The 72,089-nt window shown below is 42.2% G+C and overlaps 1 protein-coding gene across 1 annotated transcript; it reads right to left on the bottom strand.

Moving 5' to 3' along the window:
- Nucleotides 1–34,771: 34,771 nt before the first annotated feature.
- Nucleotides 34,772–43,909, bottom strand: LOC138853182 (proteoglycan 4-like). Its single transcript, XM_070088488.1, is given in 5 exon segments — nt 34,772–34,906; nt 34,908–35,666; nt 35,668–35,907; nt 35,951–36,625; nt 43,793–43,909. Coding segments are annotated over 5 exon segments (1,926 nt in total).
- Between the last annotated feature and the right edge of the window lie 28,180 nt (nt 43,910–72,089).

The raw sequence follows: 72,089 nt of genomic DNA on the forward strand, positions 1-72,089 counted from the left end.
TGGAATACAATGAATTTTAATTTTATATTCATGCGTAGCGCTAAACCCGTAGTTTTGATCTAAGGGGATCAAGAGCTCTTTACTAGTATCAAGGCTATTGAATAATCTCTTATTCTAAAACATTTTGTTACTGTTATTTTTTATACCCCAAAAACCGCTTTCGTACTTATTCAAAAATATATTTTTATTGTTTTTTGTACTATTTTCCTTGAGTTCGTCCCTATTTTACTTTTCCTATTTTTAGTTTCTTTTCCGCTGTAACAGAGTTGAAAATCCGTAACTATTTTATTATCACAATTTGCACTCTATGGATTATTCTCAGCTCATTCACAGACTAAGAGATGTTGCCCTACCACAGCTCATTTCCATGCCCAGCCTTGTTTTATACTTCCACCTTACACGATCACACTCGCACCAGTCAGCTAACACCCAAATTACCTATTTGCTGGAAGGTAAACAAGGGCGGCAGGCGTACTTAAACTAAGATACACAATCCGACCAAGAGGACTCACTGTCGTGAAGTAAAGACTCTACCAACAAACTTTGTGTTTGTTTTAATCCCTGTTTTAATCTCCCAGTTCACTACAGCGGTGTTGCAACAGCCAGTGTGTAGACCGTTGGTGGTGGAGTAGAGTTCTAGAACCAGTGATACTGGAATGTTCCAATGTCTTACCAGTAGTGGTCTTTATGATTTGTAACATCCAGTCGGAGTGTTGTAGCTACCAGTGGTGGTGCAGGTGTTTTGTTATATCCAATGTGTTACCAGTGGTAATGTAGGTGTTTTGTTATAACCAGTGTTATCAGTGCTAGTGGAGGTGTTTGTTATATCCATTGTTTTACCAGTGGCAATGCATATGTTTTGTTATATGCAGTGTGTTACCAGTGGTGGTGTTGGAGTCTTCCATCACCTACACGGCCTGAAACACAGACTTGCCACTTGGATTAAATAGTCAATTTCATTTATATATTCTTTAGGTCTCTCTTAAATCTATTTCGCATTCGTTTTTTAGTATCAATAATACTTTACAAAATAGTTTCTGTGTGCACTAAATTCAACGAGAGTGAACTTTCATTTCGTTCACTCACGGAATGTTTCCAATAACCTCGATTTGGTGCAGTTCAGTCGCTGGAGTTACATACGGCCGCTATTTACCCTTTCGTGTTTTACAGGCGGTGTTGGCAAACAAGCCCAATTTTTTTTTAAATTAGATTTTATCTCAAATATTGAATTATACATTTATATAGACACCCGAGAATAAAGATTTTATATCTGTTTGTTGTTCATTTGCACTAAATGTAACATATCTTTATTTTTTTGGTGAACTTTAATAAACCAAATATAGCCTGATACTGTTACCATCCACTGAGGGATGTATTTATATGCTGAGAGCTTAATCCCAATTTTAGGAATTATAGTATTCGTATCTGATGGTGAAATGGTTAACATTCAACTTAATGACCCTCGTGTCGTCGATAAGCTATAAACCCCATTAACCAACTAAATTAATATTGTTCCCACAGAATATGTATACCGAAAGGTTATGCCTCACAGTGTGTAAACACAAAGTATACTTAAGTCCGACTTTTAGATATTAAAGTATTCTTGACTGTTGGTGAGCACGGTATGTGCAGTCTTAATGGCTCTCGTGTACTCAATAGGCAGAAAACCCCACTAACCAACTATCCAAAGATCTAATAGAATGTTTTAATAAACAAAGGAATACGTTAATATCCTGATGAACCAGTAAATTTTGCTCAGCTACGTAAAAATCGTTATAATACCTGTTTGTTGGGAAACACAACAATCCAAACACGAGTCCCGTACTCAAACAATACTTCGTGGAGACAATAAAACAGACGATAAGAAGAGTACTGAGAACTGATCCACCCCTCCAGGGATGTCACTTCAATCATGGCGTTAGATCAAATTAATTGTACCTTTCCTGCCCTTCCATTGATCCATCCTTATTGCCTATCATTCCTGTAGGCGATGTGTGACCAGTATGAGTTTATCGCTCCTCCTAATAATATAAAGTTAATATAATGCTGACTGATGAAGTGGCCTTGCCTTTCCAAGTCCACGAATAAACCAACTTAGCCAGAGTGTTTGAAGGAATGATGTGGTTGCCTCAACTGTTACTCTACACATATTCATGTTGGCTTCGAGGAGTCCACATCAGCTCAATTGTCCTTTGCTCGTGTCCATGAAAAAAGAATTTCTCCATAGACTTTCAATCACTTAGAGTTCTTGTTTTATATCTGTAATACCGATACATAATGTACCAGTAGTGGAGATCACTTCCCTCAGTATTAATGTTGTATTATTATTATTAATATTTTAATTGTTAATAAATTTATAGGTAAGCTCTGAATCTATAAGCGCCTGGGGAATGAGAAATAATCAGGTGCTCCAAGGAAGGCAGCTCTAATTTCTTGGATCAAGAAACATACACCACCATTATCACACATCCCCACTGAGGGTGGAATGAAAGTACTGTGCAATTCTTATATATGAGTTTCCCGTATACTAGGAAAAGCAGCCTTTCTTCTCCTATTGCAAGTTTACAGGAAACCACAGATGTGAGATAGCTATAGAATATCCAGAACCTTTACGTAACGAATGCTATACATTAACCTTGTCAGTCCAACCTTTTCAGATTGCCCACTGCTGACAGGTCCTTCTCAAGTCCTACCCATCTCACCAAGGCTGTCCTACCACTAACTCCAGTACCTATTCTGATTCGCTTCAAATCTTTTATACTAATGCTTAATTCCATAAGAAATTTATGCGGCACTCTGCACTGTTCCTTTCACTTGCAATGAAGCACAGGGGCCTGGGTTTATGCTATGTACGATCTTTCTTGTATATTGCAACTACAGAAATACATTCTGCTATCATTGATATATTCATGGGAGAACACTAAAGCAATATGGGGAATGGGGTATAATTGGTTTACTTCAAGGTAAGGAATCATAACGCCTCCACTGAAGGTAAATTATTTCATAATTCTGCGGAAAAGGCAAAGGATCTCTTCCCTTGTCTGGTTCACCAAAGTTTCACATCAGTAAATGCTCTGAAGGGGTTGAGTGCAGTTGTATTTATTTAGATTCTTTGTCAGTGTTTATTAATTATATATGTTTTTGTAATTCGCGTTACAATTTCGTATTTGTAAGTTTGTATAATTGAATGTGAATGAACAAGTACGTTAACTTTTGTTATTACATCATTTTCATTAAGATGTTTATCATAATTATTTATGTTAATATTGCGCTTGTTTTATTACAAAATACATGACAATGCCTGTATTTTTTTCTTGCAACAGGTTTAACTGTACACCTACTGGATGACAACAAATCTTGACCTGGAAGAACTCCAGTAATATTCCAGCTTTAGGAGTTCGATAAGACGAAAGAAAAACAAAAGCGAAATGGTAGGATGTAAATAAGAGGGAAGAAAACAGGAAAGGAGGAGAGGGGGAGAGAGATCGAGAAAGGGAGGGAAGGAGGTGAGGGAGAAAAGGAGGTGTGGAAAGGATGGACGGAGAGAGGAAGACAGAGAAGGAAGGGCGGAGGGAATGAGTCTGCTTCCTCTCCTAAGTTTAAAGGGTGTTATTAAAGAAGGTTTGACTCTTGGAAAACTGTAAAGGTTAACTCTTCGGCGGCACCTTCAAGGAAATTGTCACCATGTTTTTGCTGCTCCAGGATATTCATTAGAAGGTTTTACTAGACATTTCTTTCTCGATTGTCCAATAGTTATTAAAATTCAACTGTCGATTACTGGCATATAAATTGCTTAATAAAATGTGAAAGACTGCACTCTGAAAATTAGTTCAGAATTTTAAAAACTAGACACGTTTCTAGCAACATCCCTGAAGGAGGAGAGGTGAATAAGAGTAGTGAGCTAACCTGTGTTGAGTAGTGAGCTGACCTGTGTTGAGTAGTGAGGTGACCTGTGTCACGTGAGGACATGCCAAAGAGCTCTTTGCTCTTGGTCATCAGAGAGTGTGAGGATGGTTTCCCTTGTCTTTGGGCAACTGTAGGGTAAAATTAAAGGCTAGAAACGAGGTTCAAGAGCTTAAAGAGATGTGAAGGATTATCCGCCAGAACAAGGACGTGAAAAATAGCTTCGATGATAATGGGACCTACAACAACTGGGAGCCAATAGGAAGAAATGGGATAAAGCTGAGGTTGAGGAAGGTCTATTAGAGAATGCCAATCCCTTCTCTGTGCTACCAGATTAGTGTGGGTCCCCAACAAAAACGATGTTTTTGTTGGGGACAATAAGAGCAATTTCATGGATAGGGCACTGTCTTAGAAACAGGGAGAATAGGCGGAGGGTGTGTCTTCCTGGGACAGGGATGCATGACATCAACTGTCATGACATCATGGAAGGTAATGGGATGAAACCTATTATCTGTTTCAGTGCTGGAGGCAATGAATGAGAACATGATTAACAAATTTAGGTCAGTAATAAACATAATTAGAGAAAAGAAGGGCGTCCTGTGATATGAGACTTGTTTTCCTGGAAGGGGTGTTGGAAGTGAATTGTTGCACCAAAGAACTGGTATCAGATGTTGGCTGCACAATCACTGTAAGCCTGGCTGTACAATCACTGTTCCTAGGCTGAGGGACTGATTACCTCATACTATCCTGTCTTCTGTTTATAACTCTGCGAGGCTGCGAGACTGATTACCTATTCTTTCACAGTGTTCTATTTATGCTCCTGTACTATACTGATAAAAACACTGGGTGGCGATATGTCTACAAAATAGCTTCCCTAATGTTGCACACCTAACCGATATTCCATCCCTAAAGTTTACTTATCAAACTGAATAAATGAGTAGTTGCCATTTTTGTATATTTTGATATACATATAATAACGCAGTAAAGCCAAATATTTTTTGCTAACATGTAAAAATAGGAAGATGAACCAGAGCGCGCCTACGACCTAGAAACAGACGTTGTAAGGTAAAAGTTAAGAGCTAAGCGGAAGAGCTAGGAATAATTACACAAAGGTAGCAGAAGTGGAGTGAAAATTAGTAAATAACATAACAGTGAAGGAAGAAGAGAAGCTAAGGTATAAACAGCCACATCAGACGAAGATGATAACAAAGCATCAGTAAGAAGATTCAATGAAAAAATTACTTATAATTACAAGAGGAAATCTAAACGATGTTTCGATGCTTTCTGGGTTATTGTCAGATCGCAACTTATCACTTGATAATGATTCAGAACGGACTGAAACGTCCTCTATTTTTCCTCTAATAAGTGTGAATTATTCATGAATTATTCAAGCAACAGAATTATGAATTTTATTCTTAACAAGATTCAAGAAGAGGAAGAGGGGTGAAGAAACAAAAATAACTGGAGAGTAAAAGAGAACTGAACATCACGATGAAAAGGATCGTTTTCCAGGTTTCAAAGATGACACGAGGAGGAAGCAGATAAAGGAGCGAGCAGTGACAATAAAAGAAAAAGAGATCCCGAGGAAATTTAGTGCCACGAAAACAGTCCGCCCAGACAGGATATTACTTAAGGTTTTGTATAAAGTTTAGCTTGTTAATTGGGCTTTACGTCTTGTGACGCAAGAGGGTTACCTAGGCTGCATGTTAACGGTTCGCCACCAGTCAATCGAACATGCGTAAGTACTGTTACTCTCAGTGCATACTCGTCAAGAATATATACGATGCATGAGACGGGGTAATATACACGTGCAACATCTTAAGAAAGATTTACAAGTCGTTGGAAGCAGGACAACTGCAAGAAAGTAGGAAAACTGTGAATGTAATACCTGACAGTGTGTGACTAGTTAATGGTCCAAAACGGACCGAACATCGTCTTAAGTTTCTCTCCCCTATGTGCGGGTTATTTGTACACAGGTAAATTTACATAAGAAGATTAGGAAGACATTTAGGTAACCGCTAATATAGAATCAGAGATGGCGTATCTTTTTTCCTGTATTTCTGTAACAGAGGTTAAGAAGTAAGAAAGCTTTTAATATTAAACTGATCAGGAAGTAGAGAGTAAAAGAGAAACGATCGGACTCAGAGATATAAGGAACTGAGAACTGCATTAAGTATATCGCCTGAAGTACAAATCAACATTATAATTTCAGTGGCATATGAAACAAAAACTAACCCAGGAACTGTTTCTAGGAATATTTAAGACTCAAACAGAAATTCAGCCTAACATATGTTAGGTTAGTCTTGGAGGACAGCAGCAGAAGCTACTGTAATCAAGAGGGGATTCCCTATAGACCCCTGGTTGTCTTGATTAGCCGGGCTGAGGTTCTTACGTCGGTTAGGTGCGGCCAGCAGTAACAGCCTGATTGATCAGACCATGATCCACCACGAGGCCTGGTCTAAAACCGGGTCGCGGGGGCGTTGACCCCCGAAACCCTCTCCAAGTATACTCTAGGTATAAGATCGTAACGATATTGGTACCGAAAATAACTAGGTTGAATTGACAGGGTGGACAGGGACAGGATGTTTCAGAGATGGGACGTAGGAACAAGGGAACACACCTGGAAGTTGAAAACTGAGACGAGTCACGGAGATATTGGGAAGTATTTTTTCAGCACTAGAGTTGTCAGAAACTGGGACAGTCTCAAGAGTGATGTAGTGGAGGCAGGCTCCATACATAGCTATAAGAGGTACGATAAAGTTCTTGGAGGTGAAACCAGGAGCTGTGAATCGACCTATGCAACTACATATAGGTGAGTACATAGGAGTACACACACACATAAACACACACACACACACACACGCATACACACACACACACACACACACACACACACACACACACACACACACACACACAAATACAGTAATTAAGAGGAGTTAATCAAGAGCCAGATATACACTTTTCATCAGCGATAATGAATCATTAGATAAATGGAGGTTATGGCTTTTCAAAAACACTCAACAAAGATATTAAATGACCTCTTAATCTATGCCGAGCTTCTTAAGGGAAGGAATGGAGAGAGAGAGAGAGAGAGAGAGAGAGAGAGAGAGAGAGAGAGAGAGAGAGAGAGAGAGAGAGAGAGAGAGAGAGAGAGAGAGAGAGAGAGAGAGAGAGAGAGGGAGGGAGGGAGAGAGGGAGACCAAAATGGTATACCTTCCTCTTTTGTTCCCCTCAACAATAGGGTCTACACACACACACACACTTACATATTCAACAAAAAAAATCACCATCAGAATTTCGCTCTTCCCAGGTAAAGTTGGCACCTGTGCTCCACCACCTTAAAGTCACTTGGCGAAGACACAACTTGTTCACGAGGGCGAGTAGACTTACTCTGGCTAGTCTCCCCACCTGGTGACACGCATCCTCTGCATGTGTCTCGCACCGTCGCTAGTCTCCCCACCTGGAGACACGCATCCTCTGCATGTGTCTCGCACCGTCGCTAGTCTCCCCACCTGGAGTCACGCATCCTCTGCATGTGTCTCGCACCGTCGCTAGTCTCCCCACCTGGAGACACGCATCCTCTTCATGTGTCTCGCACCGTCGCTAGTCTCCCCACCTGGAGGCACGCATCCTCTTCATGTGTCTCGCACCGTCGCTAGTCTCCCCACCTGGAGACACGCATCCTCTGCATGTGTCTCGCACCGTCGCTAGTCTCCCCACCTGGAGGCACGCATCCTCTTCATGTGTCTCGCACCGTCGCTAGTCTCCCCACCTGGAGACACGCATCCTCTGCATGTGTCTCGCACCGTCGCTAGTCTCCCCACCTGGAGACACGCATCCTCTGCATGTGTCTCGCACCGTCGCTAGTCTCCCCACCTGGAGACACGCATCCTCTGCATGTGTCTCGCACCGTCGCTAGTCTCCCCACCTGGAGACACGCATCCTCTTCATGTGTCTCGCACCGTCGCTAGTCTCCCCACCTGGAGACACGCACCCTCTGCATGTGTCTCGCACCGTCGCTAGTCTCCCCACCTGGAGACACGCATCCTCTGCATGTGTCTCGCACCGTCGCTAGTCTCCCCACCTGGAGACACGCATCCTCTGCATGTGTCTCGCACCGTCGCTAGTCTCCCCACCTGGAGACACGCATCCTCTGCATGTGTCTCGCACCATCGCTAGTCTCCCCACCTGGAGACACGCATCCTCTGCATGTGTCTCGCACCGTCGCTGCCGCATCCCTAACTTCCTTTCGAATAAGTGGATAAAATTTATGTGAGCAGAACTTTGTGCAAGAAAAAGAAATTGATGGCGTGAAATTATCTTGCTTACACTAAATAGGAAACTATTATACAAAATTGACAAAGCCATGTATAGTATATATATATATATATATATATATATATATATATATATATATATATATATATATATATATATATATATATATATATATATATATATATATATATATATATATATATATATATATATAGGGATGTGCCAAAGCATCGGTATCGAGCAGTTTTATGATATCGGTACATGATAAAAAAAAAACAGGCAATACCAGCCAATACTTTTAAGTATTAATATTTCGTATGTGCTTAAATATACCAACAGTTACACTCTGCCTCACGATTGCGAGATTTAATCATACACTCATACTCACACACACTCATGCATTCACACACACACACACATACACTCATGCACCCACACTCACACTCAAACTCATACACTCACACACAAATACACTTATACACACACACAACACACACACTATCAACAAGTGTCTTTGACAACCAGTAACTAACACAAGAGGCCAAGTAATGAAATTAACTTATTTAATATATAACCTTATTCTGTTATATAACATTCATTGTGCAATAAGGAAATATTTGTCAATACTAATTCCCAATTTTCATTCGATACCGATACTTCTCTTATATTTTATATTTTTAGATTTAAAATGACTATTTTCAGCATAAAAGTGAAGAGTTATCATACAATGGCTAATAAATAACATAGGAAGGTTAAATGTTAAATAACTTAATTTCTTTGAGATGTTCAGATGGTTATGTCATAACACGTTTACTTGGCGTGTTGTTAGTTAACGGCTGTCAAAGGTACTTGCCTATCATGTGTGTGTGTGTGTGTGTGTGTGCATCGGAATGAAGAGTCGTAAACCTCAGATACTTGCGATCAGACCTTCCTATGGAAGGATCTATGAATGATGAGATAAACCATGAAACAGAGTAAAAGTAAAAGAAAAAAAGGTGGGTGGTGAGCCGAAGCATCTGTGGAGATAAAGGAGCAAGGGAGGAGGAGGAAGCTGGAGGCGGTGGCGACGTCGTCCTGGAAGGTAATGTGCGGTGTAAAGGTTAAGTGTGGTGTGAATATTATATAGAGGATTCGAAACATGGAAATTAGAATCAGGTCAGGGGTTACTAAGAGAGCTGATGAGAGGATAGTGACGTGGTCTGGACACTCCAGGAAAGTGTATAAGTTAAAGGTAGGGTGTCGTCGCTGGAAGGGACGGAGCAATGATGTAAAGGAGGCTTTGAGTGCTATAGGTTTTGATTATTCAGAAGGTTTGTCTAAGCGCATTAGATCGGAGTGTTGGAGGCAAGTGACTCTTTTGGCCACATCTGCTGCTGGAGTGTGAAACAACTAGTTAACTCAACTCCATAAATCCATCTTTTGAACTATAGCACAGTTGTGATGAATGGTTTGAAAAACCGACAAGTTGAAGATTGAGACACTTATGCAGCATATGGGAATCTTTATTCAGGAAACGTTTCGCCACACAGTGGCTTCATCAGTCCAATACAAAGAGGAAGGCGAAAGGAGAGGAGGAGTATGAGGTAATCAGTCCCTCAACCTGGAGTCGATGTGTTCAGTCCATCAATCTTGTAGAATGTACAGCATAGGGCCGTAGACGTGGCTTATATACTGTAGTGAGGTGAGGTGAAGCAGGCGGAGGCGGGGTCATAGTGGTACCATCCACTAGTCGAAGTAGGTCTTCGTCCAAAGGTTGAACAAGTGTTGAAGAATTCTTTGTAACAAGATCCCATGATGCTGCAGTGTCTGACAGTTGTGATGAATGGTTTGAAAAACTTTTGGACGAAGACCTACTTCGACTAGTGGATGGTACCACTATGACCCCGCCTCCGCCTGCTTCACCTCACCTCACTACAGTATATAAGCCACGTCTACGGCCCTATGCTGTACATTACCTCATACTCCTCCTCTCCTTACGCCTTCCTCTTTGTATTGGACTGATGAAGCCACTGTGTGGCGAAACGTTTCCTGAATAAAGATTCCCATATGCTGCATAAGTGTCTCAATCTTCAACTATAGCATAAAATCGTATAGATGCACTAAACGCCTAGTAACTAGTAACTAGTAACTAGTAACTAGTCCACAGACCTGCTAACTGAACATATATTTACATTTCACATATCATCTGAAACAAGCAAATGTAGGATATAGTATGCTTATATAACAATATCTTATTTTCTTTAATGAGATACCTTGATATATTATATACATTATATTATATCTGTATCCCACAATAAGTGGAGAATCAAGTAAATATTATTAAAAAAGCGACCACAAGAGTGACCGCGAACTTAATGTTTACTCTGATCATTACTGAAGTACTTATAATATCAGCTTTCCATTTTATTTTGGTCTATAATCATGTTATAGTAAGATCATTTTAGGTTTTTGTTTTCCTATGATTCTATTCCTTATTTACATATCTCCTAATTTATTTCTCTTGGTTGACAAAGAGACGGTAACTGTATTCGACTTCTTCCTTCAAGATTCACTGAATAATTTTCAGAATTATTCTGTTCAAGTCATTCAGCGAGTGATGGAATCAATAAGAATTTTTTATTCGTTCTTTGCTGTGTGATTTATTTTAATTTATGTACTTGGCCTCTCAAATGTACCCAGATGTACTCTTTTTGGAGCCTAGTTCCTAGGCCTATAAGAAAAAGAAAGAGTATCCACATGTTCTTTCGCTACCGTCGGTGGAGGGTACAAAATATCCTTACAGCTTTGGCGGCAAATTCTTAAAATATAAACCTCAAATCAGTATACTTTTAAAGGTATTTTTTGAGTAAAGTATATTCATTGTTGACAGAATCAGTAATGGTGAATGATTAGAGAAAGAGAAAGAGTGAGTGAGAGAGAGAGAGAGAGAGAGAGAGAGAGAGAGAGAGAGAGAGAGAGAGAGAGAGAGAGAGAGAGAGAGAGAGAGAGAGAGAGAGAGAGAGAGAGAGTAATTGAGAGAGACTTGGGGAGCCCACCAAGAAACACTGGGAGAGCTCTGTGTAAAAGTCCCTCATGAAGACAATGGAGGCACAAAAGGCCAGGCAGATGCATCAAGACATGTGTTTAGACGTGTTTTTTTTTGAGGAATATTTACACACACACACACAGACACAAGCCAGCAGAAGAGTCATAAAAGAATAAGCATGGGTAAAAAGAGAGCCTGAACGACAATTTGAGAATGACACAGCACTCACAGCCAAATTTGAATCAAAGTTATTATACAGTCACACAAAAAGGAAGACAACTGGAAAGAGTCGGGTAAAAAGACTGAAGAAGGAGATAAGAGAGTTAAATAGATATACTCTTTAAGATAAGCCTGGAAAGGTATAAATGAAATAATTAGAAAAAAAGCGGTAATATTGCTCATCCATCTTTTAATGAAAACGCGCAGATGAGCTCATAAATAAATGGGTCAGAAAATCCAGGCACGAAAATTTCCCATCTTAAATTAGGACAAAATTAGAGAGTGCTTCTGGAGGAAGGCTGGAAATTTATTTATGAGCCAAGATACTGATGAGAGTAACTGCCTCTTTAGTGGGTGTGAATTAGATATTATATTAAATATAAGACGATCTGCCTTTGGCGAAGATGGAATAACTTATGATATTCTTAAAACTTTAAGGCAAGCCCTTGATAACCATTGTATGATCTTATTTGCATCGAGATATTATGGTATTAGTGGCTATATAGTCTTCAGTAACTGTTCAGTATACTTAGCCAAAAATAATAAAATTTAGAACTGACTGATAGAAGGACTTAAAGAACAGAGAAGTTAAAGGATCTCTTCATCATAGTCAATGACTGAAATTACCGTCAATCGTTCTATGCAAAGTGGAATTTTATTGTCTGAGCCATCTAGTTTACGACGGCGGATATTCTATTCAACCCTCGTAAGGAAGTAACATTTTCTGCCAGCCTTGACCTTCCTGATCTCTGAATTGTTTTATTAAGAATCAATAATTTTAAAGGGAAGGACTTGAGGAAGAAATAATGTGAATAGACACATACATACACATACAGATACAGACACATTTAAACAGATACATACATACAGACAGACAAACAGTGGCTTCGTGTTTGTGGCTACTCGTCTTCAATGACTGTCGAGGAAATTCCTAAGATTTGGACCTCGTTGAGATCTACTAGAAGGATATTAGCCCACTCCCACGGCGAGTCATTGGGAAATTTACCCCATGAAGAATGTAAGCGCTTCCGTGATTTCTGACATTATGAAGGACATGTAAAATTAACAGAACTGTAGAAGGCTTATAAGGCTGAGATGTCACCTCAGTTACGATGTTACACCCGTCCCAATATGATGAGGGTGGGAAGTGATATTAAATTACTAATATATGTAGTCAAAAGGTGCTTCTGCTCTGATGTCAAATCCTAACCCAAAAACAATCGTAAAGGTGAAAGAAATCTATTCAAGTTTGCTTAATATAAACTTTTATTACACTGATATTATCAGTGTTATCTTGCCTCAGCTCATCTCAGAGTCCAACACTATTTTAACACTGCTATATCGTGTAGAGACGTTTTTACTGCTACAACGCTTCATCCACACCAAGGCTTTATCAGGTGCGTAATAGCATAAAGTGTACTACTATACGTTGCTAGCTCGATTTCACCCAGGATGCCAGCCACAACACTCGACAAACATCCAGGTATTTATTAGTTGCTAATAAAACTGGGTTTAACAGTGTATTAATAGTTGCTTATTCGTCCGTCACTTGGTGTGTAGGATAGAAAGAACTATAGAGGACATTTCCATCTCGAAAGTGCTTTATCACTAACATGATAAAGCTCTACTCAGTCCCAACACTAGTCTATAATAAAGGCTACCATTTCAACAAGCATTTTCCTGTCATGTTCGCATGGTTTCAAGCCGAATAATTGGGCCTGAACCACAAACATCTTTCTATCATGCTCGCAAACTTACAATCACAAGGCCCTGTACTTGAGCCACAGGCATCTTTCTATCAAGATTGCATGGTTACATGCACAAGGCCCTGTACTTGACCCACAAGCATCTTTCTATCATGATCGCTAACTTACAAGCACAAGGCCCAAGGCCCTGTACTTGAGGCACAGGCATCTTTCTATCAAGATTGCATGGTTACAAGCACAAGGCCCTGTACTTGAGCCACAAGCATCTTTCTATCATGATCGCTAACTTACAAGCACAAGGCCCAAGGCCCTGTACTTGAGGCACAGGCATCTTTCTATCAAGATTGCATGGTTACATGCACAAGGCCCTGTACTTGAGCCACAAGCATCTTTCTATCATGCTCGCTAACTTACAAGCACAAGGCCCTGTACTTGAGCCACAAGCATCTTTCTATCATGATCGCTAACTTACATGCACAAGGCCCTGTACTTGAGCCACAAGCATCTTTCTATCATGCTCGCTAACTTACAAGCACAAGGCCCTGTACTTGAGCCACAAGCATCTTTCTATCATGCTCGCTAACTTACAAGCACAAGGCCCTGTACTTGAGCCACAAGCATCTTTCTATCATGCTCGCTAACTTACAAGCACAAGGCCCTGTACTTGAGCTGTAAGTTATCTTTAGTCTTGTTTCATCTTTAAGTTTGAGAAACATTATGATCGATTCATCCAGAAGTTCCTGCTTAAAATTTCCGCTGTATATGATACATAAATTTTAATATATAATTCATTAAAGCCTTACTATGGATTTTCAATTACTCATTTAGGTATCCCTGAAGGATACCTAAATGAGTTTTTCTTCCTCCAGCTTATCGTGTTTATTTCTAACGTAACACGAGGACTTATGCAATCGGCTTTAAATTTTCAGCGCAAGTGTGAATGTGGCTTATGTGCTGGCCTGGAGTTTTTCGACTCACTCGTCACGAGTTCAATCCCCGCCCGTGGTATGGTTTGTTTGCAATCGTGTCATTACGATTTCGTGAGTCATGGCGGCTTTCAGGGAGACTAGAGCCAGAGGTCGTCACGACCACACATGTGCCTCACGTAAGTACGTTAAATATGCTGAGTACAGTAATTGTAAATCAGAGATATTTACTAGTATATAATGAGTGCTTGTAATAATAATAATGCTAATAATAATAATAATAGCTTTAATATAATTCTACACAGTTATCGGTAATAAATTTTATTTTACGCCTAAATGTTCACACGGAAAACTCAAATATTTCCTAGAAGAATTCAAAGAAAAAAAACAGAAAACAGAAGACGTCAAGTGCCAGAAATGATCAATAAAACACAGTTGGGTATACTAATCTTGTTCTGCACGCAGCACAGATTTATTGTTTCTGTCTTTAAGAGTCCAGTGAAGAGGCAGTGAAACATTCACCGGTACATTGGTTCCAGAGTTAAGCACTTGCTAGCTTTTCCCGAAGGAGTACTTTTAAGTGATTGCCTATATTTCCCCCCCTCCAGTGTTATTGTTTGTTTACAACATGAGAATGCTTGTAGGTGCCCGTGGCTTGGTCGGCAGCATGCTCAGCTCACACACTGAAAGGTCCAGGATCGATTCTCGGCACGGGTGAATATTTGTACGTGTTTCATTACGCCTATTGTCCCTGTTGTTACATTGAAGAGATCAGGAGCTAGAGCTACACATAGGAAATGATAATGTCATGGCTTAAAAAAAGTGCTAGACAAAAATATGAAAGAAACAAATGACTTAAAACCATGGTAAAACTGTAGCACTGAAACTGTCATAAAATCTGGGGGAGGCGGGGCTCAGGAGCTAGGGCTATATGAAAGATGAAATGTCACTAATGGTAAGACATTATACTGTGGAGGGACAAATGGGAGGAAAGTTTGATTCGAGGGAAGTGGAGGAAAAGAGAATAACAGAATGAAGACAAATGGTAGATGCTTGCCGACTGCACTTAGAAGATTCTTCAGCAGGAGGCAGATGTCCTTGACAACAGCAAATATACACAAGAGTGATGCAGGAGGAGGGATAGAGGAAGAGTAGTGGGGTCGGATGTGGCTGTGAGAGGATGAGCATTGAAGTGTGAGGGTGAGTATGGGAGTGTGAAGGCAAGCTTAAGAATGTGAGGGTAAGTGTGGGAGGGTGGGAGGTAGCATGGGAGTGTGAGGGGTGTGTGTGGGAGTGGGAGTGTGGGAGTGAGTGGGCAGGGTATGCATACTTGAACCACTCAGAAGGTGTACCAAAAGAGGGGGATATCAGTATGGCCGCTCCGTGGGCAGCCATATTGAATGAATATCCACTACTCATACTTTATATAGTACATTTTTCGCATACACACATACACTTTAGACATAAATGATGCATATAATTTATTCTGAGTATTATGCTCACGATAACGAATGCAACACAAATAAAAGTCGCTGATAGTTTTGCGTTGTTTTATTGTATTTACTTGAACAAGAAAATTCTGACGAAGTGTGTATTGAAGGGTAAAATACCGAGTTGAACTGTGTTGACATCATCACGTGGAGGGTTCTCAACAGCTGTGGAGAGATGAGTGGTGGGGATGGTGCCGGCTGTGGTGGAGGGGTAATGGTTGTGATTGTGGTGGAGGGGTAATGGTTGTGATTTCTTGGAGGGGTAATGGTTGTGACTGTAGTGGAGGGGTAATGGTTGTGATTGTGGTGGAGTGGTAACATTGGTGGTGATAGTGATGAAGAGGGATGGAGGGGGGAAGGTAGTGATGAAAGTAGTAAAGGTGTTAGTGGTGCTAGTGGTGTTGATTCGGGTGGCAATAGCTATCGTTGTGATGATAGTTCTGGTGGTAGTAGAGATTGCTATGGTGGTAAGGTTGGTGGTTAGTGGTTGTGATAATGATGGTAATAGCGGTAGTGCTTGTTTTGATGGTGATGGTGGAGGAGGTGATTGTGAAGGTGGCAGTGGAGAGGATTTTGTTAGTTGCGGTTATGATGGTGGTGACGTTAGTTGCAATGGTGAAGGTGGTGATATCCTAGTTGTGGTGGGGGTGTTAGATGTAGTGGCAATGATGATGGTAGTGGTTGTAGGATGGCAGATGCAGTATTGGTGTGCATATAAGATGGATATGACATTTGCCAGTCATTCCATCTTATATGTTACTTTTCGTCTAAGCTGAATCGTCATCAGAAAAGCTATGATACAAGTGAGAAAGAGGTATTAGCTCTGATGGTAGAATAAATAGCTTTGATTTGGGAACTTCTCAATTTAAAATAACGGCATTAATAGCCCAGACTCTGCTCACCTTCATCAACAAAATGATGTCAAAAAATAATAGGATAATGAGATCACCTCTTCAAATCTAACTTTTTTCATTTAATATTCATCATATAAGTGGTCCATGAAGTGTCATTGCTTGTGCTTTCTCGTGTCCTTGAGTCGTGAATATTAAGCTAAAATGTTGCCTAAATTGTTTAATTGCTACTTGTGTTAAATTTATTAGAGCAACTTTTGTAATGAGTTCACTGGTCACTCGGTGACCTTATGTACATATTCAACTCTTTCCTAATAATTTATTTACCAACAGAAGTGGTTACCTGTTACTGATTGTGTACAAATGATGGGGATATACCGAGTGGAATGGTTATCGAAAGTGGTGTGCCTGATACTGTCTTTGCATCCATTCGTCATATTGCAGCTATCGCCACACTATATGCCGCTCCCTCAGCTGCTCCAGACTCTATGTTCCACCAACACTGTATTCTCACTGTATTAGAGGGTTATATCTATCTCCAGTCAATCAGTCACGGATTGCAAGCAACTTATGTAGCTTTCACCAATGTTATGAACACACAAGAATCTCCTCATGGGCCTACTGTGCTCATCAAGAAATACGTCTCATGCCATTCCATGTAGTGCATAGACACTACTGAAAGGTACAACATCTCCAGTTAAAGAGGCACTCTCATTATTACATATTCTCTGGGATGCATGGCGCATTGCTATTTTCTGGGTCGAATTTAAGAGTTGAGGTTTACTAATTGTTCTATCAGGTGCGACCTTTTGTCAGGGGGTGGGTTATAGTTTTCGCAGATAAAAAAAACACTCTTTATTTCCACTTGCTTCTATTTTAATGCTCTCATACAATTCTTTTGGATATCCAAACCTTCAGTACACGAAACCTCTTTTACCCCCCTACCCCCCCTCCATCATTTCCTGGAAGGACCCCTACATTTCCTTCCTTCCACTTTAGATTTATACACCCTTTTAGTCTTCCTATTTTTCTCTTCCCTATTTAAATATCCAAACCACCTCATCAAGCTCTCTTCAGCCCTCCGAATAATACTTTTGGTAACTCCACATCTAATCTCCATGCTATGAATTTTCTGCAGAATATTCGTACTTTATTCATTAATACTGTCGATATTTAGGAACCAAAGGCATCTTTAGTCAGATAAAGTTGCTCTCTCTTCAATACAAATTTGTTTACAATTTTAATAAAGAGAATAATAGTGGTATCATTAATATTTAGAGCTTCAAAAAAGGATTAATATTTGCAATTGTAATTGTAATAAACTTAACTACAGTTATAGCTTTAGCATAAAAAATGCAATTTTTACTAAGTCTTTTGGCACTACAAGTCATAGCGTCACCGGTAATACTAACAATAATAATAATAATAATAAATAATAATAATAATAATAATAATAATAACAATGAGTGAAAACAAGCTCCTCTTGACAATATTCATTCTGATTGATAAATATTTTTTTTTTCATTGGCTATGTTTTATTTTTAGACCAAGCCTATCTTAGAAACCTCACCTTATCTAACTTAAACTATAGTAGTTTGTTTTAGCTAAATTCTGCTATGTATAAAATGAGTGAGTTTAAATTTATTAACTATCGCTTCAAATCAGTAAAAATATTTTTTTCGTTATGTTCCGCTTGATTGCTGCCGATTTATGGAAAAACAAATTTCTATTCTGCTAATTCGACAAATAACAACCTTGCCGAATAAGCTTAGCTCGGCGATGCAGCTTAACGGGCATGACAATACATATTTGTTTATCATGATGGCCGTCTCCCACCGAGGCCGGGCGACCCGAAAAAATAAACACTTTCATCATCATTTACATGAAACACAATCACAAGTAGGAAATAGTATTTATGTAAAGTAGCAACAGGAGAGGGATATTGTTAGCAGCTTCAGCGCTGTTCAAAATCTGCTGATATTAGAAGGTGAAATAAGAAATCAACCAAAGTTCTACGGAAGATTCAGAAAAATATGAGAGGAATGAGCCAGACATGTTCCTTCGAGTTTCAGCCGCCGGCAGGTAGAAAATTGGATGAAAACTGAAGGACCAGGCAGCAACCCACAGAGTTGCCAGGAAGAACAAGTTTCGAATTATTTGAGATGTTAATTAATAAGTTCACAATCGTCTCTTAAATCTAAGGTAAAGCTAAAAATAATGATATTCAATGAAATAACCACCAATGTGAATTAATACATACACAATCCTCGCAAGTTGAATCTGGTTCAATAACTTAATAAATATCGCTACTGAGACAAACCTGAAGTTAATAATACGCATGTTTACTTAATTTACTATATTGTTAACACAATGTTATGTTAGAAACCACGGTTAGTGTTTATACATAACTTAACCTGAATATAAACATGTTCATCGACAGAAAGCGAACATTCTGTGCGATAATTCTATTTCAATAGACAAAGGTTTTGAAAGTATATAGATAACTTAAAACCCTAATATACTGAGTAAGCGAAGATTTGTAAAAAAAAAAAAAAAAAAAAAAAAAAATATGGCTCAGAAATCCAAATCTTATCAGCACAATTGCCTCAAAGTTAATTAGCTTAAAGTAATCAATAATATCTAACGATAAAGGTTTATCAGATAACTGCTATGTTTTCTATATGACTCTGACACTGCCAAAAATTTTTGTTGAAAGCTTAACTAACCAGTTCAAAAAATTGTAGACTACAAACTCTCCAGAACTAATGACTGGTCTAGCTGAATGTCCTGGTTTATGGGACTTTTCCAGTACATATTGGTACGGTTGAGTAGTTGACACAGCCAAGAGATGTTTAATTAAACTTCTCCTTTTCCCATGAGTACATGTATCAAATGCTAATTAATATTGTTGTCAACCTATTGTAGGGATTTATTTGGAAGGAGAGTGTGTATCAATACACTCAATAAATTCTGTTTTTTCCGAGATAATGACACTTGTTAAGATACTGTTTGCCTTTGTAATGTGTAAATCTTCTTGAGATCAATGTATACTATTACAACCTAGGATTTCAAATAGCCTGTTATCCCAGGTGTAATGGGAGCAAATAAACACAGTAGAAAAAGTTTAGACTTATATTATCCTTCACCAATTATAACAGCAATATGTACACTATGTACAGTGATAAATATAGTGCACTCCACGGTAAGCAAGGCAGAAATAGAAGCCACAAGATAGCACACCGTGCTTCAACCAGCTCTAGAGTGGGAATGACAAGGGCAGACAGGAGAGCGGTATCCACATAACCTCTGCGATTGTCAATCCCACCTTATTGGCTAGAACCTGGTCACTAGTTGAACGATGGGGCCCCATCATCAACTCTTAGCAACCTGGTTCGCTGGTTGGGGGAGATAGCCTGTAAATGAGGGTGTGTCCATGCGCCGAATAAAGGTTACGTACTCTTTGCATGCCACACCCCCACCCCCGAGAAGGCTCAGGATTAGGCTGCCACCTCCCAGTGGTAACCGTGCCGCCATGGCACAAAATAATGGGACCGCCTATCCTCTCCACCATCCCACTCTTAGATAGAGCTCAGCTTTCCTAGTGACCAAAAGCCAAACCCTAAACTCAGAGTGAGACAGCAGTCAGATAGGCCAACATAGGTCCAAGATACAAGCGGACGGTAGCCCGTATCCCCTCACTAAAAAAAAACCCCCACATCAGGGGATAAAAAAAAAGAGCTTGAAAGGGGGGTTACCACAAATACATCCTAACCTAAATAAAATATTAAACTAGACTCTTGACAAAGAGTCTGCCAACACATTTTCTTTGCCGGCAATGTACTGAATTTTGAAATTGTAGGGCTGCAGCCTGAGCGTCCAACGCATAAGCCTTGTGTTGTGATTCTTCATGGCTTGGAGATAGACTAACGGGTTGTGATCACTGTAGACTGTGACCACCTGCGATGTCTGGCCCACATAAACATCGAAATGTTCCAAAGCCAGTACCAGCGCGAGGGCTTCTTTTTCAATGGTAGAGTAAGCTCTCTGATGTGGCTGGAACTTGGCTGAAAAGTATGCTACAGGCTGCAACTCCTTGTTCCCGATTTGTAATAGTACCGCCCCAACCCCAGACTCACAAGCATCAACCTGTAATGAAAAAGGTTTGGAGAAGTCTGGAGACAGGAGAATGGGTGCAGAGCACAATAATCTTTTTGCTTTATTAAAAGCAGTGTTACAATCTGACGTCCAATTAAAGGGAACTTTATGACTGGTAAGAGAGGTAAGAGGGGCTACAATATCTGAGAAATTCTTACAGAATCTTCTGTAAAATCCTATCATGCCTAGGAAACGTTGAAGAGATTTCCTATCATGAGGAACTGGATAATCTTTAATCGAAAGAACTTTAGCAAGTTTAGGTGCAACATTACCACTACCTACTTCATGGCCTAGAAAAGTGATAGTGGCCTGGCCAAAGGAAGATTTAGATAAATTAACTGTTAATTGGGAATTCTTAAAGGTCTCAAACAGAGCTTTAAGTCTAAGTAGGTGTTGATCCCAAGTATCAGACACCACAACAATATCATCTAGGTATGCTGCCGTGCCTTCAAGTCCTTTAATAGCCTGATGGAGAGTTTCTGGAATGAAGAGGGGGAATTTTTCATTCCGAAGGGGGTAACTGTATACTGATAATGACCTCCTGGAATTACGAAGGCAGAGATTTCCTTCGCCTTATCTGTCAAAGGTACCTGATAGTAACCTTTAAGGAGATCTAATTTGGACACAAAAGTAGCCTTACCCACAAAGTCAATTACGTCATCCAGACGAGGAAGAGGGTAAGCATCTGTAATTGTGACCTCGTTCACTTTACGGTAGTCTGTGCACATACGAAACCCTCCATCAGCCTTCTTTACTAGGATGCACGGTGAAGCCCATGGACTAGATGACTCCTCCACTAAACCATGTTCTAACAAGAAGTCTACTTCCTGCTGAAGTAGCCTTTGCTTTTCAGGATTAGCTCTGTAGGGGGAGAGTTTAATTGGTTTAGATTTTCCCACATCTACATCATGGTAACCTAACGTACATTTTTTCGGCACATCCGAAAAAATATTAGGATATGACTGTAGAAGCTCAGTTAAATTGGTTGCTTGTATTTCAGATAATCCATCCATTAAAGGGCTAGGATCCTTGAGGAGGACAGAATTGGAAAGTTTAGTATTAATTTCAGAGATAGAGTGCAAAGAGTCAGAGTCGTCCTCAGAGGTAGAGGACAGAGTCATTACTGGGACTTTATCTGGTGTATGAAAGGCCTTGATTTGATTAATGTGGTAAGTTTTTGTTTTTGAGGTCTTACCAATGGGAGCTACCACATAATTTAAATCAGATAATCTACTTACTATCTGCATAGGTCCCGTAAATCTAGCTTTCAAGGTGTGGCCAGGTATAGGTTCCTGCACCAACACCTTGTCTCCTGGATGGAAGGAGCGGAATTGTGCACTTTTGTCATACCTCTGTTTCATCTTACTTTGAGCTATCTTTAGGTTAGCCGTGGCTAACTCACGTGCCACCTGCAACCTTGAAGACGGGTTGTAGAGTGCTGAGCTTACGTCTTCTCCCATCCATCCTTCTTTGAGCACCCGAAGAGGACCTCGTACATTGTGCCCAAAGATCAGCTCAAACGGACTATACCCTGTAGACTCTTGCACCGTCTCTCGTACTGAGAATAGCAACAACGGTAGAGATTCATCCCAATCTGTCGGAAAGTGCATGCAAAAACTTCTCATCATTGTTTTTAATGTTTGGTGGAATCTTTCCAAGGCGCCTTGGGACTGAGGGTGATAGGCAGTGGATAAGTTGTGAATTATCCCTAACCTAGTTAATACTTCCCTAAATGCTTTGGCAGTGAAGTTAGTACCTTGATCACTTTGTATAGTTTTAGGAATGCCAAAACAAGAAATGAATTTTGTTAAAGCTTTGAGAATAGCTTTAGTATTGATACTACGCATAGGGATTGCTTCAGGATATCTGGTTACTTTATCCATAATTGTAAATAAATACTGATTTCCAGACTTTGACTTAGGTAGTGGACCTACACAATCTATAATTAAATCAGCAAAAGGTTCTCCATCAGCAGGTATGGGTTGGAGAGGTGCAGGTTTAATGGAATGTCCAGGTTTCCCAACTTGCTGACATTCTCGGCAACACCTAATATGATTCTTCACATCTTTCTTTAATTTTGGCCAATAAAATTCTTTTGTGATTCTATACAAGGTTTTTGTAATTCCTAAGTGACCTCCTAATGACGTATTATGAGCTATATTTAATATCTGAGGTCTATACTTGGTTGGAACCACTAACCTGTCGTATAATTGCCGGCCCTCTATCTCCTTACCAGTCTCAGTGCATACCAAATAATCATTTTTAACTTCATACTTGACTGGATGACCCAAAGAGGATTTACCCATGGCTGCCTCAAAAGCGAATTTTAAAGAAGGGTCCTTTCGTTGTTCCTCCCGGAAGGACAGTCCCTCGGGCATGGAAACAGAGACATCTGGGAATCCTGCAACCTGGGAATAGGAAGGCTTGATCGGGGTCTGTTCACTTGATTTACGAGACTCCGGCCGGTGTCTCATAAAACAACGTGGCTATTCCGAGATCGGAGTCGTCCAAGGATAGGTCAACATTCTCCCCAGACAACCCTTGGGATGTTGCACGAGTTATGGCCAACACTGGAGAAGCATTAATCATTATAGGTTCAGGACACGAAGTAACAGTAGTAATGTTATTACCCAGTAATAACATGGCATTTTTCATGGGAAATCCTTTTGAGATACCTACAGTCAAGTACCCAGTGTAATATTTGCACTGTACATAAATTTTATGCAAAGGAACTGAATATATAGCTCCTCCGTAAGCTTCCAATAAAACTGAGGAATTCAAGGAAGTATTCTCTGAAAGGGGTAATATTCCTTCTCTGACAAGTGAGCAATATGCTCCAGTATCTCTAAAGGTATTTACTTGAGTTGGTTCTGAGTTTTCCTGAAGGGAAATAAGACTTTCGCAATAATAAGGGGCCATACCTTTTTCTACTTCTCTAGGGGACATGTTACTAGGGATATTAGAGATTTTCCCGATGGGTTGAGGTTTTTGAGGGCAGTTGGAACTGATGTGACCTACTTTATTGCATCTGAAGCAGACGACAGGCTTGCCCTTTACTCCCTGATGACGTTGCAAGTGGTGTCGTTCTGGCTGGTGCCTCTCTGGATATTGTTGTCGAGATGCTCCATAAGTAGTTTGCCTCTCCGCAGGGGGACCATATGTTGAGAAGCGTGGCTCACCAGGTGACTTATTTGGATGACGTAGACGCTCTCCCTCCTGCTGGCACTTCATTCTCCAATGTTGTCGATCTCTGCTCACGCCAGACTGTTGAAAAGAGAGACAGGACCGCTCGGACAAGGAGCGGTTCGTTTCGAAGGTATCAGCCAACCTGGCCGCCTCCAATGCAGTGGTTAAGTCACGATCCTGCAGAAAGACACGAACCTCTGGTCCCACAGACTCCAGCAGGTTATCAATCAGAATAAGCTGCACCAGCTCCTCAAAGTTAGAGACACCACTCGCTTTATACCAGCTGGTAAAAGCTTTGGTTTGCTGTCTCACAAAGTCCACCAGGGATTGACCAAGCTGCCGCCTGTTCAATTTGAAGGTCTTACGATATTTAGCTGGGATACATGTATATGCTCCCAACACTGTGGTCTTCACTACTTGATAATCAGAGAATTCAGCGTCAGTTAATACCGACGTAAATTCCTGTGCCTTACCCAATAATGCTGTATGAACCAACGCTGCCCAGTGCTGTTCCGGCCACCTCAAGGCTCGAGCCTGATTTTCGAAGCTTTCGAAAAATTGCTCTGGTTCGGCCTCATTGAAGCGGGGAACAAGCTGTACTGCTTTTTGTAAACTGAAATCGTTTACAGAATGCGAAAACTGCCTCCTTTCTCTTTCCCTATCAAATTCTTCCCTTGCGAATGCTCTCTGTTCCCTAGTTTGCTCAAGATTGATTTTTGCCAGCTCAAGTGCCAACGACGCTGATTCACCCTGAGACAACCCAGCTGCACTATACTGACCATTTTGCTCCGTAGGTATATCATCTTCCTCCTGCGAGAACATAGTAGTTTTTGCCCTAGCTCCCGTAGAGGGAGGAGTTTGATGTGCCATCTCTTCTTCAATAAGTATGTCAGCAATAAGTGAACGCAGTTGCGCAGCTGTAAGAGTGCGTTTATAGGGAATGCCAATGGAACGAGCAATTTGCCAACAACGCTGTAGGGACAATTTAGGTAGGTTATGCAAAGTATATGCCGACACCAGGCGTCTGACTCGTCTAGGTGGCATAAGTTATTCGCTATGCACAGTACGAATACCCCAACGTAACACGTTAATTTGCAGAACACGCTTAGCTATGCACAGTACGATTGCAGAATACGCATACAAGCAAAGCCGACTGCACACAAGATTGACCGTAGCGAAGCGAGCACACTGAACAAGCTAGTAGCGAGCTGTTGAACGATCACACAATAGCAAGGCTGATCATAAGCAACTGACACGCAAAATTTGTAAAGCGAAGCGAAACAGCAAGCTACACAATGTTCCTGCTACAAGCTTCACCCTAAGCTCAACCGTTTCTCTAAGTCCAGCTCTCGGACAGGCTACCCATATTACAACCTAGGATTTCAAATAGCCTGTTATCCCAGGTGTAATGGGAGCAAATAAACACAGTAGAAAAAGTTTAGACTTATATTATCCTTCACCAATTATAACAGCAATATGTACACTATGTACAGTGATAAATATAGTGCACTCCACGGTAAGCAAGGCAGAAATAGAAGCCACAAGATAGCACACCGTGCTTCAACCAGCTCTAGAGTGGGAATGACAAGGGCAGACAGGAGAGCGGTATCCACATAACCTCTGCGATTGTCAATCCCACCTTCTTATTGGCTAGAACCTGGTCACTAGTTGAACGATGGGGCCCCATCATCAACTCTTAGCAACCTGGTTCGCTGGTTGGGGGAGATAGCCTGTAAATGAGGGTGTGTCCATGCGCCGAATAAAGGTTACGTACTCTTTGCATGCCACATATACCTTAATCAAATATTTGGGGAAATTGGGATTCAGTGTTTCCATTAAGCTTTATTTACAATGCCTTTACAAATGCTGAATAAATTGGAAGACAGTCGATCCTCTTTTTTTTTTTTTTACCTGCTCCACAAAATTAACGCCTCCATTGACTGGGGAAAACCTTAATGCAAAGCCTATAGCTGCTATTATATTTCTTTCTGTTTGTCTCCCAGGTCAATTACAAATTCTGAACTAGCATGTTGATTCCATCCACTTTATGAAATGATATGATTTAATTTACGTGTACGTATTCTTTCAGTATGGCATCTTTTCGTAGTTCACCATTCCCCGCTACTTTAGCTCAGTGCCACACACAGACTCTGGCTTCACATAATAATAATAATAATAATAATAATAATAATAATAATAATAATAATAATGGTAATAATAATAATAATAATAATAATAATAATAATAATAATAATAATAATAATAATAATAATAATAATAATAATAATAATAATAATAATAACAATAATGGTAATAATCAACTAGGCAAAAGGAGTATAGTTGGACAACAGTTTAATGGTCAAAATCATAACCATAATTTTTAAAGTAGTGGACCAGGAAGCCAGCGGAAGGCCCCGGTCAGATGACCAAAAGCTCCAAATGTGTGGTCATCATATGACTAAGACCCGCTTCAGGAGACACTTGTCCTGTTTTCTGACGAATTTTACCCAACCCAAGTTACTTGTAGTCGCTTCCGGAGTTCAGAAGGTTCCCCCTGGTCTGAATCCAGGGGGGACCTCCACCCCCCCGCCTGGTCTTAGACCAGGAGGCGGCGGCGGCGGCGTTAGGGGAAGTTTGTTATTCTTCTGTTGCTGCGTCTGCTCCTACTACTGATGCAATGCTGGTTTTTCTGCTGTTCTAGTACCGCTCTTTCTACTACTGCCCAATTCTCATAAAGATGCGCTAAAATATCAGCATATGTTCCAGGTAAAATCTGAGAGGCTTTTGCATTGACATAACCCAAACACTGATACTGGCTCGATGGCGGGACACGGCAAGCCAGAACGCCCACACGAGCCAGGAGGCGGCTTACCCGTCCCTCCCGGATTTATACCTCCTAGTCTTATCGGAACACACGGCTGCAGCCAAACACCAGCCACCCAGAGCACACTGGGTCCACCACACTCAACACACCCGCTAGACCCACGACACCCCCTACCTTCATGATATTCACTGTTCCAACAACACCCGCTAGACCCACGACACCCCCTATCTTCATGATGTTCACTGTTCCAACAACACCCGCTAGACCCACGACACCCCCTATCTTCATGATATTCACTGTTCCAACAACACCCGCTAGACCCACGACACCCCCTATCTTCATGATATTCACTGTTCCAACAACACCCGCTAGACCCACGACACCCCCTATCTTCATGATGTTCACTGTTCCAACAACACCCGCTAGACCCACGACACCCCCTATCTTCATGATGTTCACTGTTCCAACAACACCCGCTAGACCCACGACACCCCCTATCTTCATGATGTTCACTGTTCCAACAACACCCGCTAGACCCAGGACACCCCCTATCTTCATGATATTCACTGTTCCAACAACACCCGCTAGACCCACGACACCCCCTATCTTCATGATGTTCACTGTTCCAACAATACCCACTAGACCCACGACACCCCCTATCTTCATGATATTCACTGTTCCAACAACACCCGCTAGACCCACGACACCCCCTATCTTCATGATGTTCACTGTTCCAACAATACCCGCTAGACCCACGACACCCCCTACCTTCATGATATTCACTGTTCCAACAACACCCGCTAGACCCACGACACCCCCTATCTTCATGATATTCACTGTTCCAACAACACCCGCTAGACCCACGACACCCCCTATCTTCATGATGTTCACTGTTCCAACAATACCCGCTAGACCCACGACACCCCCTATCTTCATGATATTCACTGTTCCAACAACACCCGCTAGACCCACGACACCCCCTACCTTCATGATATTCACTGTTCCAACAACACCCGCTAGACCCACGACACCCCCTACCTTCATGATATTCACTGTTCCAACAACACCCGCTAGACCCACGACACCCCTTACCTTCATGATATTCACTGTTCCAACAACACCCGCTAGACCCACGACACCCCCTACCTTCATGATATTCACTGTTCCAACAACACCCGCTAGACCCACGACACCCCCTATCTTCATGATATTCACTGTTCCAACAACACCCGCTAGACCCACGACACCCCCTACCTTCATGATATTCACTGTTCCAACAACACCCGCTAGACCCACGACACCCCCTATCTTCATGATATTCACTGTTCCAACAACACCCGCTAGACCCACGACACCCCCTATCTTCATGATGTTCACTGTTCCAACAACACCCGCTAGACCCACGACACCCCCTATCTTCATGATGTTCACTGTTCCAACAACACCCGCTAGACCCACGACACCCCCTATCTTCATGATATTCACTGTTCCAACAACACCCGCTAGACCCACGACACCCCCTATCTTCATGATATTCACTGTTCCAACAACACCCGCTAGACCCACGACACCCCCTATCTTCATGATATTCACTGTTCCAACAACACCCGCTAGACCCACGACACTCCCTATCTTCATGATATTCACTGTTCCAACAACACCCGATGGGCTCACGACACACACTGGCAAAGCTTTCACACAAGAGAAACGTTTTGACTCTTTGAATCAGAAAATGTTACCTTAATTTAACCTAAAAATCTTCATAAAAAGTTCACGTCGTAAAGAGGAAGTGCTAAAAATAATGCAGAGTCATATAAAAATTTATTTCCGCGTTCTGGGAAACACCCCCCCCCAAAAAAAAAAAAAAAAAATAATACAAGAAATTGTACCTCTATTTAAACAAAACTTATATTACAGTAATTTGATATAAGCGATACGAAAATTCTGGCGTATTTTGCATTTCGAATAATTTTCATAACTATGTAACTTTTGCTTATATTTCATAATATTTGAACAGAAGGGAAAATAAAAATTTAAAACAGGTTTTATGACTCATCATACGTGGAATTATTTTTAATTGGTCTAAAGGTATTAAACAAATTATAGTTGTTATAGTATGTGCCTGTTAACAGGCATAACCACCGTTAACAGGCATAACCACCTTTAACAGGCATAACCACCGTTAACAGGCATATACAGGAATTTTTTAACTTCATCCGCCCAATCTTTCTTCATCAATATTTTTTGTTCAAGATGAGGCAAAGTATTTTAAATATTTGATAATAATTTTAGGTGTTAGAAGAATTTGAAGGGTACAACTATTTTTTTTCTTCATCTGCATCATTAATTGTAAAAACGATTCAACTAGAAAAACTCTGAGAAGTAGAGCAAATTATTTTAGTGTAGGTAAGGAGGAGCTGAAAGGTTATACAGGTAGTAGAAGAAATTCTACACGAAAAGCACTTTCTTTTTCACTTCTGCCAACAGGATTGTTAGTAAGCATGATTGTTGAAATGGTCTGAATCGTGTAGTGTTGTGCTCACATGTTCATATATACGATTTTGAGTGTCGGAGAATTTCGGATTTACCACAAGTGACGTCAACACTACTTACAGAATAAAACACAAGACCCATTTCTAGAATGGATTTATTACTCTTTATACTATTGACAAAACTGTTCTTGGTTATGCTAAGACCTTTTCATTTTTATTGTAAGACTTGTCTTTTCGAAGGAGGTATGTCTGCCTCGTCGAGGTGTAAGTGGCATGTGACTTCATGTTCACATGAATGGATGTGGCACAGCCGAGGCTTGAGTGCAGATCGAAATCCTTTGTCACATGAATGGGTGCAGTCTAGCTGAGGCGTGGGTATAGACAGACATTCTTGATCACATAAATTGGTGTGGTCTTTCCAATGTTTGGGTGGAGATCAACATCCTTGATTATGAGGGAGGAAAGAAAGAGGAGCTTACTTGTACATAGTGAAGAGAGAAATTCTTTCTCCGGGTTTCATTTAACCTGCCTTTTTACAAAACTATGTTCATATCTCTGTCCCAGTCCTACATGAGCCTCAGTTTCTATCTCTGACAATTCTTGCGTCCATAACGCTTTCCCAATCCTTGCCCGGGCCGCTGGCCCTGCGAGGTTAATAGCTAAAAAAAATCGACTACAAAACAGCAAAGAAAATCATGACACTTACCAATGTGCTAGTCAATTGTCATACAGTTGTCATACTGCTCTTTTATGCCACTCCTTCTCTTTCCCATTCTTGTTATCCCACTTATGGCCATATAAAGAGTTATATTTTTCTTCTCTCCTTGTCTTGGTTATGTCTTACCTCTATTTTCATTCATTAACGTTTCTCGCTCTTCCTTCTCCCTTTCATTCTCCCCCATTCTTTCGTCATCTTCTCCTTTTCTCTCTCCTTTCCCTTCTTTCAATTTCTTCTTCTCTTCTCACTTACTATCACCTCTCTTGATTCCTTCTCTAATTCTCTCTCATTCACCTTCCCTTCCTCCCTTCTCTCCTCCTATCACTCCTTCACTCTTTTACCCTCTCCCTTTCCCTATTCTTCGTCCACTCCATCACTTCTCTTCCCTTCCATCCCTCCCTCCCCCCACATCTCCCAGCCTGGCGGTATGAAACTAAAAGACAATGGAGAGAGATTTTCCGCAAACAACTGTGCCTTTGTTTATAACAGTGAACGCAAAATGAAATGTGGAGAAAGAGAGTGAGAGAGAGGGAGGGAGAGAGAGTGAAAGAGATTGAGAGAGACTGAGGAGGGAAAGAGAAAAAAAGAGAAAAGAGAGGGAGAGAAAAGAGAGAGGGTACAAGTGATTACATGATAAGGCAAACTGAAGACCTTCAGAATCTTCACGAAGCTATATGGTATGGACTATCAAATTCTATCTGTTATCCAGGATGCTGAGGCATCGTAGTGAAGCAGATGCCTCTCTCCCCTTACCTTCCAATCCAGGCCACTGCTGGCACTAAAACTTTACAATGCCGTTTCGGAAAGATGTAGTACTAAAGAGTGTTGTTCCAACCACAGCTTCTCATATCATTCCAGTGGTGTCTATTCCAATGATTCTTTTTGATACCCCGAGTTCCACCTCTAGAGGCTGCTACATAGGTGAATTATAAAAAGGAACCTCCAATGCAACTTTAAAGTTAACACCAGGATATCTGTGGCCACTGGAAAGTATTTCACAAGTAGAGTCTTGTATCTGCAGTGTTTATGTCCAGCCAATTAATGAAAGATCGAATTAATTTGTTGTCCACAACTTACGTGGGAAGACTGTTCCATTGAGCATCAACTCTCAGAAGATGAAATTACCTACTTTCATACAGAACCTCATCAATTGTTTTATCTACTCATAATACACTGCATTTCTTGTTTAAGTATATCGACTATTATAATTATTTATTATTATTATCATTATCATCAGAAAATGCGCTGATCCCATTCGGATAATACAGAAAGTAGTGTAAGGGTGAACTAATGAGCCAATAAGTAAAGTCGAAGTTGGCGTAACTCATTAGAGTCAGTCCAACATTTATAAAGTCAGCAATAAAAGTAAGAAAGCTCAAACAGCGTCACCAATAAAGGTAAGGAAGCCACTAACAGTTATAGCTTCAGCAATAAAAGTAGGAAAACACTAATAGTTATATCGTTAACAATAAAGGTAGAGGTTTCCGAAAGGAAAACAGGGAAAATAGGTGCACTCATGCGCTGGAAAAAAGACCATAAATAAATTCTTTGTGATCTTTGATAAATGATACAATTAATCATAAGGCACTTGACCAACATCAAGAACTGACATGTTTTACAGAGTGGCGCTCATTGGTGGTTCGATAACAGGTTGTTGTTTTTCGTCCCTGAACAACGACGCTGCGATTGATCCCTAACGCTACCAGGCAAAACTAGAAAATGGTCTGAAATAAGCAGAGATCCGCTAGAGCTTGATAGGTCCTGAGCTGTGGAACGTACAAAGAAGTTGGCATATTCACTGCCATGAACATCAAAATGAAAAAGGGAGATAACCAGGAAAACACCAGGTAATAAATAAGACAAATGTTAAACACGTGGGAATCTTTATTCCCGAAGCGTTTTCACCTGTGTAGCAGACTTCTTCAGTCGATTTCAGATGCGCCTGTAGATATAAATCCATTCTAGAAAGGTATCCCTGCATCTCCCTCAGCCCGTCTCTGCTTCAATAGCTGCGAAAGGAATAGTGTAGGGCGGTGATAAAATATTAATGCAGTAAAGTATTAAAATGTGTATGAACGTACATATGTGCATATGTCTGCATGTGGCTTCTGATAATTCAATAATGGAATCAAAATCACCATAGATGAGTCAAGAGTATGAGAGGAGTGAAGACTACAATAGACAATTATAAGTCAAGAATTCATACATACTGTGTGTACACAGTAGGAATGAATGCATTTGCATATGCATGTACATATGTACATTATTGTGCATGTATATGCATGTATGAATAAACCTGAAGGACGTTTCCGTGGATCACTGGACCTGCGGCCCGGTCCCAGACCAGGCCTTCTGGAGGATCAAGGCCTGATCAACCAGGCTGTTATTGTTGCCACACACAGTTCAATGTGCGAACCACAGACCGGCTGGTCACAGGCACTGTATGTGTATATGTGTGAATATATGTGTGAGTACATATGCTACTGCATATGTGCACACACATTGTAAGTAACCATATGCTACGTATGAGAGTGTGTATTTATACCAGTGAATAGGTAAACGTGTGTAAACCCTTGTCAAGTGTAAAACAAAATCACTAATCGAAACTTGGCGACTCATTCCCGCAGAGTTTCATGTTAAAACATCTTGACTATTCAGAAACAATTAAAAAAATAGTTTTTTTTTCATTGGGTTTCTTCCCTTATTTATTTCAAGGAAACTAATTGACGATAGTAGTGAAATTCTCAAAATATATTCTACTATAAAAAGATACAGAGTAAAAAAAAGCAGTAAATAAAAATGTTAAATGTTTTAAAAACATAATATTTAATACACATTGAAAGTTTAAAAAAAAAATAAATATCTCCTGAATTGCTGGGGGGAGAATTGCATATTAACACTAACACAGGTGGTAGTTTAATAGCCTGTAGCACCTGGTAGTAACTAATTCAGCAAAGTATTCCGCATGACAAAGCAAGGGCAAGGCAAACAAGTGAGGGTTGATTTCTTTGTTCATGTATTCCGTCCCCAGTATATTCACTATGTGCATTATTAGTCAGAGAAGAAAGTAGATTGAAATCGTACAAATCAGAGCTACTCAAAGAAGAAGTGGTCGCGACCAGTGACCATTTCTGCTTAGAGTGGCTCTAGCTGAAGTGACATCACCTTGGCTGAAGTAGCCGGCTTCCACGTGATTGGAAGTGCTGAACTCAGTTTCAGTAATAAGGGAATTTTATGCCTTTTGTGAAGGATTCGTTGAAGTTTGCTAGACAGGATTGTTTTAATGTCATTATTCATTGCCTGACGCTGTGTTGTTCAGTGATGCTTCGAACAGAATTGCTGTTTGGCGACTGGGTCTTCATAATGTTCAAGCAAGCTGTTTATTTACCTCGATGGTTCAGAAGTTATATTACTTCGGGACTTGTTGTTGTCAGTCACATTTTAAGTCACGTTTTAAGTCTAAATCGAGTCAATCTGAACACTTACTGACCTCTTACACAAACACGCACATACACATCATTACTCTTGTACTTGAGTACATCTCATGATAGCAGTGTACCAGGCAGTACTCATTAAGTACTTTAATTAAGTGTGCACATAGCACCATATGATTATATGTACAAAATAATTATGATATATTAGTATACCAAGTTATACTCGAAGAGCTGTGCAGGAGCTCATCTCCTTAATTATTCAGACTACGTTAATTGTAATTATTACCACCTAGACACGTTTATTATTAAAGATCTCCACTTTTATTTGATTGTTTTGTATTCATCCATTTGCAATCCAAAAGCGATATTGAGAAGTCACCTAATTTACGAGATAACTCGACTAGAATACTCTGACAAACTGTTACAAAAACCAGAAAGAGGCTAGTGCTAAATACTAGAGGGGGATCAATAAGTTGGCCATCTAGGATTCTCTGGAGATCTTTCCACTTAGTAGATGTCGCAATTTGTAACAGTGTGCAGGTTTAAATCCTGCGTGTGTGTGTGTGTGTGTGTGTGTGTTTGTGTGTGTGTGTGTGTGTGTGTGTGTGTCTAATATATGTATATATATTCAGTATATACACACATGCTCAAAAACACTCATGTGCGTGCACATACACGAATACGTACATGAGAGAGAGAGAGAGAGAGATCCAGCTTGATATATGAAGGCTGTAGGAAAGCCTACTTTCTCACGCAATACATTTATAATGAAAGTCTCGGTAAATCATCAGAAAGTGCTAGAAAACCCACAACCCTAAAAGACTAAAATTGTGATCAGATTCAAATAAAGAAAAAGCCGTCCTACCCTATGAAGCGTTGAGTGGAATCACAGATATAATCATAGTGACTGAGAAGCCTGAACGTTGCTAATAAATGCATTCTATGAGAAGAAAATTTTCGACCGTCGTGGCCGCAGCTTTTGACAGTAGTACTGCTACTTGCTACTGTTGCTACATCTAGGCTACTCTGAAACTTTCTTGTCTCCTTCTCTTTCTACTCCCTCTCCCCATATACACTATTTCCTCTTACTCCCACAAGTTGTTCCCTCTAACATTCTTGTCCTATCTTCTTTTCTGCTATTATTTCCTAACACTGTTCCGACCTATTCCTCCTCCTCCTCCTCTTCCTCCTCCTTCTCATCCTCATTCTTCCCCCCCCCTCCCCTTTATACTGTCTCCTCTTAAATCAGCACACTCATCCCTCATCTATATTCTGTTTCTAACTCCTTTTCTCCTTCATTTCCTAACACCATACCTACTTCTTCCTCCTCACCCTCGTAGCCTACATCACCTTTGCTTAATGAGGTGAGGGTAGAAGCAATTGACCTGTGATCCCTTCAAGAGGAGGGCGGCGGGCGAGTGGCCCTGACTGACAACAAACACACTGGCCGCCTCCTGTTGTCACGCCTTCCCTTTCTACCATCTTTATTCTTCCCATTCCACCATTTTCCTTACTCATTGTCTTTCCAGCATCTTCCTTTGTCCTCCCCTTTCCATACCATCTAGTTAAGTAAATCCTGTGTGGTGACGGGTGCCTCCTGTGTGGTGACGGGTACCTCTTGTGTGGTGACGGGTACCTCTTGTGTGGTGACGGGTACCTCCTGTGTGGTGACGGATACTTCTTGTGTAGTGACAGGTGAGTACCTCCTGTGTGGTGACGGGTACCTCCTGTGTTGTGACGGGTACCTCCTGTGTGGTGACGGGTACCTCCTGTGTGGTGACGGGTACCTCTTGTGTGGTGACGGGTACCTCCTGTGTGGTGACGGGTACCTCTTGTGTGGTGACGGGTACCTCCTGTGTGGTGACGGGTACCTCTTGTGTGGTGACGGGTACCTCTTGTGTGGTGACGGGTACCTCTTGTGTGGTGACGGGTATCTCCTGTGTAGTGACGGGTACCTCTTGTGTGGTGATGGGTACCTCCTGTGTGGTCACGGGTACCTCTTGTGTGGTCACGGGTACCTCCTGTGTGGTGACGGGTACCTCTTGTGTGGTGACGGGTACCTCTTGTGTGGTGACGGGTACCTCTTTTGTGGTGACGGGTACCTCTTGTGTGGTGACGGGTACCTCTTGTGTGGTGACGGGTATCTCCTGTGTGGTGACGGGTACCTCTTGTGTGGTGACGGGTACCTCCTGTGTGGTCACGGGTACCTCTTGTGTGGTCACGGGTACCTCCTGTGTGGTGACGGGTACCTCTTGTGTGGTGACGGGTACCTCTTGTGTGGTGACGGGTACCTCTTGTGTGGTGACGGGTATCTCCTGTGTGGTGACGGGTACCTCTTGTGTGGTGACGGGTACCTCCTGTGTGGTGACGGGTACCTCTTGTGTGGTGACGGGTACCTCTTGTGTGGTGACGGGTACCTCCTGTGTGGTGACGGATACTTCTTGTGTAGTGACAGGTGAGTACCTCCTGTGTGGTGACGGGTACCTCCTGTGTTGTGACGGGTACCTCCTGTGTGGTGACGGGTACCTCCTGTGTGGTGACGGGTACCTCTTGTGTGGTGACGGGTACCTCCTGTGTGGTCACGGGTACCTCTTGTGTGGTGACGGGTACCTCCTGTGTGGTGACGGGTACCTCTTGTGTGGTGATGGGTACCTCATGTGTGGTGACGGGTACCTCTTGTGTGGTGACGGGTACCTCCTGTGTGGTGACGGATACTTCTTGTGTAGTGACAGGTGAGTACCTCCTGTGTGGTGACGGGTACCTCCTGTGTTGTGACGGGTACCTCCTGTGTGGTGACGAGTACCTCCTGTGTGGTGACGGGTACCTCTTGTGTGGTGACGGGTACCTCCTGTGTGGTCACGGGTACCTCTTGTGTGGTCACGGGTACCTCCTGTGTGGTGACGGGTACCTCTTGTGTGGTGATGGGTACCTCTTGTGTGGTGACGGGTACCTCTTGTGTGGTGACGGGTATCTCCTGTGTGGTGACGGGTACCTCTTGTGTGGTGACGGGTACCTCCTGTGTGGTCACGGGTACCTCTTGTGTGGTCACGGGTACCTCCTGTGTGGTGACGGGTACCTCTTGTGTGGTGACGGGTACCTCTTGTGTGGTGACGGGTACCTCTTGTGTGGTGACGGGTAACTCCTGTGTGGTGACGGGTACCTCCTGTGTGGTGACGGGTACCTCCTGTGTGGTGACGGATACCTCTTGTGTGGTGACGGGTACCTCCTGTGTGGTGACGGGTACCTCCTGTGTGGTGACGGGTACCTCCTGTGTGGTGACGGGTACCTCCTGTGTGGTGACGGGTACCTCCTGTGTGGTGACGGGTACCTCCTGTGTGGTGACGGGTACCTTCTGTTTGGTGACGGGTACCTCCTGTGTGGTGACGGGTACCTCCTGTGTGGTGACGGGTACCTCCTGTGTGGTGACGGGTACCTCCTGTGCTCTGGCTAGGTGACTACTCACTTTTTTCTCTCACCTATTTGAGGTTACAAAGGTCGATTCACAGCTCTTGGTACTTACTCCTGAGTGGGGACTGGTCCAGTACTTATTCCTGAGTGGTGACTGGTCCAGTACTTATTCCTGAGTGGGGACTGGTCCAGTACTTATTCCTGAGTGGTGACTGGTCCAGTACTTATTCCTGAGTGGTGACTGCTCCAGTACTTACTCCTGAGTGGGGACTGGTCCAGTACTTATTCCTGAGTGGTGACTGGTCCAGTACTTATTCCTGAGTGGTGACTGGTCCAGTACTTATTCCTGAGTGGTGACTGGTCCAGTACTTATTCCTGAGTGGTGACTGGTCCAGTACTTATTCCTGAGTGGTGACTGGTCCAGTACTTACTCCTGAGTGGGGACTCGTCCAGTACTTATTCCTGAGTGGTGACTGGTCCAGTACTTATTCCTGAGTGGTGACTGGTCCAGTACTTATTCCTGAGTGGTGACTGGTCCAGTACTTATTCCTGAGTGGGGACTGGTCCAGTACTTATTCCTGAGTGGTGACTGGTCCAGTACTTATTCCTGAGTGGGGACTGGTCCAGTACTTATTCCTGAGTGGTGACTGGTCCAGTACTTATTCCTGAGTGGTGACTGGTCCAGTACTTATTCCTGAGTGGTGACTGGTCCAGTACTTATTCCTGAGTGGGGACTGGTCCAGTACTTATTCCTGAGCGGTGACTGGTCCAGTACTTATTCCTGAGCGGTGACTGGTCCAGTACTTATTCCTGAGCGGTGACTGGTCCAGTACTTATTCCTGAGCGGTGACTGGTCCAGTACTTATTCCTGAGCGGTGACTGGTCCAGTACTTATTCCTGAGCGGTGACTGGTCCAGTACTTATTCCTGAGCGGTAAGCGCTCATAACACATCTACAAAAAACGTTGTGTCCTCTAACCTCTGTTGCAACAACATGCACGATATAACTCTCTCTGGGGATATACACGTCACTGCAAGAGATATACACGTCACTGCAAGAGATATACACGTCACTGCAAGAGATATACACGTCACTGCAAGAGATATACACGTCACTGCAAGAGATATACACGTCACTGCAAGAGATATACACGTCACTGTTTTGGATAAATGCTCGACTTTATCTCCTCAAATAATTACGCTAAAATAAATATTCATTTTTAAACCAGAATTTTTTCTACCAGCAGGAACCAAATTTTCAAACATATCTTTTATCAGAACTCTGGTAAATGGTAGTTTTTCCATTCACTTGATATCTGCACCCTTTCATGGAACATTCACTGATGAAGTGGTCTTTTGGGGTAAATCCTCCACCCCTTCCTACCTGCTGACAATCCCCTCACTCCCCGCTTCCCCACACCGCAGGTATTGTGTTCTCTGTTAGGGATTTTATGGTCTGAAATTCAACTATCAGATAAACGACATAGCTGTATCAACGCTGCATGGATCTGCCTGGATTTTGTTAAGAAGAGAGACGGAGAGGGGGTAGGAAGAAAGATAGAGAAATAAAAAGCAAGAGACAGTTGAAAATTTTGGAAAAGGTCACCAAAGGAAAAGACACTAAGAATAGGATACGTGAAAAGAGCTGTAAACATAAAAGGATAACAGACGTACTGAAAATAATGGAAGGGATGGACACTACAACACACATATCATTTCAGATATTTACCAACATGTACAATGTATCACTACAACAAACATTGCTCAGCTCTCTCCGCTCAGTTAGGAGGTGGGTAGCATCCAGGGTGGGGGGATGGGGGGTAGGGTTCAGTGGTTAATATGGCCGGGTTTCGAGGCGGTGCTCTGTGCATGCTCACTACCACATTTGCATACAAATTGAGATGCTCAAGTTAATTTTGGTTTGGGTTATATCTTTACTCAAAAAGTTGAATTCTTTGTTATGGATGTTTATGGGGAAAGTCTATTCAATATGATGCATGTGAGAGACGCCTTGATAATATATATATATATATATATATATATATATATATATATATATATATATATATATATATGTATATATATTTATATATTTATATATATATATTTATATATATATATACATATATATATATATATAAATATATATATATATAAATATATAAATATATATACATATATATATATATATACATATAAATATATATACATATAAATATATATACATAAATATATATACATATATATATATATATATAAATATATATACATATATTCATTGTGAGTGTGTGTGTGTGTGTACTCACCTAATTGTGGTTGCAGGGGTCGAGACTCAGCTCTTGGCCCCGCCTCTTCACTGATCGCTACTGGGTCCTCTCTCTCTCTGCTTCCTGAGCTTTGTCATACCTCTTCTTAAAACTATGTATGGTTCCTGCCTCCACTACTTCACTTGCTAGGCTATTCCACTTGCTGACAACTCTATGACTGAAGAAATATTTCCTAACGTCCCTGTGACTCGTCTGAGTCTTCAGCTTCCAGTTGTGACCCCTTGTCCCTGTGTCCCCTCTCTGGAACATCCTATCTCTGTCCACCTTGTCTATTCCTCGCAGTATCTTGTATGTCGTTATCATGTCTCCCCTGACCCTTCTGTCCTCCAGTGTCGTCAGTCCGATTTCCCTTAACCTTTCCTCGTACGACATTCCCTTGAGGTCTGGGACTAGCCTTGTTGCAAACCTTTGTACTTTCTCTAACTTCTTGACGTGCTTGACCAGGTGTGGGTTCCAGACTGGTGCTGCATACTCCAGTATGGGCCTAACATACACAGTGTACAGTGTCTTGAATGATTCCTTATTAAGGTATCGGAACGCTATTCTCAGGTTTGCCAGGCGCCCGTATGCTGCAGCGGTTATTTGGTTGATGTGTGCCTCCGGTGATGTGCTCGGTGTTATGGTCACGCCAAGGTCTTTCTCCCTGAGTGAGGTCTATAGTCTTTGTCCACCTAGCCTATACTCTGTCTGCGGTCTTCTTTGCCCCTCCCCAATCTTCATGACTTTGCATTTGGCTGGATTGAATTCGAGAAGCCAGTTACTGGACCACATGTCCAGCCTGTCCAGGTCTCTTTGCAGTCCTGCCTCATCCTCGTCCGATTTAATTCTCATCATCTGCGAACAGGGACTCTTCAGAGTCTATTCCTTCCATCATGTCGTTCACATATATCAAAAATAGCACTGGTCCTAGAACTGACCCCTGTGGGACCCCGCTCGTAACAGGCGCCCACTGTGATACCTCTTCACGTACCATGACTCGTTGCTGCCTCCCTGTCAGGTATTCCCTTATCCATTGCAGTGCCCTCCCTTTTACATGCGCCTGATCCTCCAGCTTCTGCACTAATCTCTTGTGGGGAACTGTGTCAAAAGCCTTCCTGCAGTCTAGGAAAACGCAATCTACCCACCCCTCTCTCTCGTGTCTTACTTCAGTTACCTTGTCATAAAACTCCAGGAGGTTTGTGATACAAGATTTGCCTTCCATGAACCCGTGCTGGTTTTCATTTATAATCTTGTTCCTTTCCAGGTGTTCGACCACTCTCCTCCTGATAATCTTCTCCATGACTTTGCACACAATACATGTCAGAGACACAGGTCTGTAGTTTAGTGCCTCGTTTCTGTTTCCTTTCTTAAATATGGGGACTACATTAGCTGTCTTCCATTTCTCAGGTAGTTGCCCAGTTTCAAGGGATGTGTTGAAGATTGTGGTTAGAGGCACGCACAGCATCTCTGCTCCTTCTTTAAGGACCCATGGGGAGATGTCCGGTCCCATCGCCTTTGAGGTGTCAAGGTCACTTAAGAGCTTCTTCACCTCCTCCTCAGTTGTTCGTATGTCATCCACTACTTGTTGGTATATTCCCTCTTGATGTTCCCTTCTGTGCTGTCTTCCCACAGCCCTTCCTGTCTCTACTGTAAAAACTTCCTTAAATCTCCTGTTCAGCTCCTCACATACCTCCTGATCATTTCTTGTGAGTTCTCCACCTTCTGTCCTTAATCTGATCGCCTGGTCTTTGATTGTTGTCTTCCTCCTGATGTGGCTATACAACAGTTTCGGGTCAGTCTTGATTCTCGATGCTATGTCATTTTCATACTGTCGCTGGGCCTCCCTCCTTACCTGTGCGTACTCATTCCTGGCTCTGCGACTGATCTCCCTATTTTCGTGTGTTCTCTGCCTTCTGTACTTTTCCATTCTCTATTGCACTTTGTTTTTGCCTCCTTACACCGTCGGGTAAACCAGGGGCTCGTTCTGGTCTTCCCGTTGTTACTGTTGCCCTTGGGAATAAACCTTTCCACTGCCTCCTTGCATTTTGTTGTTACATATTCCATCATTTCATTTACTGGCTTTCCTGCCAGTTCTCTGTCCCACTGGACCTCCCGCAGGAAGTTCTTCAACTCTATGTAGTCCCCTCTTTTATAGTCAGGCTTTTTCCATTCAACTCCTGTTATTCTCTCCACTTGCAGCTCTACTATGTATTCAAAGCACAGAACCACGTGGTCACTAGCTCCTAGGGGACTCTCATACTTGATGTCCTCAATGTCTGAGCTGCCCAGGGTGAACACAAGGTCCAATCTTGCTGGTTCATCCTCCCCTCTCACTCTGGTAGTGTCCTTAACATGTTGGTGCATGAGGTTTTCCAGCACCACGTCCAACATCCTGGCTCTCCATGTTTCGGGACCCCCATGTGGCTCCAGGTTTTCCCAGTCAGTCTCCCTGTGGTTGAAATCCCCCATAACCAGCAACTTTGCTCTGCTGGAGTGAGCTCTTCTTGCCACCTCAGCAAGTGTGTCCACCATTGCTCTGTTGCTCTCTTCATATTCCTCTCTTGGCCTCCTGCAGTTCTGTGGTGGATTATACATCACTGCAATGTGTGTGCATGTATGTGTGTGAGTGTGTGTGTGTGTGAGTGTGAGTGTGTGTGTGTGTGTGTGTGAGTGTGTGTGTGTGTGTGTGTGTGTGTGTGTGTGTGTGTGCGTGTGTGTAATTTAACACTCCGGTCGTCTCCCACTTTGGTAGATCCGACAAAGAAGAAAACATTCTCACTGTCATTAACTCACTGTCTTGCCAGAAGCGCTGACATTACGGTACTGATGACCCTGCAGACCACAGTATCTCCACATCCTTCAGACAACAAGCACTATACTTCACACCTCGAGGACTCACGTCACGTCAACTGATGTTACCTGAATCTATTCATAAATGTTACCTTTGCCCCCACTCCAACAGCACGATAAATCTTAAGAACCACTTGCCGTCACTCACAAACCTATTATATGTCCAAGCTCCGAGAACTAATAACCTCCTTTACCCCCTCCTTCCAACCTTTGCTAGGACGACTCCTTCCCTTCCTTCCTTCCGTCCAAGATTTATACGCCTCCTAGTCATTCTGTCTCTATTCATCCTCTCTACATCTCCAAACCTGTCTTTAGCCCTCCGAATAATGCTTTTAACAACTCCACACCTCCTAGTTTTCAAACCCCAAATTCTGTGTATAAAACTGAAGTCGCACAATCCCCTCAAATCTGCCTTCTCAACTGCCCTCAGCTTTACTCTGGTACATTTCATTTTTTGCCTCCATAGATAAAGTTCTTTGTTTACACAGATGCCTCAATACACCACCCACCCTTTTCCCTTCGTCAGCTCTAATGTTCCATTACGTGTCACAGAACAATCCGCCAAAAAGTCTACCCCGTAAGATCTAAATACAATCATCTTCTTCAACTCCACTTTCCCTCCAATCAGATATCCAATTTCTCATTGCCTACATTTTATTGAAACTCTCATCACCTTCCTCTTTCCTTCCTTTATATATCCTCCTAAATTCGTTTATCAACCTCCGCCATTACAGCAGAATCTCCCAAAACAACCCGAGTGCTGACTTCATAGCTCAGACAAAACTCGTAACAGCAACATCCTCACTCCTCCTTCAGAGTGCAGGCACTGTACTCTTCACTTCCAGGACTCAAGTCTGGAAAATAACAACTGTGATTGCTTCCACTTTCTACCAGATTCACTATCTTTAAATTTCATATCTCTCCCCATCACTCTAGCATTCATTTCTTTTACATCCTCACCCATAGTGACGTCACACATCACCATCTAAGGCCTACCTTTACTGGAAAACAATATCCCTCTCTTCCACAAACCCAAACGTGAGCCTCCCTGTCTACATAAAAGCTCTTTACTGCTTTAGGTAATCTACCACGTATTCCATACATTTACAGTATGTGCCACATTGCTTCCCTATCCACCCTATTAAATGCCTTTAGAAACGAATAAATGCAATGAAAAGTTCCTTACCTTAATCCAAGTGTTTTTCAGTTATGTGAACAATACTTATGTCCCCAACACTTCCTGAAGTCTTCTTGTTCATCTGTAATTCTGCTCTCTATGAAATGAGCTGAAGTAGGTAACAGTTCTTAGTTTGCATATAGCTTGTAAATAAAGGTACGAAATTTTAATCCAGAAAGAAACCTGTGAGTAACAAAACATGGGGAAGGAGGTAGGGCCATGAAACTATCGTGATTGCGTCAGGTGGGAAGCGGGCTTCATGCCATTTCCTCAACAGACCAATTTGATTTCCGAGTTTGTCGCCGCCTTCTGGGGGATAAGGCGATAATGTTTCCTCCTCCACCAACTGAAGTGACCGACTTTAATGTACAAATATAAAAGCGTCGATATCGGTAGACGCAAGCAAGTACGTACACACACACACACACACACACACACACACACACACACACACACACACACACACACACACACACACAAGGAATGCAGATCAAAACTGAAGGTCTCACTCAAAGAGAAAGTCCTAGGGGTGAGCAGAATGACAAGCATATATATTGCCGGAGGCACGCATGAACAGAATAACCTCTGCAACCCGTCTTCGTCTGGCAAATCTAAGAATAGCCTTCATAAATATCAACAAAGGGTCATCTATATAACATACGTAAAGCCATATAAATATATATATATAGGTGCGGTAGGAGCTCAAGACCCCAGGTTCATTAAAGCAGCCATGCTGTGGGACACCCTTGTAGACCCCTAAGCAAGCCAGTCCCTCCAAAAGAGCACAGTCTCACTTGGACACACCAATAATGGAAAAAAAAAATTGCCAACACAATGCTAACCAACGCTTCAAGAACGGACAAAGCTCGTATCCTAGCGGTGAAGGCACCACAATCAGAAGACTTCGTTTTAGCTGTTCCCAATTCCTCCCTGGGCACTCGACTCGACCCACAGGCCATTCGGATTGGTGTTGCTCTTCGCCTAGCTGCCCCCATACTCACCGAACGATATCATGAAGAGAAGTCTCGCCACAGCCTATTGCCCAGCTGAACGGGAACCCCAAGTACAGAGGTCCGACGGAAGTCAAAAGCGTCATGATGGAGGTAATGAAGGATGGTAAGCAGATTGCCCAGGACTACACCTGTGCCGCCACTTTGGCAGACATCTACTTGCCAACTCTGAAGCTGAGGGGGATGGAGACCCAGAAGATCCGTAAATATGAAGGTCTGCCCTCTTGTTATAACTTCATCCCAGCAGGGTCGAAGACCCTTGGAGCATGGGGCAAGTGTGCTCTAAAGTTCTTCAAAGAGCTGGGTGAAAAGTGTGTCACAAAAACCAAGGATCACAGCTTCCTCTTTGAGAGACTCAGTGTTGCGATCCAGAGGGGAAAATGCCTGCAGCATTCTGGGGACGCGGCCCACCGCTGGTGAGCTGGACGAAGTATTAGAGATATATTCTCTGATATGTTATTTTTGTTGCTCTATTCTCCATAGTATTTTTGTCAATGTCTTTAAATAAAATCTACATAAAATATAGAATGTATGGGTGGTAGGAGAAGACAATATTCAAACAGCTCCGGGGAGAACTTTGAGTTTACTCTGATGTAAGTTTATTCTTTTATCTGAGAATGAGGGTTCCCAGCACAGTTCCAGAGGTGGTACCTCCCTATATTTATTATTTACGTAAAATTTGTTATTTTCGCTTAAATAGCAAGGCACTTCATGCCGACTAGGACAAGCGAGAATTTATGTATGCAATAATTTCGCAAAAATCATTCTGAACCTAACGAAAAAAATATATTTAATTGTGTTTGTTTATTATTAAATTATTGTAAACCTATAAAAAATATATTTAGTTCGATTAGGCTAAATTAAATTGCCCTTGTTATAATAAAGCTGATAACACTAACATATAAATCTGATAACAATAATTGTAAAGCTGATAACAATAACATAGTGAACTACTATAAAGTTTACAGATGTTTCATACAGTGTTAATACTGATACAAGTTACAATGTGTGCTGCTATAGACCTTATAACAGTTATATTGTGTATTATAATAAAACTTATAACTGTTAACTGCTGCGCTACACTTGAGCTTATAACAGTTATATAGTCTGCCCCCTAAAGCTTGCAGCAATTACTTATATCTTCCTGAGTTTGTTCATTATTACAGTTCACTTACAACCAAGGAAGTCATGTTTAAATGTTCTTACATTAGTTCAAATTAAAATGTATGAAACGAAAAGTGCTTATGACCTCTCTCTCCAGAAGACATTAGTTTCTTCCCACAAAATTAAGTCTTCCGTTTGTTTCTTAATTTATGGCGAAGTTATTCATCACCTCTCCTTGACATGCAATATATTTTGTCATATACATACAGAGGGTGAGAACTGTTTGTCATTCCTCGAGACACTGTGGAGTGACGGTAACTCCGCCTGGCACAAGAGCATAAACTGTAAAACACACAAAGACAGCAAAAAGGTGTTTCCTGTTCCTGAATCCATTCGTCTTGTACAATATATACGAAAGAGGAAGGGTGGAAAAAAATTAACAAATGACTGGTTTCATCCTTTTTTCTTGCTTTGAGCGAATCTCCAGTAAAGAGTATAGTGAGATGGGTTGCTAGTGGATCACTGGTCGGTGGAGCTGGAGGAAAGCCCAAGGCATAGCCTGCCTAGGCATTTCCTGGTATCCATTTCCCTTCATTCCTTTCTCTCTTCTGTTTAGTTCCTGGAAGCAAAGGGAGTTATATCGCAAGAGATTCGCCGTTCATAAGCCCGATTCTCTTGGAAATATCAATGCGCAGCAGAAAAAAAGATTAACCATATGCACGCGTAGTTTGTATCTAAGGCTCACCCACGTTCAGAGTACGTAAAGAAACAAGTCTGTGAAATTTAATGCATAGATCATTCAAAAAACGAGAGTAAAGCATAATTTAAAGAAATAAAGACAGAAATGAAAAAAGAAACAAGTGAAACAGCACCACAAGAAGCCACAAGATCAGTAGCTTACTGCCACTATAGGTTTTAGAGCCCCAACTCAATACCGAGAATAAACTGCCAGTTATTATCGTCATCCAATCAGGATGAGGAGTTGAACTATAGACTCGTTGACTTTATATTTACACCCAGACCTGGAGGTCAGTCTCTCACTATCTTCGGGGGGATTAACATATTTTGGGTATCCAGATAGGTGAGTTTGATTTAAAAAAGCATTTGTCGTTTATGTTTGATAAACAGAATGCAAATTTTTCTAATAAATTCACAAAAAGTATTCTGAACATAGCAAAAAATATAAATATCAATTATTTTTAAATAATATTAAATCAATTTAAAATGATCTATAATTTGTTTAATGTAATTAAGCTAAAATAAATTGCGTCCATTATAGTATGGTTACGTGAGGACTCTGAATTAGGTTTGATGCAAAACAAAACATTTTAGCTCTGTTTTTCAATGAAAATATATATCTATTAACGTATAAATTTTTTTTTTAAAGTTAAATTTTTAGAGCAGTTTTTCCTAATTGACAAATTCGGGTTATTAGACACGGCAATACACATTATATGTTACAGTGTGAAGTTATAATTCACTCACTCAGGCATCACACAAGTTAGGTGATACATGTAATACATGTGGCCCACTGGTCGCAGCTAGCTCAGTCATTACATTTGAACTAGTGCAGGATGTAATTAACTAACATCAAGGTGTACTGTACGCAATTTCAGCAACTGACAATTCATGAGTAAAACTTTATTGCTAAATGACAATTGGAGTAATAAGCTATCAGCGAAATTGTTAAAATTATACAGACACAGTTTCGAGGGAAAGAGGAAACTGGAAATTTGTGCGTCCTCTAAATAGAATAACACTGTGAGATAATGGTAATATGTATATATGTAAACACTGGAACGTTAATAACATATATCTGTAGATATTTACATAAATGGAAATCCATGAATATGCACCACGCAGAAACATGGCTTGTAAACCAGGCTGCCCAGCTTATTGGCATTTGTGGCTGAGTGGAGAAGAGCATCAATGGGAACCTTGTCAGTCTTCTTGTAGTGGGTTCGAATCCTGCTGACTGCGATCTTTCTCTGTATATACCCGCTTGTTTTTGCGTGGTGCATTGATATAAAAATCCCTTGTGAGGTCAGAAAATACAGGAGAATGAAACTGATTGAAACCATGCTAGAGACCGACTGATGTGCCTAGGCTGGGCAGAAACATGGCTTGTAAAAGAGGCTGCCCAGTTTATTGGCATTTGTGGCCGAGTGGGGAAGAGCTTCATTTGGGAACCTTGCCAGGTGACACAGTACTTTTGCCACACAGCCAGATCCCAGATAAGCATGAGCGCCTAGCTGAAGCTAAACCGTGTGTCCCCTACCCCGGAACACCAGGCTTGTGATTAGTTATTTTATTGAATCCTGTTTTGAAGTGAGAGATAATGTTTGCAAATATTTTCACCTAAACGAGTGTAATTTCTTTTAGCCAAATTTTACTAAATATATCATAGATTCATGCATAAATAACTTTTACTCTTCTTATTTGGCAGAAAACAGCCTTTCCTTTTAGGCCTAACACCAGAATAAATTAAAAGCTTCTATGTTTTTGCGATCACTAGTTAAAGTTTGCCAAAAAACTTTAACAATAAAGTGGGGTGAGGAAGCCAGTATCATGGTCTCGTGAGCCCCATGCTTGACTTTCATGAGTTTCATGGGAACCTACGCTGTTGTTGTGGATGGTAGGAAGCTGCTGGGGAGAAGCACATGGTGGTGGTATCAAAAGTGATGGTGACTGATGGTGGTGTGTTGTGGGAGTGGGCGATGGTGGCAGTGGTGTCGGTAGCGGCGGCGGAAGCAGTGGTGTCTGGTGATGGTGGGTAGTGGCAGTAGTGACTGGTGATAGTGGTGGTGGGAGGTGGCAGTGGTGAGTGGTGGTGGTGGTCGTCGTCGTCATGGTGGGTGGTGGCTGTGGTGACTTGTGGTGCTGGTGGTGGTAGTAGGTGATGGTTGTGGTGACTTGTAGTGGTGGTTGTGGGTGGTGGCAATGGTGGTTGTGGGTGGTGGCAGTGGTTGTGGGTGGTGGCAGTGGTTGTGGGTGGTGGCAGTGGTTGTGGGTGGTGGCAGTGGTTGTGGGTGGTGGCAGTGGTTGTGGGTGGTGGCAGTGGTGACTGGTGTTGGTGGTGGTGGTGGTGGGTGGTGGCTGTGATGACTTGTGGTTGTGGGTGGTGGCAGTGGTGACTGCCTCCCACAGCATGGGTAGCTGTGTCCACACTTGTCGGGGGCTGTACATAGGTAATGTATAAGCATACAGCTGTGTTAGAAAGATTAAGTAGGAGCCTATTAAGCCTACAGTTAAATTAATCATACGATTAAAGCTGTTGGAACTGTAGGTTTGGTAGGCCTGAAGGCCTACGTATGTTACAGGCCTCCTCTTTCTACACTCTGTGTCTTTCATCCCTCCCTAACTCTCCCCTTCTCAAAACTTAAGAAGAATAACTGTTTTCGGTATATCAGTTAATGTACTGCTTGATTTTTCGACTTGAGTCTGTAAATATACACTGATGACCGGTATGAATTCTCACATGAGTTTGAGCTAATCCTGCTCTCACAGAGGTTCTGTGTTGATGCATTTATCAAGTGGTATTATAAGTCTTCGAGTAACCGCCTGAAGATACCTGCATTGGCCTAGAAATTTTGCAACAAATCAGTGCTACTTCTGAATAGTTATGGAGGTGATACTCGAGTAATTAAATGAACGGCTTGAAATATAAAGCAAGAGAGGTCTGGGTCCTGGTTCATTGATGAAATTAACTTTCTAGTCAAACTTTATTCCCTGGCGCACACTCCGTCAGTATGTTCACTCCTGTTCCTAACCTCTCGCCTCAATGAAATTGTGCATCCAACTATTTATAAGTTAATATTATTCATTGTTAGCATACTATTTCAACGAAGATTTTTTCGAAAGATAATTATTTGCTATTGTACACCTGGATACAAAGGTATACTGCTGAAAGTAATGAAGAAAGGAGAAAGATTCGCTCTGTGTTCAGCTTTATCAAGAAAGTCATTGACCTGAACAGCGAAATGTCACAATAAATGCAAGCTGTGCACGTGAGTCAACCAGATGATAGGTACTGGCGGACCGGTGACCGACATATCCTTCACTTGGTCCCAAAGATGAGGGGGTACTTGTACCTCATCCCATGGGAGACTTAGGTCTCGAGATACTCCCCAGATAGGGAGCCAAGGCCGGGTCACCACTACTTGGAAAAGACCCGGGCCGGGAGAATACCGGCGAATAAGAAAAAAAAATATCCTTCACATCCTGGTTGATCTGGTACTTCATGAAAATACTTGTCCACTTTCTTGAAGATTTCTACATTTGGAACCAACTAATGTTGGTGCTCACGGTGCTCCTGCATTTTACTGGATTTAGTTTGCACTTTCCCCCATATATCTCACTCTATTATGTTTTATGGCAATGTACAGATTTGAGACTAGGCCCTCGAATTCTTTCCACCTAAGTATAATCATGTATCTTTCTCTCTCCTCCGTTCCAGCGAGTACATATATAGGACTTTGAGGCATCCCCAGTAGTTTAAACACTTTACTGGCTTTAAGCAGGCAGTAAATGATTTCTGTATATATTCCAGTTACGATATCTCTCCAGGCATTTTGAACAACGTCATTAATGGCGCTATTTCCCTTGTTTTGAGTTCTCATTATTCACCTCTTCATCTTATGTGCTGTAGTGACTTGTCTTATTGTGTTCGTTGAAAGGAAGGTCATCTTACACAATTGCTTCCAGGTTATTAACGTTCTTTTCGTTATATTTGATAATTCTCGTGCATGTTTTTTTTTTTTGCAATGTCCCTTTCGAGTTCTTCTTTCTTTCCATATCTAAACAGATGGAACATATCATCATTGAACGGACGTTGTTTCCATCTCTAACTGAAAAGCCCTTCTTATATCTTCCTGCAGTTTTTCAGTGTCTTCTACAGGGGTGATTTTTATGATAATTTGGGTGTCATCTGTATATGATGATAAAAAAACTGCAAAATCCGTGTTTATCACAACATGGCATTCGCTTCTGTGAAGAGCCCACCAACAACTCTGTCAGAATTATTTGATTTCATACCAGGAAAGCTTGCTAAATGGAAGTAGGATTTACCATTTAGGAGGTTCTGGTTTTGTTATTATCACTGGTGATGTACCACCTCGTATAGTACCTGGTGTACATATTCCTGCTTTCTCCTGTATTGATTGTGCATTCTTCTGTTGTACGTTCGACTCTGCTGAGTGTATGACTGGCTTAGCTTGTCCCACTGCTGTGCACTTCTGTACCACATATTGTCCCTGTTTGTCCCCTTTTTTGGATCTGCTCGTTTCGCCTTTTGTCTAAAAGAAAAAGAATGCTGTTCATTTTTCTTACTCCTGATTTCTCAGTAGCATAGCGTTCTTATCACGAGGTAGTCTTGAGCCTCTAAGGTCCTAATACTCTCCGAGCAGCATGGAGGCTTTACACATCCCTGCATTCCTTTTAAAGCGTCTCTTTCCATTCCGTGAACATTTTCTCTCTCGTATACGTACTTCCCTTCAGCGTAGTATTTGCAGTGTCCTTACTGTCTATATTTACTGTGGTAGACTCATTCTCGCTTTCTGAGAGGTGATCTGGAATCTTATGCTTATCTTACACTGAGCATATTTCTCCAGCCTGTTTTGTTTGTTCTTCCTTTTCTTTTTTTCTCACGGTCTTTCATGCTCCTTTCCGTCTCGTATTTCTTGCCCTGTTTATCAGTTTCCATTCCTTTATCAGCTCTGTGTTCCCTATCCTTATTTTCCTACTCATTGTTTATTTCTGGTAAGCTCCACTTGCCTCTTAGTTATACTGCTTTCATCTCTATTACAAATCCAGAATCACCTTTCCCACTCAAAGTCACTACTCGTGGCTGAATTAAGCTTCGTACATGATACCTGAAATTTAGTACCACATGTTCCACAATCAAGAACTCGTATGATTCTTCCCAGGAAATCCACTCCACCAGAGACCTTTTTCCTTCTAGCCATATTAACCGTAAGATAACTCTTGGCTTTATATTCCGGTCCGTATGGGTTTAGGGTTGGGTGAGGCAAGTGGGTTGAGTGAGTGCGTAGCGGGTAAATCCGTCGTGTCCTAGAACACCTCCCTCTTCACACATCCTGTACCCCGCAGCTAACTTATTTCGCTTCGTTTTGTTAAACAATTTGGACTACACAATCTTAACCAACAGATTCATAACTTACTGTAGGTCCTATGTCCTACAGTTATGTAGTTATATTTATTTTAAAGCAAGGGAGTGTGATGGAAAAGATAATAGAGACTTACACCCCTGTGTCATCCCAACATTGTCCACCATGTCTTGTAAGGAAGTTGTATAAACAAATTACCTTGCACAACACCTTAAAAATATATATATTGACCTGTTTAATTGTTTTTATGTTTTGTGTTTTATGGTGTTAATATTGACTGTTTTCAGTAAAAGGTATAATCTTGCAATGTCTCAATTTTAGTTGTATTATATAATTTAACAGAAGGAGACTTCATTACCATTGCTTATAGCAATTTTTTTTACCAAACTTTATGTTGAAAATGCAAGGATAAATATTTAGTTAAAATTCTTTAGTGTATGAGAATCACAGTACAACCGATATGACAGTAGTGGAGAGGGGGTTGTGGAGGGGGACAGGTGGGGTAGTGGTTGTTGCTGGCTGGAGGCCAGTCGACGGGATTTTTATTAAACAAAATTGGATTCATCAGGAATGCCCTGTTACTCTATATGATAGTTACAGAGTGTAAGCAATAGCAAACTATGTTTTCCCTGTCACATTTCATTACACAAGGGACTTTGTATAACATGAATTATTGAGTTCTGTCTGCCTGAGCTGACGATCAGAATGTCATCAAGAATTTCACTATGGGTTTAGCAACAATGGCACCTTCAAAGGTTTCATTCTGAGTTGGAGATACTATTACTTGATAATTACCATCTTTCACTGTTATTTTTCTCCGCACACACATATACCTCTAGATTATCTGTAGTTACATCTGAAGGCCACTGCCTCCGTTGCTCGTTCCCAGACCAGGTCTCCTGGTTGCTGGCCTCATCGATCAGGCTGTTAGTGTCAACGGCTATCATGTGCACCACACCCCGGTTGATCACATAATGATTTGAAGAACTTGTTGAATTCCCTCTTGAAGACAGCTAGGGACTTGTTGGAAATTTTCCTTATGCCTGAAGAGAGGGTGCTGAAGAGTCATGGCTTCTCTCCAGTCACTGAGTTCTGTCTCAGTGTGCTACTCGCTTCCTTGCTTTTTTCACGAGAGCCACCTAGTATTGTATATCAAACCTCTTCGTTTTCACGTGTAGTGAATTCGATGTGCAGGTTTAGGATCAATCCCTCTAGATCAATGGTGACCAACATTTTGCATTTCATGCGCCAATTTTTTCACGCTCTGGTTCAGATGCGCCATACGACACTTGTATCCCCTTTCAGTTTTTTTAAATATATGTTAATATGGACATATGTAGCATTCTTACGTAAAATTACTTAATATAAAGACAAGATAAACATTACTTACTTTAATGAGACGTTTGAGTCTGCTTTGATTTCGCCAAGCTTGTGATGTTTGGAGTTATATAGGAAGAGGTTAAAGTATTACAACTTTGGGCCTAGTAATGGCTAGTGGTGAGGAACAGGAAATTCTAAGACTATCACTTTTTTTTCATTATTATGCCTTAGTACTGAGTGAGTAATAAAAAACATGAGTAAGCATCTCTGATGGGAACACATCTCTGATGGGAACACTCCCAGTGCCTGGGCCATGGACCCTGTCCTACCTTCACATGAAGCATCAATGCTCTCCACACAACATACGTGTCGCAGTTATCACCTGCTGGCGTCCTGGACACAAATGCTGTCAGGCCGAGCCTCACCGACCATCAGAAATTTTCACGGAGAATGAACTCGCCAAAGAAACTTTTGCTCTGGACGACATATACGAAATTTCAGGGAAGCTGAAGCATGTGTTGTAATGCGCTTTATTACAAAAAAAATTATCATTAATTAAATTATTTTTTTGTTTAGTTCTGAGAGCAAGGATATTCTGTAGTTCGATATTAATACGGAGAAATTTTGTAATAAATTTCCCACCCTTTTCTTTGTAGGAGAAATTATTGCACCAAGTCTTACGTATCTAGAAAATTATTTAATTATTACTTTACTACGTTACGCAAGTACTGACACACCAACAAGGTGCGCGCACTCTGAAGGAGCAGTGTTAATGCTTTATAACTGTAGTGTATGTGTGCCTCTGGCAAGACAGTGATGGAGTGAATGATGATGAAAGTTTTTCTTTTTCGGGCCACCCTACCTGGGTGGGAGACGACCGATATGTTATATATATCGGTATATATGTTATATACATATATATATATATATATATATATATATATATATATATATATATATATATATGTATTTATATATATATATATATATATATATATATATATATATATATATATATATATATATATATATATATATATATATATATATGTCGTGCCGAATATGTAAAACTGGTCAATTAGCAAGAACTCATTTAAAATTAAGTTCTTTCTAAATTTTTCTCTTATACGTTTAAAGATATATTTTTTTCATTAATGTTGATGTAAAAATTTATAATTTTACACCAAAAGGAACTTAGAAAATTTACCTAACCTTATTATAACAAGCGTAATTTTATTTTAGCCTAACCCAACTAAATATATTTTTTATTTGTTTACAATAGTTTAATACTAAACAATCACAGTGAAATATATTTTTCTCGTTAGGTTCAGAATGATTTTGGCGAAATTATTGCATACACAAATTTTCACTTGTCCTATATGGCAAGATGAGCGTTGCTATTTAAGCCAAGATTGCAAGTTCTGCCTATTCGGCACGACGTATACAAATATATACATTGTGTGTGTGTTACTTACCATTTTGTCAAAGGCACTTATCGATAAGACACTTGGGTGGCCTGTTCGGTGTTTGTGTGTGTGTACCCTTGTTGCAAACCTTTGTACTTTATGAACTCAGAGCAAGGCAGGACCCATACCTACGCCCTCTGCATCAAAGTACACAGTAATTTTATTAACCACACACCCGACTATAAGTGCTGTTTTCCATATTCATGAACACCAGCCTAGTTTCATCTAAGAAATTCACTGACTCACCAGTTCTTCTTTGGAATGCACCTTACACCTGTCTTAAATATTAAATTCTTAAGTTTTTTATTGCCCCTTTGATAAGGCATACATAGAATGTATGCCTTATAAGAATGTCCTGAACGTTTCAACATTTAAATGATGCTTTTTGTAAATATTTACATATTTCATGTTTTTGTAGACGAAAATTATCCGGGACCAACGAAGGTTTCTCGAGTGAAAGCCTTCGTTATTGCTATTGAAGCTTGTCATTTCAATTAGATCCATTTCAGGTCCAGATTAACCTTCCAGGAAGAGGATGCTTTGATCTTAAAGGAAGACGATTTGATTCTCTCTCGCTCCCACTGCTTTAATGAAAAGGATTTTATCTTCCTTCGTGCCTTATTACATTTGCTGAACCGCATCTCTGCCATGACCTGCTCTAAATGATAGGGGAAGTAATATTTAATTATCTGCATCCACGACCTGTCCAAGTTTATGAGAAGTACTGCTTATACTACACGAAAACCTTTTATAGGTTAACATACAAAAGTATTTAGATCCTTAAAATTGGCTAAATGTAAATTTTATATTATACTGTACAGTATATACCCAGTATGTTATGTATATATTAGGGATATGCGAGGTATCGGTATCAATGTGCATCAGCCATTTTTACGGTATTGGTTAAAATGCAGGTAATAATAGCTGATACTTCAAAATATTGATATTGTGTGTGTGTGTGTGTGTGTGTGTGTGTGTGTGTGTGTGTGTGTGTGTGTGTGTGTGTGTGTGTGTGTGTTTAAAAATAACTTACTGTATCACGATTGTGAGAGTTACTCATACACACATTCACACACACACACATACACAAACACACACACGCACACACACACACACACACACACAGATGAATCACAGGGATGTTAGGAAGTATTTCTTCAGCCACAGAGTAGTCAGTAAGTGGAATAGTTTGGGAAGCGATGTAGTGGAGGCAGGATCCATACATAGCTTTAAGCAGAGGTATGATAAAGCTCACGGCTCAGGGAGAGTGACCTAGTAGCGATCAGTGAAGAGGCGGGGCCAGGAGCTCGGACTCGAACCCCGCAACCTCAACTAGGTGAGTACAACTAGGTGAGTACACACACACACACACACACACACACACACACACACACACACACACACACACACACACACACACACACACACACACACACACACACACACACACACACACACACACAACATGCCAGCATGGAACCCTCACCTAGTCAAACACGTCACAAAATCGGAGAAAGTGCAAAAATTTGCAACACGATTAGTCCCTGAACTGAGGGGTATGTCTTATGAGGAGAGGTTAAGGGAACTCAACGTGATGATACTAGAGGATAGGAGGGATAGAGGGAACATGATAACAATGCATAAAATACTGATAGGCACTGACAAGGTGGACAGGGATCGAATGTTTCAGAGATGGGAAACAGGAATAAGGGGACACAATTGGAAGCTGAAAACCTAGATTAGTCATAGGGATGTTAGGAAGTATTTCTTTAGCCTTAGAGTTGTCAAGAAATGGAATAATTTGGAGAGTGAAGCAGTGGAAGCAAGTTCCTTAAATAGCTTTAAGAAGAGGTATGACAAAGATCATGGAGTAGGGAGAATGAATTAGTATCGACCAGTGAAGAGGCGGGGCCAGGAGCTATGACTCGACCCCTGTAACCACATATAGGTGAGTACATATAGGTGAGTACACGCACACACACACACAGGAGAGTTAGCGGGGATATGATAACGACATACTGAGAGGTATAGACAAGGTGGACAGAGACAGAATGTTCCAGAGATGGGACACAGGAACGAGGGGTCACAGTTGGAAGCTGAAGACTCAGATGAACCACAGGAATGTTAGGAAGTGTTTCTTCAGTCACAGAGTTGTCAGGAAGTGAAACAGCCTGGATAGTGATGTAGTGGAGGCAGGATCCATACATATGTATGATGAAGCTCACGGAGCGGGAAGAGTGACCGGGTAGCGGCCAGATGAAGAGAAGGGGCCAGGAGCTGTGAATCGACCCCCGCAACTACAACTAGGTGAGTACACACACACACACACACACACACATACACACGCACTATCGACAAGTGCCTTTGACAACCAGTAACTAACACAACATTCCAAGTAATAAGTAATGTTATTATCATCTCAAAGAAATCAAGTTATTTAATATTTAACCTTCCTCTGTTAATTAATACTCGTTGTGCAATAAGCATTCCGTTGTATAATAAATATAGTCATTATAATTTTAAGAATATAAAATATAGGAAAAGTACCAGTATCGGCCAAAATATTGGTATTGTCCATCCATAATACAATATATACAATTTTTTTAACACACCGACTGTCTCCCACCAAGGCAGGGTGACCCGACAAAGAAGAAATACTTTCAACACCGGTCACTCCATCACAGGTTCCAGATGCTCGCGGATGCTATGCTATATTTCAGATGCCCCTGTAAACTGCAATATCCCCACCCCTCCTTCAGAGTGCAGTCACTGTACTTCCTACCTCCAGGGTTCAAATCCTGCTAACAAGTTACCATGAATCCTTTCATGTTACATTTCTCACACAGTATACTGTCACCCCTGTCAGTATACTGCCACCTCTGTCACTGTACTGTCACCTCTGCCATTATACAATCTAGGACACATTAAAGGCTATGCAGAGTGACGCAAGATTCCCTGAAAGAAGGTGTCTGTATCATGAGTTTACCTAATCTCTAAAGAACGAGGAGGTGACTCATCTTGACAATTCTTGTAGACAAGAGAGAACCGGACAACCACTGCCTGCAGAACCATAAACAACTGAAGTCAGGGAATCAGGCAGCCAGGGAAGAACGAAGGCAACCAGGGAGGGTAAAACGTAGGCAGAGAGAGAGAGAGAGAGAGAGAGAGAGAGAGAGAGAGAGAGAGTATGGAACACATTCGTACAGCATAATGATGTCAACGAGATAAAGTCAGTTGATCAAATGAAGAGGCTGGCCCACAGATGGCTCCAACTTCATCCTGTTCCCTACTTGTATGTCTCATAACAATAAAAATGCTTTCAAATGAGCTGATGTAGGTAACAGCTCTTAGCTTGCCAATAAAGTTAGGAATCCTTAACCTGTAATATAGCTGTCAATAAAGCTAGGGATCCTTAACCTTGTCAAACCCTGTGTAAAAAAAAAAAAAAAAAAAAAAAAAAAACAAAAAAAAAGAGAGAGAGAGAGAGAAAGAGAGAGAGAGAGAGAGAGAGAGAGAGAGAGAGAGAGAGAGAGAGAGAGAGAGAGAGAGAGAGAGAGAGAGAGAGAGAGAGAGAGAGAGAGAGAGAGACAGACAGACAGACAGACAGACAGACAGAGAGAGAGAGACAGAGAGAGAGACAGAGAGAGAGACAGAGAGAGAGAGAGAGAGAGAGAGAGAGAGAGAGAGAGAGAGAGAGAGAGAGAGAGAGAGAGACAGAGACAGAGAGACAGAGAGAGACAGACAGAGAGAGAGAAAGAGAGAGACAGAGAGAGAGGTAAAGCTAGCCAGCCAGGGAGAGAATTAGGCAGCCAAGCATGGAAGGAGGCAGCCAGGGAGGAAAGGAGGCAGACAGAGGGAAGGACGTAGCCAGGGAGGGAAATTGGCAGCCAGGTTGTGAAGGAGGCAGTCAGGGAGGGAACGAGGCAACCAGGGAGGGAAGAAGGAAGCCAGGGAGGGAAGGAGGAACCCAGGAAGGAAAGGAGGCAGCCAGGGAGGGAAGAAAGAAGCCAGGGAGGGAAGGAGGAAGCCAGGGAGGGAAGGAGGCAGCCAGGAAGGGAAGGAGACAATAGGGAGGTATTGAAACAGTCAGAATGGTAAGGAGACAGAAAGGAAGGAAAAGAGAAATCCAAGAAAGAAATTAGGCAAATAGGAAGAGGAAGCAAATAGGTAAGAGAAGCTAATAGTAAAATAGTGAGCGAAGGGTGCAGGAAAGACAGAGAAGAATAAAAGAAGATAGAAAAGGAGGGAGGGAACCAGGATATGTAAGAATGGGCTTGGAAAGAAATCATGGAAGGAGAGAGATTTTGTATATATATATATATATATATATATATATATATATATATATATATATATATATATATATATATATATATATATATATATATACATATATATATATATATATATATATATATATATATATATATATACATATATATATATATATATATATATATATATATATATATATATATATATAGATAGATATATATGTCGTGCCGAATATGTAAAACTGGTTAATTAGCAAGAACTCATTTAAAATTAAGTCCTTTCTAAAATTTTCTCTTATACGTTTAAAGATATAATTTTTTCATTAATGTTAATGTAAAAAAATGTAATTTTGCACCAAAAGAATCTTAGAAAACTTACCTAACCTTATTATAACAAGAACAATTTATTTTAGCCTAACCCAACTAAATATATTTTAGATTTGTTTACAGTAATTTAATACTAAACAAACACAGTGAAATATATTTTTTTCGTTAGGTTCAGAATGATTTTGGCGAAATTATTGCATACACAAATTTTCACTTGTCCTATATGGCAAGATGAACGTTGCTATATATATATATATATATATATATATATATATATATATATATATATATATATATATATATATATATATATATATATATATATATATATATATATATATATATATATATATATATATACATATATTTACATATATATAACATAACGGGGTCCACCTCTGGTCAAAATTGTGGGACCCATTGCCTCGGAGAAGTGGATGGAAAGGTTACGAAGAAGAATATTTGGATTCTTCATGAAGCCATTTGAATATTCCACTTTCCCTACCAGGGGTTCCTAGAGAGACCAGTCCCTCTACACCTGGAAAATCCTAGAGTTGCTGGTCCCTAATCTGTGCACAGAAATCACTCCCTACGAAAGCAAAAGACTTGGCAGGCGATGCAACATACCTCCAATGAAAAGTAGGGGAGGCATTAGTACACTAAGAGAAAACACTATAAGTGTCGGGGCCCAAGACTGTGCAACAGCCTCCCACCAGCCATAAGGGGGATTACCAGTAGTCCCCTAGTTGTCTTCAAGAGAGAGCTGTACAGATACCTAAAGTCAGTTCCGGATCAGCCGGGCTGTGGTTCGTACGTTGGACTACGTGCGGTCAACAGTAACAGCCTCGTTGATCAGGCCCTGATCCACCGTGAGGCCTGGTCATGGACCGGGCCGCGGGGGCGTTGATCCCTGGAATATCCCCAAGGTAGGTAGACTCCATTTTTTCATTTTTTTACCAGTAGGTATATTTTATTACATAATATGATACAAAAGATTTAAGAAATATATTGCTGGTATAAATGTGGTATATACAGTTTGAGAGATACATTTCTAGTACATAGTGCTACATGTTTGTCCCTGATTATAATGCAAAAATCTCATCCAGCTCCTCAGAGCTGGGACGCGCACCCAAGATACAGCAGACAATACCTCTGAATAGCAACGCTGAGTTGATGGAACTGAAAACTAGCAGCTCTGGGATCCCTAGTAACTCTGATGAGTTTTTGCGTAGCTCCTTAAGGAATTTAGATGCATTCTTACCCTATGGGCCAAGGGTCTCCGAGCCAATGGAAACACATGTAATGATGGGCAAGTTCTCCATATTGGGACTCCTTGAAGCTGGCAGCTGCCCCTCCTTCCTCCGAGGTGTATTGGAGACAGGTATCAGCCAAGGTAGATACACATGTGTAGTCCCACACCACCTGCTTGCCGCCTGTCCAGGCTTGAAGGGTGATACCATCTGGACGCTTTGGGCTGCCATCAGATCTGCATAGTTGGGGTGGTTCCCTTATTGCTGGGCATCCGGCTGTTGTGAGGCTCCTCTTGATAATGTTATTAACCTCTTCATGCCTTTCAATCTTTCCCTCGGATTTACGGCACACAAGAACGTGGTACCCGAATCGGTCTGCTGCTTCACTGCCACAAATACACCTGTGTTCGGCAAGAATAAGGGCAGAAAGTCGAAGGACAACACCAATGCGGATGGTCTGTGGGTCGAGGCGTTTGCCAAGGCTGGAGTTGGGAATAACCAACAGAAAGTCCCCTGCATGGGGAACTTCAGCTAATGATTTTGTACCAAAAGAACTTTAGGAAACTTAAGTAACCTCATTATAACAAGCGCAATTTAATTTAGCCTAATCCAAGTAAACATATTTTATGTAAATTTATAATTATTTAATAATAAATAAAATAATCACAAGCACAAATTTTCGCTTGTAATATTCGGCGAGAAGTGCGTTGCTATTTAAGCCAAAATCGCAAGAGAGAGAGAGAGAGACAGACAGACAGACAGACAGACAGACAGACAGACAAACAGACAGAGACAGACAGATAGATAGATAGACAGAGAGAGAGGGAGAGAACACATTTCCCAGGCTGGAGTTACCAATCTGGCGTCTTCCTGTGGCAGCTCCCCTCATTTCCCCACTGCTCGACGAGGGGACGTAACGCGAAAACCCACGGAAGTTCCCCTTTTTACTCAACCGTAAAATTAACCATTCCTTATACATTTTATTGTTTTTTTTCTCTCTGTGAGAAAGAAACCAGAAAGTTTTGTTTTACCTCAAACAATTTAAAGAACGCGAGTTTTTTTTCTCTCTCAGAGTAATGAAAATATTAAGATTTTAGAATACTTGAAGTAAAGTGACTGAGGAGCCGGAGGTGGGAAGGAAGAGCAGGATTAAACGGAAGGAAGAGAAGGATTAAGAGGAAGAGAGAAGGATTAAGAGGAAGAGAGAAGGATTAGAAGTAAGGAGAGAAAGATTGAAGGGAGGAGAGAGAGAGAAAGTTTGGAGGGAGGGAAGGATTAAAGGGAAGGGTGAAAAGAATTAGAAGGAAAGAGAGAGGGATTACAGAGTTAGGAGAGAAGAATTAACAGGAGGAAAGAGACAGATCAGATGGAAGGAGAGAAGGCTTAACGGGTGGAGAGAGAGATAGATTAGAGAGAAGGAAAGAAGGATTAAAGGGAAGGGAGAAAACTTTTAGAAAGAAAGAAGAATTAATGGGAGGAGAGAGCAGGATTTGATGGGAGAAGAGGATTAGAGGGTGAGATGAAGGGAAAGGGAGAAGATGGGGATGATGGAAGGAATAGAGGACGGGAATGAAGAAAGAGAGAGAGAGAGAATGGAGAGAGAGAGAGAGATGATGTTCTTCAAGCTATGCATAAACACTAGTACCTCTGTACTAGCATGTGCAATGTACAGACCTCAGTGGCAGCATGCAGACCCCATCAACTTCCTAATGGAAAATATTGACTCCCTTCTGCTACAACACAACTGTCAACATATCATAATTGTTGGTGACCTCAACCAACACCTTATATAGAGGGACTTTGATGACCTTCTTGCAGTATTTGACATTGATTTCCCTACTCACATCTCTGGCTCCTCCCTTGACCCAGTAGTGAGTGATCTGGCAGAAGGCATAGTCACTTGTCAATCCCTCGGCTACGTTGGATCGTCTGACCACAAGGCTGCTTTTACGACACTTAAGATCCCAACAGAACGAGGTGAGGAGTCCACACGCACAACCTGGTTATGGGAAAGAGGTAATTGGCCAGCCCTTTGCTCTGAGCTCGCCACCACCGATTGGAATGCTCTTCTCCAAGTGGATGTTGACAACCAAGTGAAAGCCTTCACTGGACACATCCTTAATCTACAACAAGAACACATTCCTCACCGGCAATTTGTGACAAAGCCTACAGATCAGCCTTGGTTTGGCTTTCGTTGTAGAAAGGCTGCTACTGCTAAGTACAAAGCATGGCGAAGGTATAAGAGACATCCCACCACCTATAACAGGAACTTGCACAGGCAAGTCTGTAGGCATATGGGTGACGTTCAAAAGTGGGCCTTTGCTAAATGGGAGGTGGACACTAAAAGAAAGCTTGCATCAGGTAGGGTAGGCTCCAAAAACTGGTGGTCCCTGGTCAAGGACAGACAAGGTTATCTGCCTGATGAACTCATTCCACCTCTAAATCGACAGGATGGGACCACCTCTACTAGTAGTCAAGAGAAGGCGGACCTCTTTGCTGAACACTTTGCTACAAAAATGCAAGTTCCTGATCCAGCAAGGGACTCTCCTTGGCTAGCTGCAAGAACTGTGTCAAAACTGTCAGTGGCGACAATAAGGCAGGAGGAGGTGCATTTCCTTCTTAAATTGCTTGACCATGAAAAGGCTGTGGGCCCAGACAAGTTGAGCCCAATATTGCTGAGAAGATGTGCAGACCAGCTAGCAGCACCTCTAACTCGCATCTTTCAGCACTGCCTAGTACAGTGTAAATGGCCCTCTCTATGGAAAGAGGCAAATGTAGTCCCTGTTCACAAAAAGAAGAGCAGAGCAGAAATCAGCAACTACAGACCAGTGTCACTCCTGTCAATCACTGAGACAATAATCTCAAGACAAATGACAGAGTTTTTTGAATACCACTCACTACTTTGTGATCGTCAATATGGCTTCAGGATAGGTTACTCTGCTGCTGATCTGTTGTTAAACCTCTCCACTAAGTGGCACCAGTCACTGGATGAATCCAGTCAGCTGTGTGGTAGCACTGGACATTGCTGGCGCTTTCGACCGGGTGTGGCACCCGAGCCTCTTAGCAAAACTTCAAGCACTGGGAATTGCAGGCTCTACGTTATGTCTCCTCAGCTATTACCTTCATGGTAGATCTCTAAGTGTAGTTCTCAATGGAACGGAATCAGCAAGACATCCTATTGGGGCAAGTGTTCCACAAGGAAGCGTACTGGGACCATTGTTATGGAATGTCTACTTCAACGACCTTCTTCGTCTCATCCCAGAATCACATGCATATGCAGACGACTGTACACTGACATTCACTTATCCAATAGATTGAATAGAAGAAATGCCAGCTGCTCTAAGCTACATCAATCACCAGCTGAGAGCTATATCAGCTTGGGGAAATAGATGGCAAGTAACATTTGCACCTGAGAAAACGCAAATGATGATCGTCTCTAGGCACCATGATGGTAATGCTGGTGCAGTAGTAAGGATGAATGGGAGGGTGTTGGCACCTGGAGAAGAAGTCGATATCCTTGGGGTGAAATTTGACTCCAAACTAACCATGAAGAACCATGTTGTAAATCTTGCAAACAAGGCAGCCAGGAAGCTTAGAGCACTTCGCCGTATCTTACATCTGCTTGACAGTAGGGGTTGCAAGATTTTGTACGAGGCACAAGTACGCTCACACATTGAGTATGCTCCACTTTCTTGGTTTGCCTGCCCCCCCCCCTCTCATCTGCGACTGCTTGACAGAGTAGAGAACAGAGCAAGACGTCTCATCTCTCGCCTGGACCCATCCTGGATAGATCTGTCATTTCAGCAGAGCCTTCAACATAGGAGGGATGTGGGTGGCCTTACTGTTATGTACAAGGCCAATATTGTCAAAGTACCACACTTGGATCCACTTCGAGGACAACGTGAAACAAGCTTTTATGCCACAAGACGGGCAGAAAGCAGCAACTTTACTCTGGCTGTACCCTTCTCCAGAACATCACTCCATCTGAGATCATATATACCCAGGATGACTCGAGTATGGAACACATTCGAACAGCATAATGATGTCAACGAGATAAAGTCAGTTGATCAAATGAAAATGCTGGCCCACAGATGGCTCCAATTTCATCCTGTTCCCTACTTGTATGTCTCATAACAATAAAAATGCTTTCAAATGAGCTGATGTAGGTAACAGCTCTTAGCTTGCAAATAAAGTTAGGAATCCTAAACCTGTAAATAGCTTGTCAATAAAGCTAGGGATCCTTAACCTTGTCAAACCCTGTGTAAAAGAGAGAGAGAGAGAGAGAGAGAGAGAGAGAGAGAGAGAGAGAGAGAGAGAGAGAGAGAGAGAGAGAGAGAGAGAGAGAGAGAGAGAGCGTTATAAGCTCGTCAAATGAATTGTACGCGACTCACGTACATCTAGGCCACCATTAGACAAGCTACGTTCTTTCCCAGATTTTAAGAGTATTTAGAGCATCTTGGAACCTGAATACACTGTATCACATTCCTCTGATGATATAAATGCAGGAACGTGCAAGAGAAGCTCGTTGTTTATATTTCCTTGTGCTGACTGCGTCTCCCAGGAAGCAGCGGTAAATCTTGTGGCTTGTTTACACTGACCCAATGGTCCTCATAACTCACTCCTCCCACACTACCAACTACCGTGGGAGAATATGAAGAGATAGTGACGATAGAGATGATGAGAAAATTATGATGAAAAGAATCCTGAGAGGGAGATACTTTTTTATTGTTTAGAAATCATCCCTACTGCATATGAGCAATACCTGGTTTTTTTCCCTTGGATCAACACTGTTTTGCCTCCCAGTCGCCATTTCCAAGAAACACTATAACCCCTACAGGTTTATCGCTCACCCACGAATAAAATTAATAAAATTTTAACTCAGGCAGAACTAGTATAGATGATTGTGATACGATTAACATCGGGAAACTTAAAACACCCAGTATATCACGCCACGCTGGGTAAATTCAAGTTGGGGTAACTTGATCTTCGGTGATACAAACATACTTACAGCAGAGCTAATCTTAATTATTTAGCGTTTCGCTCAAGGGTGAGGTTTATCAAGTCATAACTTGATAAAGTTCACCCTTGAGCTAAACTTTGTCTAATAATGGCTTGTTGTGAAGAGTGTGTTATTTTCCAAATTGTTGACATTTTTCTTTCTAACAATTAACCTTTTTTGGTGGTCACACACGTCTTGTCCTTGCTGGTCACACATGTTTGGTCATTGGTCACACATGTCTGGTCATTGGTCACACATGTCTGGGCCTTGTTGGTCATAAATGTCTGGTCCTTGGTCACACATGTCTGATCCTTGGTCACACATGTCTGGTCCTTGGTCACACATGTCTGGTCATTGGTCACACATGTCTGGGCCTTGTTGGTCATAAATGTCTGGTCCTTGGTCACACATGTCTGGTCCTTGGTCACACATGTCTGATCCTTGGTCACACATGTTCCTTGCTGATCATACTGCTCTGTGTTTCTTCTGGCATTCGAAATACATTTTCCAATTAATGTTTTAATGTGCAAGACTCAAGTGATAGTTATCATCCCTAAGACTTGTGCCATGATATTAATCTGACCCGATTATAGCGATCTCGCTCAGCAAAATAATATTACAATGACATCCTTCATGAAAAACGATATTACAGTGATCTCGTTCCAGAAAAACGATATTTCAGCAATCTCGTTACGGCAAAATAATATTACAGCGGCGTGTTTCCAGTAAAGTGATTTGGTTGAACACGTTCCAACAAAACGATATTACAGAGGCGGTATTCCTACAAAACGATATTACAGAGGCGGTATTCCTACTTAATGAAATTACAAGTACCTCTCTCCACATCGATATTACAGGTACACCACCTCCTAACAATCGATATTGTGGCTCCCTCGTTCCCACAAAACGATATCGCAATGCAGTGATCATCAGCAGTTTTAACGAAGGTGTTGTGTTGCAACAAGATACTACCATTCTTAAGACAATATCATCCGCACAGCTTCCCATGTAAAATTTAACCAAGCAATAAACACTCATTTGCCTACCTAGTTACTGGCTCCTATTTTTCATTTATTTATATGTAAGATTACATCGAAATACTATATTTCTAGAGAATTTTTTCTAGGTTGTTCTTTGTCAAATAATAAAGTTCGGTATTTCTTAACACATAACAAACCTATCGAGGACTATGTAACATATCATATTTTAAAATTATTTAATGTTGGTCTTAGCAAACAGCGATTGTAAATAAAACAGTGCTAGTAAACAAAAGAGCATCTTTTGCGCAGACCAGCAAAACAAAAGAGCATCTTTTGTTTATTAGATCTTTGGTAGTATCAATGGATCTCATAGAAGTTTGAAGCAGAAGGTTAGAAGTTTCTTCTCACAAGGCTATCCCAACATCATCCCAACATCTTCCCAACATCATCCCAACATCATCGAAAAGCCTCTTCACACCATTCCACTCAACGAGGCTGCTATAATGTTTCTTTAACCTGGTCAGATTAATGTCGGTGTAGAGATAAACACTGCACTGCGGCAGTATCTAAAAAATGTGAACCATCACTTGGGTCTTGTACATGGAAGAATAAATTAAAGATAAATTTCCAATGCCAGAAGCAGCAAAGAGCAGAAAATGTGTGATCAATAAAGAGTTAACATGTGTGACCAGTAAAAGGCTAGTTGTTAGAAGGAGAAGTGTCAACAATTTGGGTAATAAGAAGACATTGAACAACGAGCCTTTATTGTACAAAGTTTCGCTCGAAGGTCAAATTTATCAAGTTACTTAATAAAGTTCACCTTTTTAGTGAAACACTGTATAAATAACATTTGCTCTAGCATATGTATTTTCGTATCACCAAAGAGCAAGTTTTAATGGGGAAGAACGTCAATTAGCAGTTTGCTATCATTCACTGCCAGTGCGCCATCATACAGGAGCAGCATGTCAGTCGCTGTTCACTCTGATGGTGATTTTACTAAGAGTTAAGCAAACGGGGAATGGTGTGAGACGATCCCTTTGATGAATATTGTCAAACGAAGTAACTTTATGCATCCCTCCCCTCCCCAAAAAAAAAAATATATAGCGCCAGATCTTTGCTGTGTCCAGCTGAAACAAAGGGAAAGAGACTTGGAAAAAAATATATCCAAAGGTCTATAAATAGCATTTTACGTCTCTCTAGGAATAAACTCAGTTCAGTGGTTGAATCCATTCTTGGTGTCGAAGATAATGCTGTCTTGCCTTCGGGTATGTTACTTTCTTTAGGCGGGATGACGGCTGTTGTGAGTGAGGCGGTGAAGAGTGCTACCATCGGCAATGTGTCTGATTCTTTTAAATTTCCTTTTTGATGAAAGGTTACAATGTCTCTGAGAAGTGAGTAAGCCGCCTTTCAGTGTGATAAATGGTTTAAAACCGACAAGTTGAAGATTGAGACACTTATGCAACATATGAGAATCTTTATTGAAGAAGCGTTTCGCCACACAGTGGCTTCATTAGTCCAGTACAGAGGAGAAATGTGTAAGGAGAGGAGGAGTTTGAGGTAATCAGTCCCTCAGCCTGAAGTCGATGTGTTCAGTCTATCAATCTTCTAGAAAGTACAGCATATCTATCAATCTATCTATCTGTGAAAGAATAGTGAAATTCCAAGCGCTTTCGTGACTTCTCACATTATCAAGGAACTATCTATTCTTTCACAGTTGTTGTTTTGCATATTCTGATATCACCTGTTGACTGTGATCTTATTGCATATATATATATGTATGTATTCCAGGCACACACGACCCCACTACGAGTCTCAGACACACACAACCCCCCCCCCGATCCTGAGGTAAAGCAACACACGACCCCCTCCCCGAGGTAAAGCAAAACATCACCCCAACCCCGAGGTAAAGCAACACACGACCCCCGCCCCGAGGTAAAGCAACACACGACCCCCACCCCGAGGTAAAGCAACACATCACCCCAACCCCGAGGTAAAGCAACACACGACCCCCACCCCGAGGTAAAGCAACACACGACCCCCACTCCGAGGTAAAGCAACACATCACCCCAACCCCGAGGTAAAGCAACACACGACCCCCACCCCGAGGTAAAGCAACACACGACCCCCACCCCGAGGTAAAGCAACACATCACCCCAACCCCGAGGTAAAGCAACACACGACCCCCACCCCGAGGTAAAGCAACACATCACCCCAACCCCGAGGTAAAGCAACACACGACCCCCACCCCGAGGTAAAGCAACACACGACCCCCATCCTGAGGTAAAGCAAAACATCACCCCAACCCCGAGGTAAAGCAACACACGACCCCCACCCACGACCCCCACCCCGAGGTAAAGCAACACACGACCCCCACCCCGAGGTAAAGCAACACACGACCCCCACCCCGAGGTAAAGCAACACACGACCCCCACCCCGAGGTAAAGCAACACACGACCCCCACCCCGAACCCCGAGGTAAAGCAACACACGACCCCCACCCCGAGGTAAAGCAACACACGACCCCCACCCCGAGGTAAAGCAACACATCACCCCAACCCCGAGGTAAAGCAACACACGACCCCCACCCCGAGGTAAAGCAACACATCACCCCAACCCCGAGGTAAAGCAACACACGACCCCCACCCCGAGGTAAAGCAACACACGACCCCCATCCTGAGGTAAAGCAAAACATCACCCCAACCCCGAGGTAAAGCAACACACGACCCCCACCCCGAGGTAAAGCAACACACGACCCCCACCCCGAGGTAAAGCAACACACGACCCCCACCCCGAGGTAAAGCAACACACGACCCCAACCCCGAGGTAAAGCAACACACGACCCCCACCCCGAGGTAAAGCAACACACGACCCCCACCCCGAGGTAAAGCAACACACGACCCCAACCCCGAGGTAAAGCAACACACGACCCCAACCCCGAGGTAAAGCAACACACGACCCCCACCCCGAGGTAAAGCAACACACGACCCCAACCCCGAGGTAAAGCAACACACGACCCCAACCCCGAGGTAAAGCAACACACGACCCCAACCCCGAGGTAAAGCACCACACGACCCCCACCCCGAGGTAAAGCAACACACAACACACGACCCCAACCCCGAGGTAAAGCAACACACGACCCCCACCCCGAGGTAAAGCAACACACGACCCCAACCCCGAGGTAAAGCAACACACGACCCCCACCCCGAGGTAAAGCAACACACGACCCCAACCCCGAGGTACAGCAACACCCGACCCCCAACCCCGAGGTAAAGCAACACACGACCCCCACCCCGAGGTAAAGCAACACACGACCCCCACCCCGAGGTAAAGCAACACACGACCCCCACCCCGAGGTAAAGCAACACATCACCCCAACCCCGAGGTAAAGCAACACACGACCCCCACCCCGAGGTAAAGCAACACACGACCCCCACCCCGAGGTAAAGCAACACACGACCCCCACCCCGAGGTAAAGCAACACACGACCCCAACCCCGAGGTAAAGCAACACACGACCCCCCCCACCCCGAGGTAAAGCAACACACGACCCCAACCCCGAGGTAAAGCAACACACGACCCCCACCCCGAGGTAAAGCAACACACGACCCCAACCCCGAGGTAAAGCAACACACGACCCCCACCCCGAGGTAAAGCAACACACGACCCCAACCCCGAGGTAAAGCAACACACGACCCCCACCCCGAGGTAAAGCAACACACGACCCCCACCCCGAGGTAAAGCAACACATCACCCCCCACCCCGAGGTACAGCAACACCCGACCCCCCCCCCGAGGTAAAGCAACACACGACCCCCACCCCGAGGTAAAGCAACACACGACCCCCACCCCGAGGTAAAGCAACACACGACCCCAACCCCGAGGTAAAGCAACGAGGTAAAGCACGACCCCCACCCCGAGGTAAAGCAACACACGACCCCAAGGTAAAGCCCCGAGGTAAAGCAACACACGACCCCAACCCCGAGGTAAAGCAACACACGACCCCCACCCCGAGGTAAAGCAACACACGACCCCAACCCCGAGGTAAAGCAACACACGACCCCCACAACCCGACCCCAACCCCGAGGTAAAGCAACACACGACCCCAACCCCGAGGTAAAGCAACACACGACCCCCACCCCGAGGTAAAGCAACACACGACCCCAACCCCGAGGTAAAGCAACACACGACCCCCACCCCGAGGTAAAGCAACACACGACCCCCACCCCGAGGTAAAGCAACACACGACCCCGACCCCGAGGTAAAGCAACACATCACCCCCGCCCCGAACCCCCGCCCCGAGGTAAAGCCCACGAGGTAAAGCAACACACGACCCCCACCCCGAGGTAAAGCAACACACGACCCCCACCCCGAGGTAAAGCAACACACGACCCCCCCCCCGAGGTAAAGCAACACACCCCGACCCCGACCCCCCAACCCCGAGGTAAAGCAACACACGACCCCCACCCCGAGGTAAAGCAACACACGACCCCCACCCCGAGGTAAAGCAACACACGACCCCCACCCCGAGGTAAAGCAACACACGACCCCCACCCCGAGGTAAAGCAACACACGACCCCAACCCCGAGGTAAAGCAACACACGACCCCCACCCCGAGGTAAAGCAACACACGACCCCAACCCCGAGGTAAAGCAACACACGACCCCAACCCCGAGGTAAAGCAACACACGACCCCCACCCCGAGGTAAAGCAACACACGACCCCCACCCCGAGGTAAAGCAACACACGACCCCCACCCCGAGGTAAAGCAACACACGACCCCAACCCCGAGGTAAAGCAACACACGACCCCCACCCCGAGGTAAAGCAACACACGACCCCCACCCCGAGGTAAAGCAACACACGACCCCCACCCCGAGGTAAAGCCCCGAGGTAAAGCAACACACGACCCCCACCCCGAGGTAAAGCAACACACGACCCCCCCCCCGACCCCGAGGTAACGCAACCCACGACCCCCCCCCCGAGGTAAAGCAACACACGACCCCCACCCCGAGGTAAAGCAACACACGACCCCCACCCCGAGGTAAAGCAACACACGACCCCCACCCCGAGGTAAAGCAACACACGACCCCCCCCGAGGTAAAGCAACACACGCCCCGAGGTAAAGCAGCACACGACCCCAACCCCGAGGTAAAGCAACACACGACCCCCACCCCGAGGTAAAGCAACACACGACCCCCACCCCGAGGTAAAGCAACACACGACCCCCACCCCGAGGTAAAGCAACACACGACCCCGACCCCCACCCCGAGGTAAAGCAACACACGACCCCAACCCCGAGGTAAAGCAACACACGACCCCCACCCCGAGGTAAAGCAACACACGACCCCCACCCCGAGGTAAAGCAACACACGACCCCCACCCCGAGGTAAAGCAACACACGCCCCCCCCCCCGAGGTAAAGCAACACACGACCCCCGCCCCGAGGTAAAGCCCCGAGTTAAAGCAACACACGACCCCCACCCCGAGGTAAAGCAACACACGACCCCCACCCCGAGGTAAAGCAACACACGACCCCCCACCCCGAGGTAAAGCAACACACGACCCCCACCCCGAGGTAAAGCAACACACGACCCCAACCCCGAGGTAAAGCAACACACGACCCCCACCCCGAGGTAAAGCAACACACGACCCCTGTCGCGAAACACATCGACACACACGAATCTCTATCTCACTCGAATATAAAATTCAAAATGTTGAAGACTAATCAGCCTTGAAATATATTTACCTGGTATAAAGGGGAGATATCTTGTATATACAGCGCAAAAACAAGCTTTCAGAAATATTAAAAAATATGTATACACAGAGGTTTGAAACGGAAAACCGACCCGACATGATATTTTCTAACGAGTATAAAACTTGAAATATATATTACCGTAGTGGGCACAGAAAAATGCTGCATTGTGTACCTGCTTATTTTAAATACTTCCCTGGATATATATATATATATATATATATATATATATATATATATATATATATATATATATATATATATATATATATATATATGTATATATATATATATATATATATATATATATATATATATATATATATATATATATATATATATATATATATATATATATATGCAAAACAACCACCTGAAAGAATAGAGAATTCAAGCGCTTTCGTGAGTAGTCACGAAAGCGCTTGTTTTGCATATTCTGAAATCACCTGTTTACTGTGATCTTATTGCATATATATATATATATATATATATATATATATATATATATATATATATATATATATATATATATATATA

Source organism: Cherax quadricarinatus, chromosome 24 (assembly GCF_038502225.1).
Source record: "Cherax quadricarinatus isolate ZL_2023a chromosome 24, ASM3850222v1, whole genome shotgun sequence".
NCBI lineage: Eukaryota > Metazoa > Arthropoda > Malacostraca > Decapoda > Parastacidae > Cherax > Cherax quadricarinatus.